Below are 72,089 nucleotides of genomic sequence, written 5' to 3'. Positions count from 1 at the left end.
TACCGCATCGACTACATGACTTCCGATTGTCCCTTTCATTTTCGTTCGCTGGCCATGCCTCTTTTTTCACATTGGCGCTCTTTTTGTTAAACGGTTTGTATCCGTTCTTTCTCACTGCATCCACGTTGCAGCTATTGTCACTGAACAGTTCATTTGCCTGCAACTTCACAGTCTCTGTAGCCCTACACAGTGTTATGGCTTTTCCCAGGTCTAGATCTTGCTCTCTTAGCAGTCTTTCCCTTAGACCATTATCTGGAATACCACACACCAGTCTGTCTTTTATCAGCGAGTCTGTCAGTCCCCCAAATTCACATGTTTTGCTTCGGTTTCTCAGTTCAGTCACATACTGATCAATAGTCTCACCCGTTTTCTGTACACATGTGAAAAATCTGTGCCTCTCAAACATCACGTTACATTTAGGTATGCAGTAGGCCTCAAACTGTTCCATTATTTTATCTAACTTCATTTTGTCTCCATCAGCAGCGAATGTGAAGTTATTATACACCTCCAGCGCTTCACCACCCACGACATGTAAGAACAGTGACGCTTTTATTTTTCACCTTTCTCGTCAGCTCCGATTGCTGATAAATACTACTCTAAACGTTGTTTGAATCTCCTCCAATTTTCAGCCACATTACCTGTCAACTGAAGCGTCGCCGGTGGGAGTAAACCTTCCATTTTTCACTTCGTTAGCTATTCTCTAATGGTAAGTAACGATGTTCTCTTTTGGCTTGCTAATATGTGGAGAGCTGATTTAACTTCAGATTTTTTCTCTTCATCTCTTTCAATCACTTCTGACACCATGTATTGATTTCTTCGTGGGTTCAATGGCGAGACATTTATGAAAGAGAATGTCTTTTAATCTAAAGTCTGTTCAACTCTTTATACAGCATTTCAGGAGACACCATGCTAGTGATTCATCTAGAACGAAACTGGAACTAAACTAATCTCTGCCTCTGTCACATGCCCTCTGCTGGTCAGGCATAAGTAATCAATACATGCAAATATGCTGGGAAGGCATCATAATCAAACAGGCAACTATCATCACTATTTGCTGATATCATTACAAGGTGGTTTTAACATTTTGCGCGCGAACTATTTCGTGTTTCTCCCGTTGTGCTGGGCAAATTTTTTCACTGTAACGAAATCACTTAAAAGCAAATAATCTTTTGATTTATCACATTGCTCTTTGCGGGATCTTGCTGTGCGCAGATGAGGCAGCCGCTTTATATTACGACAGCGACTACACCTCGAAAATACTTCATTGATTGCAAAGTGCTTTGTGACGTTCTGAAGTCGTGAAATGCGTTTCAGAAATGCAAGTTCTGATTTTCTGTTTACGTATGCAACATCCGGTTCTGACCTTGGATTTTGCCTATGTGTAATAATTAGCATCGCTCTCTCTGTCGGGCCCCATTTGGGGCATCAGTTCGTCGATTGCCCTCAGCGATGCATTTCAATTTGTTGACCTTTGCTCTTTTATTGCTGGCACCGAGTAAGATAATGTTGAACAATTTTAAGTGATGTACTAGTATCATCCATTCATGAAACATATAAACTAAACTACATTGTGGTGTTCGATCATGATTAACGACCGATTATGCATGAGCAACCAAATATTTAAATCGATAATTAATTTTAATGTGCAAGCATTAAGGCCTTTAATCTGATTGTACCTGTTTTAATATTTATTGATGCATAGATTGTTCTCAATATAACTTAAAGTTGCAGAATTTCGCTCTTTTTTACCTAACTGTAATATAATCGCCATTATGTTGTTAATTTGGCGATAATCCCAGTATTATCGCACAGATTTTAACCTGCGTTTGAGAATTGGTGACTCCACAATGCCATTTACCAGCCGGGGCTTAATTTGAAAATCCAATCGAGTTTCCCACTTACATCCGATTTTTTTATCATCTCTGCCGCCTCTTTTTCAGACTGCCCGCTGGCAGATGTGATCCATCAGTGGCCGACTTCGATTACTGTTGATCAGCGAGAAGAGGCCGAGTTAAATTGTTATCAGAATGGAGTAGCCGGTGATAAAATGCTCTGGTATCGGCAATCCGCTGGACAAGGATTCATGTTCATCGGGTATATTTTTTATAGCAGTGAAGCTCAGTATGGGGAGGGTTTTGAGAGCGGGTTTGCCATTACAAGAACTGTGGAAAATAAGAAATCCACTCTGAAGATCGGGAGCGTCAAACCCACTGATGTGGCGGTGTATTTCTGTGCAGTTACTGATGGGGCACAGAGTGATTCAGACTCATCCGCCGCCTCGACAAAAACCCTCAGGCGAGCTGCCCCACAATCCTGTAGTTTTACAGATGATTCAGAGAAGAGCGCACAGCGCTCAGTTCTAATCTCCATATAAATTGGTCAGACCACACTTAAAATACGGTACACATTTCTGTTCTCCATATAGGGTTGTTAGAGCAAACTTGTATTAATTTAAGATTATGGAATAATTTGATATGGTAGATGATTCAACTTCAGGGGTTGACCAAAAATAGGGGCCCCGAATATAAGTTGGTCACTAGAAAACCAAACAGATTTTCAGAAGTAACCCCATTACACAGAGAGTGGTGAGAATGTGGAACTTGCTACCACAACGACTGCTTGAGGCAAATACCATAGAAGCTGGCTAGAGACACTATGGGGAAAGGAGTGGAAGTTTCTGCTGATAGAGTGAGATGAAGTGAGGTGGGAGGAGGCTCGTGAAGAGAATAAAGCCCTGCATGGACCAATTGGACAGGATTCCGTGCAGTAAATTCCAAGTAATTCTATGTAAAATCGTCAACATTTGAAGGACAGGGGAAAATAATTGGAAGGACATAAGTTGAAACTACCTACCAAATCAGCTGTACCTGGAAAGTAACAAGACCCAGTTGCTTGTAGTTGCACGTTGTTGCCACTAGCTATCGTTGTAGCTTCAATGTAGCCGGTGGCCCAACCTGCTTTGGCACAGAATGAGCCATTACTATTTATTATAGATTTCTATGACCTCTGGCTGTTGACCCACTCGCCAGAGGGAATGTTTTCTTCTATTTCTATAGTTTTCTCTATCAAATCCTCTCATCGTCTTGAACATTTCTATTATGTCACCTCTTATGCTTTTCTGTTGCAACGAGAACAGGCCTAACTTTTCCAACCACTCCTCATAACTGAAGTCCCTCATCCCTTGTAACATCCTGGTAAACCTCCTCTGTACCCGTTCTAAGGCCTTTACATCTTTCCTGCAGTTTGGTACCAGAATTGTCCGCAATAATCCAGCTGAGGCATAACGAGTGTTTTATAAATGTTCAGCATAATCTCTTTGATTTTATTTTCTATTTGTCCATTTATAAACCCAAGTAACCCATATGATTTTTTAACCACATTACCAGTTACACTGCCACCTTTAAGGATTTATATATATGGACACCAGGGTCTCTCTGCTCATCTACACTTTGCATAATCGTACTATTTATAGTATCCTGTCCTTCCATATTAATGCTCCAAAGAGGACCACTTCACAGATCTCCACATTGAACTCCATCTGCTATGTTTTTGCCTATTTCACCACCCTGGCTATGTCATCCTGAAGCCTATCAATATCCTCATCACTATCTGCTGCTTTTACAAGTATCGTATCATCTACAAACTTTACAATGCTGCTCCCTACAGCCAAGTGTAGGAAGTTTCTAAAAATTGCAAAGATTAATGGATCAAAACGGACCATTGGGGAACACCACTGTAAAACTGCACACCATCACTAAGACCACCTACTTGAACCACCGTAGCATCACCGATTCTGCTCCTGCCTCAGCTCTTCTGCTGCTGTAACGCTGTTCTCTGCCGTTGTTACCTCAAGACTTGAGGATTCCCACACCCGACTGACCGGCCTCCCATCGTACACGCTCCCTAAACTCTAACTGCGCTCCGCCTATTCTAACTCGTACCAAGCCGCGTTCACCTATCAACCGTATGCTCGCTGACCTACATTGGCTCCTGTTTGAGCAACGGCTCTATTTTAATATTCAAAAATTTGCTTTCAAGTTACTCCGTAACCTCGCCCCACACTCTGTGAAATGTCCTCCAGCCCCACAACTGTACGTGATATTTGCGCTCTTGCAATTCTCGATTTTAATCGCTCCAGCATTGGCGGCCGTGCCTTCAACTGCCGAGGCCGTAACTTCTGAAATCTCTCGCTAATACTCTCCGCCTTTCTACCCCTCATTGCTCCTATAAGATGAACCTTGAAACCTCCACTTTAACCAAGCTTTTGGACATCTGCCCTAAATTCTCCTGAAGCGACTCGGTGTCAATTATGTTTTGATAAAGCTCCTGTGAAACACCTTGATAGACTTTACTACATTAAAGGCGCTATATAAATGCAAGTTGTTGATGTTAATTAAAACGAAGAGAAGGGAGTAGACAAGAATGCAAAGTTAATGAAACATGGCGAAAGAAAGTAAAGAGAGTGATGGAATGATAGGAGGAAGCAAAGACACTAAGAAAGTCCAAGTGAAAGAGAGATTGAAAGAGAGTGAAATAAAGAGACGGAGAAAGAGATTGTTTAACAACCTCACCATTACTGGCGTCTCGCATGGAGCCTCGGAGAGAAAACAAGAACACAACAAAGTAATGTAAAAAGAAATGAGGAAAGAAAGAGAAAAATAGAGAAATAAACGGAAACTATGAGAGAAAGAAAGAAAGATAGAAATAATAAAGAATGAAAGACAAAAAGAAAGAAAGAACGAAAGAAAGAAAGAAAGAAAGACAGAGAGGAAGAACGATAATTCTGTTACGAGTCAAGCACCATCAAAATCAGATGGTAAATTCTGTCGCCCAATATAATGTACTTGCTGTTAAATGTGTTTACTTGCTCTCGGGGCGATTGCAGCTATTTGCTGCAACTTCCGGGTCTGATAGTATGCCAATCAAACCGAAGTGGTTTTAAGACTGAAGCAGAACTGTTTGCTAAACCAGCACCCGTCGGATTCCATTATACTATCATGATGCAGTTCAATGTTGTCCAGTTTACTGTTTTATTCCTGGTGCTGTTTCAGAACCTAATTGAGCAACAACTTCCGCACAAAATTGTCCGTTTTCTTTTAATGGTTAAAAATTGAAAAACGAGGTTCTCCAGCCCCAGCTAGAAAAGTGAACCCAACCTGATCAACGCCCCTTAGGAAGCATGTCAAGGCCAGACAGAGCATGCAGGGGAGATTGGCAAGAATGGTTCCGGGGATGAGCGACTTCAGTTCTGTGGAGAGACTGAAGAAGTTGGGGTTCTTCTCCTTAGAGCAGAGAAGGTTAAGGGGGAGATTTACTGGAATGGTACCAGGGATGAGGGACTTCAGTTACGTGGAGAGACTGGAGAAGCTGGGATTGTTCTCCTTAGAGCAAAGAAGGTTATGGGCAGATTTAGCAGAATGGTACCAGGGATGAGGGACTTCAGTTCTCTGGAGAGACAGGAGAAACTGTGTTTGTTCTCGTTAGAGCAGAGAACGTTAAGGGGGAGTTTGTCCAGAATGTTCCCACGGATGATGGACTTCAGTTATGTGGAGAGTCGAGAGATGCTGGGAGAGGGCGGGATTATGTCGACAGTTGTCAGTCTGACTGTAATGGGGCGGGGCCTGAAGTGAGCGGGCAGCAGCAGTCAATCAAGCAGAACTGCTGTTAAATAAAGTCGCCACGCAGACTCGTGGAGAGCAGATTTTTACAAAATCCCGGTCTGTTTCTCTTCTGCACACTATTAATTAAAATGCATTTAAACTGGTGTCTTGTGTCTGCGCTGCTGTTGCAAAGATTGTCTCCCTCGGCATTGCTTGGGTGTGGTTTGGCTCTGACTGTCAACGAGCCCCTGTTTTACCCCAATTATACTCCTCCTATTCGCAGGTGTAGCAAGCGGTAAAGTTCAGCAAAGTCCGCCTGTAACCTGCAAATCCCTGCACACACCGGTGCAGATCCGTTGTACTGCAGAGGGCAAATTCGACTCAGAGTTTCCCTGGTACCGCCAGCTCCGAGGCGGAGAGCTCCTGCTGTTCTTCTGCTCTCCCAAACCGACCGCATCGAGCCGGCAGGAGAGGTGGCCGGCTTCACCGCCTCTAGACCCGAGGACTCCAACTTCCACCTGCAAACTGCCAGCCTGCGTGCGAAATACTCGGGGTGTATTAGGGTGCCTAGCGACTCCACACTGAGACAAGCAGCTGGTGCAACGAAAAATCAGTACAGCTGAGAACAGGCCACGGGACCGAACCAGTCGCTGCATTACTGGTGGTGGTGTCAATCCAGAGTCGTAGGGTGTGCGGGCCGGAGCGGTTTGATGGGTGAGAAGGGACAGCACGGGTTAGATCCAGTGACAGCACGCGTTAGATACAAGGAGAGAATGTGTTAGATATGATACAGTATGGGTTAGATACAGGGACACCATGCATAAGATTCAGGGACAGCACAGTTTAGATAAAGGGACAGCACACATTAGATACAGTGACAGTACGGTTGAGATACAAGGACAGCATGCATTACATACATGGGCAGCACAGTTTAGATATACGGACAACACGGTTTAGATAAGTGAGAGCACGGGTTACATACATGGTCAGCCCTGCTCGGTACAGGGATTAGATACAGAGTAGAACCCATGAATCATTGATTGGATACAGAGCAAACCCCATCAATTACTGCTGAGAAACAAGGTTAAGCCCACGAACTATTAGTTAGATAGAGAGTAAAGCCCATGATCCATTAATTAGATACAGAGTAAATCTAATCAATTCCTGAATAGGTAGAGAGTGAATCGCATCATATTCCTGTTAGATACAGTGCAAAGCCCATGATTGATTGATTAGTTACAGAGTAATGTCCACCACTCACTGATTAGATAGAGAGTGAATCCCTTCCCTCAGTGGTTAGAAGCAGATTAAAGCCACAGAATGAGTCAGACAGACAGTATAACTCCCTTTTCTCACTCCCTCACCATCACTGCTATTTCAGATGGAGCCTCGCGGTAGTTGCCGGTTTAAAGAACCCCAGCTTCCGCCATCAAAGGAATGAGGCAGACCAGCGATTATCCGGGCTCCTCATTAGCCCCGTCACGGAAATGACCATCCCCGATGTGGGAGCCAATAAACATGTGAAGAGAGATTGGCCCCTCCCATCCGAATGTTTAACGTTGGAGATAAAGGGAGAGTAAATTTCACTCAGTGCTCAGAGCTTTGAGATATTCTACAATAAAACGCCTCAGTGATTTGACACCATAAAGACCCGGATCCTTCTCCCTCTACAGATGGCTGTGTCTCAGCTCTGGATTGTTTTGCTGATGTTAACGGGTAAGATTTTCCCGTGTGTCACTTCACACCGCGGGCTGGTGTAGAGTCTCCCTAGCTCGGTTTAAATTTTGCTCTGTCTGTCTTTCTGTGTCCCTCTCTCTGCATCTCACTCTCTCTCTCTCTCTGCCGCTGAATCTCTCACAGTCTGTCTTACTTCCTGACTGTCCTTTAGTATTTCCCTTGTCTCTAACTCTCTTTGTGAGCCTCTCTCTCTTTGTCTCTATGTCTCTCTCTCTCTGCCTCTCTTTCTTACTTTTTTCTGTCGCTCTCTCCACATGTGCTCCTTCTCGTCCTCTGTCGATGTGTCGATTGCCACTTTTATCTCTCTGTGTCACATTCTCTTTATCATTGTCTCTGTTTGTATCTCACCATCTCGCTGTGTCTGTCTGCCGCTCTCAACCCCTCTCGCCCTCACACTCTCTCTCCCCTCCTCTGCCACTTCATGGAAGATGTCTATATGCAACCTCTCACTGGGTTTATCAACTTGCTCCCTCTCTGTTTTACAGATGTGCGGGCCGTGCTGATCGAACAGGCTCCCGCTTTCATATCCAGTTCCTCGGGCAGTCCAGTTCGCATCGAGTGCCTTTACACAGAAGCAGCAGCTGCTTCCAATTTCTACTGGTACCGCTGGCATCCGGACCGGGAGCCTGAGAACCTTTTCTATTCTAACGTCCCCGGAATGGTCACTCCCTCTGGTGAGGTGGATGGATTCACCGCCAGGAGACCCGACAACACCCACTTCTACCTGGAGTCAACCAGTCTGAGGACAAATCACTTGGCCATATATTACTGCACCTGGAGTCTGCACAGTGACTCAGAGAGATGGAGGAGCTCAACAAAAACCCCAAAGACCGCGGGAAAGAACCGTGGGAGACAGATCTGTCTCGTTGTCTGTCTGTGAGTCTGTTTATGCGTCTCTTTACCCAGTTATCCATCTGTCTGTCTATCTATCTATCTATCTATCTAACTTTCTATATGTCTCTCTATCCATCTGCGATCTATGCATCGAACTGTCATCGATCTGTCTATCTAGCTCTGATCTATCTATCTGAATATCTATCTATCTACCAGCTATCTATCTATTATTTTATCATCTATCGCAATTATTTTATGATTCCGTTCAAATGAATGATATATCATGGATTACTTTTTTATGCATATTGAATCATTTTCTTACTCACTTTCGTTTCAAGTTATTACTATAGATTATTCATGAATAAAAATGCTGTTTCAACATTTTAGATTTCCTTTTCATTAAGGGTCCTCTACATCTTAAAAACGGATTATGAGGTGGAGTAAATGGGTTAGTATTAGTGTTGAAAGAACGGACGTAGGATTATGGGAAGGAATTATGCATAGCTCCCGATTATACCAGTGAAAATTTCTCAAGCTCACGCTATCAGAGGAGGTGCTTATCCCTCTTATTACTCGTGCTATCACAATAGCGACGAGAGATGCGCTGATTTTCATAGATTGATAGAATGATATAGCACAGAAAAAGGCAATTCGGTCCATCTTGCTTGTGCTGGATTTTTGAAGGAGATTTCAATTGATCGCAATCCATTGACATGATTCCAATAGCACTGAAAATAATTTCGCTTTAAGTATTTATCAAAATCCCTTTTCAAAAATTACAATTGAATCTACTTCACCTCCGTTCAGGCATTGCATTCCAGATCATAACAATTCATTGAGGAGAAAGATTCTACTGATCTCCCGCTCTGGTTTTTTTTGCCAGTTACCTTAAATCTGTGTCCTTTGTTTATCGACCCCCCTGACACTGGATACAGATTCTCCTTACATAATCCATGGAAAAAAATCATGTTTTTGAAGAGCTCTTTCAAATCTCCCCTTAACATTCTCTGCTCTAAGGGGCACAACCCCAAACAAATGGGAACTAGTTCATCTCAGAAACCTTAAACGTGTGACCGATGTTTCATCCTGTGCAAAGGCGAAGTGCTGCTCAAGATCCATTTCTCACTGGAACACCTGCCTCCTGACAAATGCTTGAGTGTCTGTTGAAAACCGTTAAACCCATTTGTTTATCAGACTCTTGATGCCATTTGATGTGTTGTTCAAAAAATCTAGGAGGGCAGCCTCATGAAGAACTTAACCCTTTAATTCTCGTTTCGCAAATGGGAAAAGAAAGCCGCACTTCCTGAAACTGGAGGAATTGTTGATGCAACAATGATCTGTGTTCAATAGAATCATTAATGGTACTGCACAAAAGGAGGCCATTCGGCCCATCGAGCCCGGTCCGGCTGTAAGAAAGAGCTATCCAATTAATCCCACCATGATACTCTTCCCACGCCTCTTCTGTTGCACTGTCGGTGGGGCTGTGCGGCGTGAGCACTGCAGTGTCCGAGTGATAGTTCTGAAGGAGCGCTGTACTTTTGGAGAGGCAGTACAGAGGGAAAAGTTAAACCTAGGCCCTGCCATCCCTCTCAGGTGGACGTAGAGTCTCGCACGCATACTGTTTCGTATTCGCCCCGTTGACCTGGCCCTATTTTTCCCTGAAACGAAGTCACTTAATAGCAGATGATCTTTTGATTTATCACATTGTGCCTGGTGGGATCTTGCTGTGCGCAGATTGGGCTGCCGCGGTTCCTATATTACGACAGCGACTACACTTCGAAAGTACTTCTTGGTTGCAAAGCGCTTTGGGACGTTCTGAGGTCGTGAAACGCGCTTTAGAAATGCAAATTCTGTCTTTCTGTTTAACTACGCAACTTCCGGTTCTGACCTTGGACTTAGCATATGCGTCATAATTAGCATCGCTCTCTCTGTCATTCCCCATTTGGAGCATTAGATCGTCGATTGCCCTCAACGATGCATTTCAATTTGTTGGCCTTTGCTCTTTTATTGCTGGCACCGAGTAAGATAATGTTGAACAATTGTAATTGATGTACTGGTATCATCCATTCATAAAACTATTTACTTAGCTACATTGTGGTATTCGATCATGATTAACGAGCAATTATCTATGAGCAATCAAGTATTTAAATCAATAAATTATTTTAATCAGCAAAATTAAAGTCGTGTGATGTTATTTTAGCTGTTTAAATATTTATTGATGAGTAGATTGTTTTCATTATAATTTAATTTGGCGGAATCTCGTTCTTTCTCACCTAAATAATAATAATAATAATAATAATAATAATCAACTTTGTTGTCATTGTTAGTGCACAAGTGCAGTACAACGAAATGTAGGCTTGCGGCTCCCGAGAGTGTACATTTAGATTAAGACATTTAAACATTCAACATACATTTGGCTTGTAATACATTAACATATACATAACCATAATAAAGTGCATTGGCAGATGTGCAGGCTTTAGAGTTTATTTGTGGAGTTCATAGGATGACAGCCCTGGGAAAGAAGCTGTTCCTAAATCTGGTCGTACGGGTGTGAATGCATCTGTAGCATCTCCCAGATGGCAGGAGGGCGAACAGACTGTGGCTGGGGTGGGTAGGGTGTTTGATGATGGACCGTGACCTCCGTAAACAGCGTTTCTGCTATATGTGCTCTATGGTCGGCAGCCGGGTGCCGGTAATGCGTTGGGCAGTTTTGACTACCCGCTGCAGGGCTTTCCGGTCATAGTAGCTACAGCTGCCATACCATACTGTGATACAGTTCGTCAGGATGCTCTCTGTTGTGCATCGGTAAAATTTAGAGAGGATCAGGGGTGACAGGTTACATCTCTTCAGCCTCCTTAGGAAATATAGGCGCTGCTGGGCCTTCTTCACCAGAGAGCAGGTATTGAGGGACCAGGAGAGGTCTTCCGTGATGTGGACTCCGAGGAACTTAAAGCTGTCCACCCTTTCCACCACAGCCCCACTGATGTGGATGGGGGTGTGACTTCCGCCTTTAGACTTCCTGAAGTCCACAATGATTTCTTTGGTTGTCTTGATGTGTGATAATGTGGGATAATCGCCATGATCTTGTTTATTTGGAGATAATCCCAGAATTATCGGGTTGATTTTAACTGGTGTTTGGGAATCAGAGGCTCCACAATGCCGGTTTCCCACCCGGGGCTTAATTGGAAAAGCCAACCGAGTTTCTCAATTACATCCGATTTTTTTTATCATCTCCGCCACCTCTTTTTCAGACTGTCCGCTGGGGGATGTGATCCATCAGCGGCCGACTTCGATTACAGTTGATCAGCGAGGCGAGGCCGAGTTAAATTGTTATCAGAATGGAACAGCCCGCAATAACATGCTGTGGTATCGGCAATTCACTGGACAAGGATTCACCTACATTGGGTTTATTTATTTAAGCAGTGAAGCTCAGTATGGAGAGGGTTTTGAGAGCGGATCTGCCATTACGAGGACTGTGGAAAATAGGAAATCCACTCTGAAGATCGGGAGCGTCAAACACACGGATGCGGTGGTGTAATTCTGTGCAGCTGCTGATGGGACACAGCGGTTCCGACTCATTTGTCACTTAGACAAAAACCCTCAGAGGAACTGCGCTCCGACTCGTGTAGTTTTACAGAGGATTCAGAGAACAGCGCCCAGCGCTTAGTTCTAAGCTCCATATAAATTGGTTAGATCTCACTTAGAATATTGTACACAGTTCTGGTCTCCATTTCGCGTTGTTAGAACACACTTGGATTAATTTAACATTATGGAAGGCTTTGATAGGATAGACATAGAGATTATGTTTCAATTTATGTAGTTGATCCAAAACGCGAGCCACATATCTAAGACAGTCATTACAAAATCCAAACAGGAATTCAGGAGTAACCTCACTACAAAGAGACCGGTGAGACTGTGAAACTTACTACCACTAGGACTGCTTGAGGCAAATAGCATCGGAGCTGGATAAAGACACTAGGGAGAAGGAATAGAAGGTCCTGCTGATAAGCTGAGATGAAGTGAGGTGGGAGGGGACTCGGGAGTGGTTAAAGCCCTGCATGGACCAGTTGGACAGGATTCCGTGCTGTAAATTCCAAGTCATTCTATGTAAGCTCGTCAACATCTGAAGGAGAGGGGAAAATAATTGGAAGGCAGATCAATTTCAAGACATAAGTTGAAACTAACTACCAAATCAGTTGCAGCTGGAAAGTAACAAGTCCCAGTTGCTTGTAGTTGCACGTTGTTCCCACTAGCTGGCGCTGTTGCTTCAATGTAGCCGTGCCCGACCTGCTTTGGCACAGAATGAGCCATTCCGATTTTTATAGATTTCTATTACCTCTGGCTATTGACCCACTCGCCAGAGGGATTGGTTTTTTCTATTTCTATAGTTTTCTCTATCAAAACCTCTCACCGTCTTGAAAATTTCTATTAGGTCACCGATTATGCTTTTCTGTTGCAAAACAGAACAGGCCTAACTTTTCCAACCACTCCTCATAACTTAAGTCCCACATCCCTGGTAACATCCTGGTAAACCTGCTCTCTACCCTTTCTAAGGCCGGTACATCTTTCCTGCATTTTGGTGCCGGAATTGTTCACAATACTCCATCTGAGGCCTAACCAGTGTTTTGTAAATTCCAGTATGATCTGGTTGATTTTATTTTCTATTGGTCTATTTATAAACCCAATTAACCCATGTGATTTTTTGACCACATTATCAATTTCCCTGCCACCTTGACGGATTAGTGTATATGGACACCAAGATCTCTCTGTTCATCGACACTTTGCAAAATCGTGCCATTTATAATTTCCTGCCCTTCCATATTAGCTCCAAAGTAGACCACATCATACTTCTCTACATTGAACTCCATCTGCCATGCTTCTACCGATTTCGCCGTCCTGTCTGTCATCATGAAGCATATAACTATCCTCATCACTACCTGCTACTTTGAAAAGTATCTTATCATCTACAATCTTTATAATGCTGTTCCCTACACTCGAGTCAAGGTCGTTTCAAACACTTGGAAAGATTAATGGATCCAAAACCTGCCCGTGGGGATCACCACTGCAAAACTTCACGCCACCATTAAGACCGTCTACTTGACCCTCCGTAGCATCACCGATTCTGCTCTGGCTCAGCTTATCCGCTGCTGCAACCACGATCAATGCTGTTGTTAACTCAAGAATTCACGATTCCAAAGCCCTGCTAGTCGGTCTCCCATCTTCCACGATCCCTAGACTATAACTGTGCTGCCCCTATTCTATTTCGTACCAAGACACGTTCAACCATCACCTCATGCTCGCTGAGCTTCATTGGCTCCCGGTTGAGCAACGGCTCCATTTTAATATTCTCCTGCTAACTTTAAAATTCCTCCGTGGCCTCGCCCCACCCACTCTGCAAAAAACTCCAGCCCCACAACCGTACGTGATATCTGTGTTCCTGCAATTCTGGGCTCTTCCGTGTCGTCGATTTTAATTGCTGCACCATTGGCGGCCGTGCTTTCAGCTGCCTTAGCCGTAAGCTCCAGAAATCTCTCGCTAAGCCTGTCCGCCTCTCTACTGCTCCTTGCTAGTTTAAGACACTCCTGAAAATATCGCTCCTTGACCAAGCTTTTGGTCATGTGCCCTAATTTCTCCTCAAGTGACTCGGTGTGAATTTTGTTTGATAACGCTCCCGTGAAAAGCCATGGGACGTTTTACTACGTTAAAGGCGCTATATAAATACAGGTTGTTGTTACTTAACAAAATAAGAGAAGGGAGAAGACAAGAAGGCAATATTAATGACAAAAGTAAAGCGAGCGATGAAATGAAAGCAGGAAACAAAGACAATAAGAAAGTCAAGGAGAAACAGAGATTGAAAGAGAGAGAAAGAAAGAGAGGGCGAAAGAGGTTGTCAACCTCACCCTTACTGCCATCTCACATGGCGCCTCGGAGAAAAAGCAAGTAAGAAAGGAAGACAAAAATGTAATTAAAAAATTACTAACGTGAGAGAGAAAGAAAGACAAAGAATGAAAGACAATCAAAAAGAAATTATGAGAGAAAGAAAGAAACGAAAGAAAGAAAGAAGGAAAGAAAGAAAGAAAGAAAGAAAGAAAGAAAGAAAGAAAGAAAGAAAAGAAAGACAGAGAGGAGGAATAATAATTCAGTTACGATTCAAAACCATCAAAATCAGATGGTGAATTCTGTGGCCCAATACAATGTACTTGCTGCTAATTGTGTTTAGTTGCTCTATGGCAATTGCAACTGTTTGTTGCAACTTCCGGCTCTGACACTGTGCTAATCAAACCGAAGCGGAGTTAAGATTGAACCGGAAGTGTTTGCTAAACCAGCAACCACCGGATTGCATTACACTGCCACGATGCATTTCAATTTTGCCCAATTTACTGTTTTATTTCTGGCGTTGTGTCAGAACCTAATTGCGCAACAACTTCCCCACAACTTTGTTCGTTTTCTTTTAATGTTTAGCAAGTGAAAAACGATTTTCTCCAGCCCCAGCTAGAAAAGTGAACCGAAAGCTGAGCAACGCACCTTAGGAAGGATTTGAAGGCCAGACAGAACTTGCCGGGGAGATTTGCCAGAATGGTACCAGGGATGAGGACTTCAGTTAGGTGAAGATTCGAGAGCAGCTGGGAAGGGGCGGGTTAAGTCGACAGCTGTCAATCAGCCTGTATGGTGCTGGGGACTGGAGTGAGCGGCCAGCAGCTGTTAATCATACAAAACTGCAGTTACATAAGGACGCTACGCAGCCTCCGAGTGTACAGATTTTTTAAAAATCCCAGTTTATTTCTCTTCTGCAAACTGTTCAACAAAATGCATTGAAACTGATGTCTTGTGTCTGCGCTGCTGTTGCACATGAAATCTCGCTCCGCATTACTTGGGTGTAGGTTGGCTCCGACTGTCAATGCCCACCTTCTTTCACCCTACAATTTTCCTATTATTCGCAGGTGTAGCAAGCGGCAAAGTCCAGCAAAGTCCGCCGGTAATCTCCCATTCCCTGCACACGCCGCTGCAGATCCATTGTTCTGCAGAGGGCAACTTCGACTCCGTGTTTTCCTGGTACCGCCAGCTCCCAGACGGGGAGCACTTGCTGCTCTTCTACTCTCCCAATACCGACCGCATCGACCCGACGGGAGAGCTGGACGGCTTCACCCCCTCCACCTTCAAAATGCAAATGGCCCGCCAGCGAGCGAACCACCCAAGGGTGTATTGCTGCGCCTGGCGACTCCACACTGGCACAAGGAGCCGGAGCAATGTAGGAGAAACCCGGTGCAGCAGAAAACGGGCTCAGGACCGAACCAGTCGCTGCATTACTGGTTGTGGAGTCAATCCAGCGCCAGAGGGTGTGGGGGCGGGTTTGGTGGGTGAGAAGAGACAGCACGGTTAGATCCCGGGACAGCATGCGTTAGATACAGGAGAATACAGGTTTGATACAAGGTGTGTAGGCATAAGTTACATGACAGTACGGGTTAGATACAGAGACAGCACGCATAAGATACAGGACAGTACAGGTTGGCTACAGGGACAGCATGTGTTAGATGCAGGACAGTATGGTTTAGATACAGGTACAGCACACGCTAGATACAGGGATGGCGCAGGTTAGTTACAGGCACAAAATGGGTTAGATACCGGTACAGCACGCGTTAGGTACAGGGACAGTGCGGGTTAGATACAGGCACAGCAGGGGTTAGATACAGGGACAGTATGCGTTAGGTGCAGGGATAATACGGGTTAGATACAGGCACAGCACGGGTTAGATACTGGGACAGCGCGCGTTAGATACAGGGGCAGCATGCATTAGATACAGGACAGTATGCGTTCTGTACAGGCACAGCACAGGTTAGATACAGGGACAGCAGGCGTTAGATACAGGGACAGCTCGCGTTACGTACATGGGTAGCAGGGGTTAAATATACGGTCAACATGGTGTAGATAAGTGAGTGCATGGGTTAGATACATTGGGAGCCCTGCTTGATACAGGAATTAGATAAAGATTAAAGCCCATCAATTATTAATTAGGTACAGACAGAATCCAATCATGTACTGGTAAGATACAGTGCAAAGCCCATGATTCATTGGTTAGTTACAGAGTAAAGTCCACCACTCACTGGTTAGATAGTGAGTAAAGCCATTCATGCAATGGCTGGAATCAAGAGTTAAGTCCCTCACTGCTTGGTTAGGCACAGAATAAAGCCGCTCACTCACTGATTAGATGCAGAGTAAATCCGCAGAATGAGTCAGACAGACAGTATAACTCCCTTTTCTCACTCCCTCACCATCACTGGTATCTGAGATGGCGCCTCGGGGTTGTTGCAGGTTTAAAGAAACCCCGACACGGCCATCAAATGGAAGAGACAGGCCACCGATTACCCGGAATCCTCATTAGCCCCGCCCCGGAAGTGGCCATTCCTGATGTGGGAACCAACGAACAAGTGAAGAGGGATTGGCTCCTCCCATCCGAATGTTTAACTTTGGAGAGCAAGGGACAGTAAATACCACTCAGTGCCCAGAACTTTGAGATATTCTACATTAAAGCGGCTCAGTGGTCTGACACCATAAACACTCGACTCTTTCTCCCTGCAGAGATGGTTGTGTTTCAGTTCTGGGCTGTGTTGCTGGTGTTAACGGGTAAGGTGGAGTTGGGCTGTGCGATTCCAGTGCTTCTCACTATTCTTTCCCCGTGTGTCACTTCACACCACGGTCGGGTGTAGATTCTCTTTAGTTCGGTTTATATTTTGCTCTTTCTGTCTCTCTGTCTACCTCTCTCTGCCTCTCACTCTATCTGCCGCACTCTCTGTCTGCCGCTGTATCTCTCTCAGTCTGCCTTACTGCCCGTTTATATTTCCCTTGTCTCTCACTCTCTCTCTTTCTGAGTCTCTCTCTTTGTTTCTCTATGTCTCTCTCTCTCTGCTCCTCTGTTTCTATCGTTTTGCTTCATAATGCTCTCTCCTGCTGTGCCCCATCTCATCCTCTCTCGATATTACGACGTTTCCTCGTTTTATGTCTCTGTATATCATTCTCTATCTGCCATTGACTCTGTTTCTCTCTCCATCTCGCTGTATTTCTCTGCCTCTCTCGCCCCCTGTCGCCCTCACGCTCTCTCTCCCCTACTCTGCCCCTTCATGGTAGGTGTCTATATGCAATGATTCCCTGGTTTTATCTATCACTCTCTCTCTTTCTCTGTTTTATAGATGTGCGGGCTGTGCTGATCGAACAGACACCCGCTTCCATATCCAGTTCCCCGGGCACTCCAGTTCGCATGGAGTGCCTTTACACAAAAGCAACAGCTGGTAGCTCTTTCCACTGGTACCGCTTGCTTCCCAACAGGGAGCCTGAGAACCTGTTCTATTCTAACGTCGCCGGAATGGTCACTCCATCTGGTGAGGTGGATGGATTCACCGCCAAGAGACCCGACAACACCCACTTCTACTTGGAGACCACCAGTCTGCGGGCAAATCACTCGGCCGTGTATTACTGCGCCTGGAGTCCGCACAGTGACTCAGAGAGATGGAGGAGCTCAACAAAAACGCCAAAGGCAGCTGGAAAGAACCGTCGGAGACAGATCTGTCTGTGAGTCTGTTTCTGTGTCTCTTTACACATTTAGGTATCTATCTGCCTGTCTGTCTTCCAGTCTGTCTATCTCTCTATCTAAGTATCTATCTCTGTATCCATCTGCCATCTATGCATCGACCTGTCATCGATCTGTCTAGCTAGCTATGATCTATCTATCTCAATATCTATCCACCATCTATCTATCTCAATATCTATCTATCTATCTATCTATCTATCTATCTATCTATCTATCTATCTATCTCTATCTATCTATATATCTATCTCTCTGCCCCTCTATCTATCTATCTATCTATCTATTTATCTATCTATCTATCTATCTATCTATCTATCTATCTATGTGGCTATGTATCTATCAATCTCGCTAACTATCGATCTATCTATCTATCTATCGTTTTGTCATCACTCTATCGCTATTCTTTAATCTTACCGTACAAATAGCGACGAGAGATGCGCTGATTATCATAGAATCATTGAATGATACAGCACAGAAGAAGGCCATTCGGTCCATCTTGCTTGTTGCGGATTTTTGATGGAATTATCCAATTGGTCACAATCCCCGACACTGAATATAATGCCGCTTCAAATATCTCTCCAATTCCCTTTTAGAAAATTACTATTGAATCTGCTTCACAACACGCTCAGGCAGTGCATTCCAGATCATAACAATTCAATGAGGACAATGATTCTTCTCATCTCCCCCTCTGGTTCTTTTGTCAATTACATTAAATTCTGCCTCCTCTGTTGATCGACTCTCCTGACACTACTAACAGCTGCTTTTTATTTAATCTATCAAAACGCTTCATGATCTTGAACACCTCTTTTAAATCTTCACATAACCTTCTCTGCTCTAAGGGGCACAACCCGATACAAATAGGAAATAGTTCATCGCAGAACCATTAAACGTGTGACCGATGTTTCACCCTGTGCAATGTCGAAATGCTGCTGCAGATCCGTTTCTCACTGCAACACCTGCCGCCTGACAGATGTTTGAGTGTCTGTTGAAAAGCGTTAACCCACCTGTCTATCTTACCTTTGATGCCATTTGATGTGTTTTTCAATGATTCTAGGAGTGCAGCCCCGCGAAGTATTTAACCCTTTAATTCTCGTTTAGTGCCTGGGCACTGAAATCCACACCGCCTGTAACTGGAGGGAACTTTGACGCAACAGTGTTCAGTGGTTTATATAATCATTAAAGGTACCTAACAGAAGGAGACCATTCGTCCCATCGAGCACGATCCATCTGTTAGAAAGAGCTATCCAATTAGTCACACCATGATAATCCTCCCAGCCCTTTTCATCTCACCATATCTTCATATCCTTCTATCCGTTTCTCCCTCATATCTTTATATAGCTTCCTCTTAAACACATCTCACCTCTGGTTGTGTAAGTAGTATGCGCCTGAATTCCCTAGTAGCTTTATTCGTGGCTATGTTAAACTTATGACCTCGTGTTTTGGTCTCCACTATATAATTAGCCCCAACTTCGGCTCTTATCCAATAGCACTTAATTTATAAAAACAACGGGTCGTCGACCTGAAACGTTAGCTCTGTTTCTCTCTCCACAGGTGCTGCCTGACCTGCTGAGCATTTTCAGAATTTTCTCTTTTTATTTTAGCCCTTAATTCATTTTCAAATGTACAGCCAATTTCAATTTGAAATTACTATTGAATTTAGTTCCATCACACTTTAAGGCAGTGTGTTCCATATCATGATGTACGGTCGGAGGGGCTGTACTGATGGAGTGCTGCACTGTCGGACCGCAGTACTGAGGGAATACTGCACTGTCAGAAGGCAGTACTAATGGAGTGCTGCACTATCGGAGGTGCAGCACTGAGAGAATCCTGCCCTGTCAGAAGGCAGTTCTGAGGGTGTGCTGTACTATCGGAGGGGCAGTACTGATGGAGTGCTGCACTGTCAGAAGGGCAGTAGTGAGGGAATGCTGCACTGTCGGAGAGGCATTACCGAGGGAGTGCTGCACTGTTGCAGAGGCAGTACAGAGGGAGCACTGCACTGTCGGAGGGGCAATAATGATGGAATTTGGCACTGTCTGGGGGGACAGTGCTTATGAAGTGCTGCACTGTCAGAGGTACAGAACTGTGGAAGTGCAGCACTGTCGGTTGGGCAGATCTGATGGAGTTCTGCATTGTCAGAGGGGCAGTACTGAGGGAGCTCTGCACGCTCAGAAGGGCAGTAGTGAGTGAAATGCTGCACTGTCGCAGGGGCAGTGCTGAGGGTATACTTAAACATAGGCCCAGTTTTCCCTCTCAGTTGGACGTAAAGTTTCGCACGCATACTATTTCGTGTTTCTCTCCTTGTCCTGGGCAATATTGTTCCCTGAAACGAAATCACTTAAAAGCAAATGATCCTTTGATTTATCGCATTGCTCTTTGTGGGATCTTGCTGTGCGTAGATTGGGCAGCCACTTTATATTACGACAGCAACTACACTTCGGAAATGCTTCATTGATTGCAGAGTGCTTTGTGAATTTCTAAGGTCGTGAAACGCGCTTTAGAAATGCAAGTTCTTTCTTTCTGTTTACCTATGCAACATCTGGTTCAGAGTACGATAGCAAAATACTGCAGCTGTTAGAAATCCGAAATAACAACAGAAAATGCTGGAAAAACTCAGCAGGTCAGGCAACATCGTGGTTTCTCTCCACGAATGTTGCCTGACCTGCTGAGTTTTTCCAGCATTTTCTGTTATTATTTCTGGTTCAGAGTCATCTGCCGCCTCGACAAAAACCCTCAGGCGCGCTGCCCTCACACTCGTGTAGTTTTACAGAGGATACAGAGAACAGCGCCCAGCGCTCAGTTCTAATCTCCATGTAAATTATTTAGACCACACTTGGAATACCGTATACAGTTCTCCATATAGCGTTGTTAGACCACACATGGATTAAGTTAAGATTATGTAAGGCTTTGATAGGATAGACGTAGAGATAATGTTTCAATTTAAGCAGTTGATCCAAAATACGAGGCACGTATATAGGATAGTCACTACAAAGTCCAACTAGCATTTCAGGATTAATCTCATTACCCAGTGAGTGGTGAGAATGTGGAACTAGTAATCACAAGGACTGCTTGAGGCAAATACCATAGAAGCTGGATAAAGACACTAGGGTGAAAGAAATAGAAGGTTCTGCTGATTGGGTGAGATGAGGTGAGGTGGGAGGGGCCTCGTGGAGAGGATAAACCCCTGCATGGACCAATTGCACAGAATTCCGTGCTGCAAATTCGATGTAATTCTATGTAAGATCGTCAACAACTGAAGCAGAGTGGAAAATAATGATAAGCCAAGTCAATTTCACGATATGAGTTGAAAATAACTACCGAATTGTACCTGTAAAATAACAATCTCCAGTTGCTTGTAGTTGCGAGTTGTTGCCGCTAGCTGGCGCTGTAGCTTCAATATAGTCTGTGCCACGAACTGCTTGGGATATGATGAGCCATAGTTTTCTATGGCCTTCGGCAATTGACCCACTCGCCAGAGGGAATGGTTTGTTCTTTTTCTATATTTCTCTCTATCAAAACCTCTCATCGTCTTGAAAAACTCTATTAGGTCACCTCTTCAACTTTTCTGTTGCAAGGAGAACAGACCTAACTTTTCCAGCTTCTCCTCATATCTGAATAACCTCATCCCTGGTGACATTCTGGTAAACCTCCTCTCTACCCATTCTAAGGCTGGTACATCTTTCCTGCATTTTGGTGCCAGAATCGTCCACAATGCTCCAGCTGAGGCCTAACCAGTGTTTTGATTTTATTTTCTATTGGTCTATTTAAAAACCCCAGTAACCCATTTGTCTTTTTAACCACATTATCAATTACCCTGCCTCCTATAAGGATTTATGTATATGGACACCAAGGTCTCTCTGCTCATCTACACTTTGCAAAATCGTTCCATTTATAGCATCCTGTCCTTCCATATTAATGCTCCAAAGTGGACATCTTTACCCGTCTCCACGTTGAACACCATCTGGCATGCTTCTGCCGATTTCACCGACCTGGCTATGTCGTCCTGAAGCCTTTAAATATCCTCATCACTATCTGTTCCTTTGACAAGTTTCCTGCCATTTGAAATAATTTTAATGCGACTCCCTACAGCCGAGCCTAGGGACTTTCTAAAAATTGCAAGGATTATTGGACCTTGGGGAACAAGACTGCAGAACTGTGCTCCATCACTAAGACTGCCTACTTGAACCACCGTAACATCACCAATTCTGCCCCTGTCTCAGCTCATCCGCTGCTGAAACCTTGATCCGTGCTGTTTTTACCTCAAGAGTTGGCGATTCCAAAGCCCTACTGGCCGGCCTCCCATTTTATACGCTCCCAAAATATAACTGCGCTCCTCCTATTCTAACTCGTGCCAAGCTGTGTTTACCCGTCACCCCATGCTCGCTGAGCTACATTGGCTCCTGGTTCAACAACTGCTCCACTTTTATATTCTCATGCTTGCTTTCAAATCCCACCGTGGCCTCATCCCACCCTCGCTGAATCCACCTCCAGCCCCACACCCGTACGTGATCTGCGTACTTGCAATTCTGTTCTCTTCCGATTCCTGGATTATAATCGCTCCACCATGGGCGGCTGTGCCTTCAGCTGCCTTAGCTGTAAGCTCCTGAAATCTCGTGTTAAGCCTCTCCGCCTTTCTACCCCTCATTGCTCCTTTAAGACGTACCTTAAAACCTCGCTCTTTAACCAAGCTTTTGGTCATCTGCCCTAATATCTCCTGAAGAGGCTTGGTGGCAATTATTTTTGATAACGCTACTGTGAAAAGCCTTGGGACGTTTTACTACGTTAAAGGCGCTGTATAAATGCAATTGTTGTTGTTAATTAAGAAAGGAAGAGAAGGGAAACATCAAGAAGGAAAAGTTAATGATAAAAGGAGAAAGAACGTAAAGGTGCGATGGAATGAAAGCAGGACACAAAGACAATAAGAAACGCAAAGAGAAGCAGAGGTTAAAAGAGAGAGAAAGAAAGAGAGGGAGAAAGAGATTGTTTAACCACCTCACCATTACTGCCATCTCACACGGAGCCTCGGAGAGAAAGCATGTAAAAAAGAATATCAAAAAAGCCATCTAAAATAAATGAGTAAAGAAAGTCAAAAAGAGAGTGGCAGAGAATGAAGGACAAACATAAAGATACTAAGAGAAGGATAGAAATGGAAGAAAGAAAGAAGGATAGAACGAAAGGAAGAAAGAAAAAAGAAAAAAAGAAAGGGATAAAGGCAGAGAGGAAGAACGATCATTCTCTAACGAGTCAAACATCATCAAAATCAGACGGTGAGTTATGTTGCCCAATTTAATGTATTTGCTGCTAATTGTGTTTAGTTGCTTTCGGAACGATTGCAACTGTTTGATGCAACTTCCGGGTCTGACACTATGCCAATCAAATCGAAGCGGATTTTAAATTGAACCGGAACTGTTTGCTAAACCAACACCCGCCGGATTACATTTTACCGCCACGATGCATTTCAATTTTGTCAAATTTACTGTTTTTATTCTGGTGCCGTGTCAGAATCGAATTGAGTACGAGCTTGCTCACAACATAGTTCGTTTTGTTTTCATGTTGAACAATTGAAAAACGCGTTTCTCCAGCCCCAGCTACAAGGATGTCAGGCCAGACAAAGCTTGCAGGGGACATTTACCAGAATGGTACCAGGGATGAGGACTTCAGTTATGTGAAGTGTCGAGAGAAGCTGGGAGGGGCGGGATTATGTCGACAGCTGTCAATCAGCCTGTAAGGGGCGGGGCCTGGAGTGTGCGGCCAGCAGCCAACAGAACTGCCGTTACATAACGCCGTCACGCAGCCGCCGGGAGAGCAGATTTTTTTTTACAACATCACTGTCTGATTCTCTTTGGCTAACTGTAAAAAAAAATGCATTTATGCTGGTGCCTTGTGTCTGCGCTACTGTTGCACAGTAAGTCTCCCTCGGCATTGCTTGGCGCGGTTTGGCTCCAACTGTGAACGGCCCCCTGTTTTAACCCAATCATTTTCATATTATTCTCAGGTGTAGCAAGCGGCAAAGTACAGCAAAGTCCGCCTGTAATCTCCGATTCCCTGCACTCGCCGCTGCAGATCCGCTGTTCTGCCGAGAGCAACTTCGAGTCAGTGTTTTCCTGGTACCGTCAGCTCGCAGACGGAGAGCTCCTGCTGCTCTTCAACTCTCCCAATACCGACCGCATCGACCCGGCGGGAGAGGTGGACGGCTTCACCGCCTCTAGATCCGACGACTCCAACTTTCAGCTGCAAACGGCCCGCCTGCGAGTGAACCACACGGGGGTGTATTACTGCGCCTGGCGGCTTCACAGTGATTCAAGGAGCCGGGGCAGTGCAACAAAAACCCGGTGCAGCAGAGAACGGGCCTAAGGACCAAACCAGTCACTGCATCGCTGGGTGTGGTGTTAACTCAGAAGCAGGGCGGTGAGAATGGAAAGCACGAGTTATACAAAGGGACACCACGCGTCAGATACAGGTTCAGCACAGATTAGTTACAGGGACCGTAGGCGTTAGATACAGGGGCAGCACGGGTTAGATACAGAGAGAGCACGGTTGGATACGGGACAGCACGCGTTGGATATATAGGCAGCACGGGTTAATGAGAGCACTAGGTTAGATGCAGAGTAAAGCCTCTTCGTGCAATGGTCAGCTTCAGAGTAAAGCCCCTCATTCATTGTTTAGATACAGAATGAGTCAGACAAACAGTATAACTCCCTACACAAAAGCTAAATACTGCGGATGCTGGAAATCTGAAATCAAAGCATAAAATGCTGCAAATGCTCAGCAGGTCAGACAGCATCTGTAGAAAGAGAATTAACGTTTCAGCTCGATGACCCTTCGTCAGAACTGGAAATATTTGGAGATGTAGCAGATTTTAAAGCAAGTGTAGGGGCAGGTAGTATAATTCCATTTACTCACTCCCTCACTCACCTCGGGGTTGTGCAGGTTTAAAGAACCCCAGACTCCGCCATCAAAGGGATTATCCGGGTACTTATTAGCCCCGCCCCGGAAATTACCAGTCCCGATGTGAAAGCCAATGAACAAGTGAAGAGAGATTCGTCCCCCGCATCCGCAAGTTTAACATCGGAGAGGAGGGGACAGTAAATTCCACTCAGTGCTCAGAGCTTTGAGATATTCTACAATAAAACGGCTCAGTGACATCGCACAATAAGCACCCGGATCTTTCTCCCTCCACAGATGGCTGTGTCTCAGCTCTGGGTTGTGCTGCTGGTGTTAACGGGTAAGCTGGAGCTGGGCTGTCAGATTTCAGTCATCTTCACTGTTATTACCCCGTGTATATTTATTACTTTGGAGATTAACCGCCTCGTGGACTTGGTGTAGGTTCTCTGTCCCTCGATTTATAGTTTGCTCTTTCTGCCTGTCTGTTTCGCTGTCTGTCTCTCGCTCTCTGTCTCTCTATCTCTGTCTGTCTCTCCCTCACTAGCTCTCTCTTTCTGTCTCTCCCTCGCCCTCTCTGTCTATCTCTCGCCTTCTCTGTCTCTGCATCTCAGTCTGTCTGTCTCTCTCTATCTTCCTCTCTGTCTTACTGCCTGACTGTCTATTTATATTTCCCCTCTCTCTCTCTCTCTCTCTCTCTCTTTGTGTGTGTCTCTCTTTGTTCTATGTCTCTCTGCCTCTCTTTTACGTTTTCTACCGCTCTTGCCTCGTGTACTCCTTCTCGTCCCCTGTCGATGTGTAGATTGTCGCTAGGTTTATCTCTTTCTGCATTTCATTCGCTCTCCCTCTCTGTCCGTCCCGCTCTCTCTCTCTCTCTCTCTCTCTCTCTCCATTCTGCCCTTACTCGTGGCCACTCTCGGCCCCTCTATTCCTCATTCTCTGTCAGCCCTGCCGCCCCTTTTGGGTGGGTGTCTATATGCAAGTTGACCATGGATTTATTTCTAGCTCTCTCTCCTCTCTGTTTTTCAGATGTGGGGGCCGTGCTGATCCAACAGAGCTCCGCTTCCATATCCAGTTCCCGGGGCACACCGGTGAGCATCGAGTGCTTTTACACAAAAGCATCAGCTGGATCCTATTTCTACTGGTACCGGTGGCTTCCTGACCAGGAGCCTCAGAACCTTTTCTATTCCAACTACAAACAAATGGTCACTCCCTCCGGTCAAGTGGACGGTTTCACCGCCAGGAGACCCGACGAAACCCACTTTTACCTGGAGTCCGCCAGTCTGTGGGCAAATCAATCGGCCGTGTATTACTGCGCTTGGAGTATTCACAGTGACTGAGAGAGTTGGAGGAGCTCAACAAAAACCCAAAAGGCGGCAGGAAACACCAGTGGGAAATAGTTCTGTCTGTCTCCCTCTCTCTGGCTATCTGTCTGTCTCATTATCTATCTATCTATCCAGCTATCTATCTATCTATCTTCGTTTGTGCCTCCCCCTATCTGTCTATCATCTAGAATCGGATGGGCGGACGGGTAAGAACGAAACTGAGAGAATAGAGTGAGGTGGCTCTCTCTGATGAAACAGTGAAACGATGGACCTTGTCTCCTGGAGGTGCACAGTTTCACAAATGTATGGGCACAGGTCAGGTGGCCTGAATGTAACACAAACCGAATGATTCTGATGCCCACAGAGAGGAAGAGAGAGAAATGAAAAGAAAGACTTGCATTTATATAGCGACCTTCACGACCACTGAACGTCCCAAAGCGCTTTACAGCCAAATAAAGTATTTTTGAAGTGTAGGCACTGCTGTAATGTAGGAAACGCAACAGCCAATTTGCGCACAGCAAGCTCCCACGAATAGCAATGTGATAATGACCAGATAATTTGTTTTATTGATGTTAATTGAGGGTTAAATATTGGCCAGGACACCGGGGACAACGCCCCTGCTCTTCATCGGTTTAGTGTCATGGGAACTTTCACATCCCTCTGAGAGAGCAAACGTCTCGGTTTAACATATCATCCGAAAGACGGCACTTCTGACAGTGCGGCTCTCCGTCAGTACTGCACTGAAACGTCTTTGTGCTCACGTCCCTGGAAAGGACTTGAAGAAGAGAAATTAAGAGAGAAAATATGCCGTTGTGTCAACACCGGAAACAAAATCCGAGTTAACTTTTCCGGTGGAGAACTTTCTTCAGAAATATAATCCTAAAACGGTACATTCGCCCATTTATTACATTTCTATCTACAGAATAAAATACTTTATTAGGTGAAACAAGGAATATGACAGAGGGGGGGGGTGAGGGTTTTCTAAATAATCTTCAAACAGCAGATATCCTAGCTCTCTGAACTACTCCAATTGTGATCTCCTGTGCATTCCTCATTTCCTTCGGTGGCTATGCCTTCTACGATCTATGCTATAAACTTTGGATTCCCTCCCTAAACCTCTCTACATAGGAACATAATAATAAGAGGCCATTCATTATCTCTAGCCTGTTACACAGGAACAGGATTAGGCCATTCAGCCCCTCGAGCCTGTTACACAGGAAGACGAGAAGTCCATTCAGCCCCTCGAGACTCTTCTGGCTTTCAATTATATTATAGAGTCATAGAGTCATAACGGCACAGAAGGAGGCCATTCGTACCATCGAGTCCCTACCGGCACTCTGTAGAGAAATCCAGTCAGTCCCATTCCCCTGGTCTATCCCCGTAGCCCTGCAAGTTTATTTCCGTCAAGGGCCTCTCCAGTCTCCCCTTGAAAAGATTGAGTGTCTCCGCTTCCACCACTTCCGTCAGCAGCGATTTCCAGGTCATCACAACTTGCTGCATAAAAAAAAGTTTTTCCTCACATCCCCTCTGTATCGCTTGTCCAAAACCTTAAAACTGTGTCCCCTAGTCCTTTTACCATAAATTAGTGGGAACAGCCTTTCCCCATTTAGCCTATCGAAACCCATCACAATCTTGTACACCTCCAGCAAATCACCGCTCAACCTACTTTGCTCTAATCAAAACATATCCAGCTTCTCCAACCTGTCCTTGTAGCTAAGATCCCCCATCCCCGGAACCATTCTGCTAAATCTACTGAAAGCTAATGTAGCTCTGGACTTATGCAACTCAAAATTGTGACCTAACCCATTTAATTGGAACAAATTCAACTGGAACACTAGCTTTTCTTTTCATTATCTTATACACCCCATTCAGATCACTCTCAAGTCTACGCCTCTCTAAGTTGTAGAGTCCCAGCTCTTTTATCCAATCTTGATAGCTAAGATATTTTATACGGGGACGGTAGCATAGTGGTTATGTTACTGGAACAAAAAAAAAATTATCTGGTCATTATCACATTGCTGTTTGTAGGACCTTGCTGTGCGCAAATTGCTGCTGCGTTTCCCACATTACAACAGTGACCCCACTTCAAAAGTACTGCATTGGCTGTAAAGCACCTTGAGGCGTCCGGTGGTCGTGAAACCCTATGTAAATGCAAGTCTTTTTTTCTTAATGCTCCGAGAGATGTGCGTTCAAATCCCACCACCGGCAGTTGGGGAATTTAAATGCAATTAATTAAATTATACTGGAATTAAAAAGCTAGTATCAGTAATGGTGACCATGAAACTACCGGGTTGTTTTTAAAACCCATCTAATATCCTTTAGGGAAGGAAATCTTCTGTCTTTACCCGGTCTGGCCAATATGTGATTCTAGACCCACTGCAATGTTGTTGACTCTGAACTGCCCGCTGCGGTAGAAGCAGGCAGCTCACCAGCACCGCCTCAAGGGCAATTAGGGATGGGCATTGCCGGCCTTGCCAGCGACGCCCACATCACATGAACGAATAAACACAAAAATATTTGAAACCGGGAATTAATCTAGTGGTACATGACTGCACGCTTTCAAAAACCTCAATATCACCCACCACGTGAGGAGACCACAACTGGGCACAGTATTCCAAATGAGGCCTGATCAAGGTCTGAAACAAGGACAAAATAGTACACCTTGTCTAATAATCAATTTTTCTATGAATGCACCCCAACACTCTATTCGCTGCAGCAATAACATCATGGCATTGTTCATGAACCTTTTAAAATGTATGGACTAGAATGCCCAGAGTTCATTCCTTCTCCACCGTCTTTAATGCGCTTCCCAGAACGGTGTATGTATGTTGAGCATTCGCCCTGCCCACATGCATAAAGCTGCCCTTCTCCAAAGTATACACCTTTTGCCAGTCACGAGGCCATTAATCCCCCAGCACATCTGTGATCCACCTGAAGCACCAGAGCATCGCCGACAGTCCCGACACACGCACAGATCTCGGTATTATCTGCAAATTTAAAGATCGAAGCCCAAAAACCTACATCTGAATCAATAATAAAACTAGGAACATAGGAACCGGGGTAGGCCATTCAGGCGTTCGAGCCTGTTCCGCCATTCAATGAGACCATGGCTGATCTGCGAGCTAACTCCATATACCCGCCTTTGCCCTATATCCCATAATACATTTAGTTAACAAAAAGCTATTAATCTCCGATTTAATATAACAACTGATCCAGCATCAATTGCCGTTTGTGGAAGAGAGTTCCAAACGTCTACCAGCCTTTTTGTGTGTAGATGTGTTTCCTAATTTCACTCCTGAAAGGTCTGGCTCTAATTTTTAGACTTTGCCCAAAGTCCTAGACTTCCAAACCAGCGGAAATATTTTCTCTCTATCTGCCCTATCTGTTGCCCTTAATATGCTGAAAACTTCCATCAGATCGCCCCTTAATCTTCTATAGTCCAAGAAATTCAACCTTAATTTGTGTAATTTCTCCTCGTAACTTAACCCTTGAAGTCCGGGTATCATTCTGGTAGACCTGCGTTGCACTCCCTCCAAGGCCAATATATCTTTCCTAAGGTGAGATGCCCAGAACTGCTCACAGCACTGCAGGTGTGGTCTAACCAGGACTTTCTATAGCTGCAGCATAAATTCTATTGGCTTGCATTCTGGTCCTCTAGATATAACGGCCATCATTCCACGAGCCTTTTTGATTATTTTCTGTACCTGTTCATGACATTTTAATGATACATACCTGTACCCCAAAGTCTCTTTGGACCCCCACGGTTTTTAGATTTTTCACTATTTAGAAAGTATCCTGCTCTATCCTTTTTAGTTCCAAAGTGTATAACTTCACATTTTCCTCCTAATATTCATCTGCCACAATTTTGCCCATTGATTAATCTGTCGACATCCGTTTGTAATGTCATGCTTCCATTTACACTGCCAATAATGCCAACTCTCTTTGTGTCATCGGCAAATTTGAATATATGACTTTTTCTGCCATCACCTAAGTAATTAATAAATATTGTGAAAATTTGAGGCCCAAACACAGAGCCCTGCGGGATACCACGAGTCACATCCTGCCAATTTGAGTACCTGCTCATTAATCCTACTGCCGATCAGCCAATTTCCGAATCAGGTCAATAATTTAGTTGAGTATTAGATGCACGCCTAGTCTATGCAACCTGCCTTTAAAATTTAATACGTTTAGCCCCAGTATCATTTTGGTGAATATGCCCTGCGTCACCTCCAAGACTAATATATCTCTTCCTCGCTCCTTTACACCTACCTCTTTGGTCAAGCTTTCCTCTCCTGGGAAATGCCGTGGGATGATTCAATAAGTTAAGGGCACAATATAAATGCAAGTTGTTCTCATTCCTTTCGTCAGCACTGACATCCCTTCAGCGCGCCACCAGGGGGAGACTTTACCCTACAAATAAGGAGAGATTGGGTCGATTATGCTCATATTCGCTAGAGTTTAGAAGAATGAGAGGGGATCTCATTCAAACGTATAACATTCTAACAGGACTAGAGAGACTAGATGCAGGAAGGATGTTCCCGATGGCGGGGGAGTCCAGAACCAGGGGTCACAGTCTAAGGATAAGGGGTAAGCCTTTTATACATAGATACATAGAAGATAGGAGCAGGAGTAGGCCATTCGGCCCTTCGTGCCTGCTCCGCCATTCGATGAGATCATGGCTGATCCTTTAATTCAGTATCCCGTCCCCGCCTTCTCTCCGTAACCCTTAACCCCTTTTGCCCGTAGAAATATATCTAATTCCCTCTTAAATATATTTAATGAGCTGGCGTACACTGCCCTCTGTGGCAATGAGTTCCACAGGTTCACCACTCTCTGAGTGAAGAAATTCCCCCTCATCTCTGTCCTAAATGGTTTAGCCCTTATCCTTAAATTATGTCCTCTAGTTCTGTTCTCACCCGCCAAGGGAAACATTCCTTCTGCATCCAGTCTGTCTAGACCTGTCAGAATTTTATACACTTCTATGAGGTCCCCTCTCAATCTTCTAAACTCCAGTGTGTACATCCCTAAACTACATAGTCTCTCCTCATAGGTCATTCCCGCCATTCCTGGTATCAGCCTGGTGAATCGCCGCTGCACCCCCTCCATGGCAAGAACATCCTTCCTCAGATGAGGCGACCAAAACTGTACACAGTACTCGAGGTGTGGTCTCACCAGTGCCCTGTACAGCTGCAGCAAGGTATCCCTGTTCCTGTATTCTAACCCTTTTGCTATGAAGGCCAGCATACCGTTTGCCTTCTTGACCGCCTGTTGCACCTGCATGCTCGCCTTCAGTGACTGGTGTACAAGAACACCCAGGTCTCTCTGTACTTCCCCCTCTCCCAATCTATTGCCATTTAACTAATAATTTGCCCTCCCGTTCCTGCACCCAAGGTGGATAACTTCGCACTTGTCCACATTATAGTGCATCTGCCATTTATCCGCCCAATCGCCCAGTCTGTCCAAATCGCTCTGGAGCTTCCTGGTCTCTTCCTCTGAGATGAGGAGGAACTTCTTCACCCAGTGAGTGGTGAACCTGTGTAATTCTCTACTACACAAGGCAGTTGAGGCCAATTCATTAAATATATTCAAGAAGGAGTTAGATATATTTCTTAAGGCTGAAGGGTTCAAGGGATATGGGGAGAAAGCAGGGACAGGGAACTGAATTTGGATGATCAGCCATAATCTTATAAATGGCGGAGCAGGCTCGAGGGGCCGAATGGCCTACTTCTACTCCTGCTTCTATCTTCTATGTTTCTATAACAGCCCTTTGGTCCTGGGACCCGCCATTGGCACCTTTCACGCTGGAAGCTCCTCCTCACACAGTTATAAAAGCAAAATACTGTGGATGCTGCTAATCTGAAATAAAAACAAAAAATGCTGGAAATACTCAGCAGGTCAGGCACCATCTGTAGAGAGAGAAAAACAGATTTAATGTTTCAGGTCGATGACCCTTCGTCAGACAACGTTGGAGATGTAACAGGTTTTTAAGCAAGTGTATGGGCAGCGAGAGGGAGGAGGCGAGGAAAGAACAAAAGGGGAAGGTCTGTGACAGGATGGAAGGCAGGAGAGATTAAGAGACAAAAGGGATGATGATGCAAGTCAAAATGAGATCGTAATGGGCCATGTTAAGAAGCAAAAGATGACTTTAAATGAAGTGGAAATGGCAATGGCAGAATCATCAACAGTTGCCTTCTGAAAAAAAATAGTGGCAGAATTATGGTCTGAAATTGTTGAACTCGATGTTGAGTTTAGAAGGCTGTAACGTGTCTAATCGAAAGAGGAGGTGGTATTCCTCGTGCTTAAGTTGAGCTTCATTGGAACAGTGTAAGAGGCCGAGGATGGAGAGGTCAGAGTGGGAGTGGAGTGAAGAATTAAAGTGACAGGCGACTGTAAACTCGGGTCACGCTTACGGACTGAATGGAGGTTTTCCGCAAAGTAATCACCCAATCTGCGTTTGGTCTCCCCAGTGTAGAGAAAACCGCATCGTGAGCAGCGAATACAGTGTACTAAATATCAAGAAATACAAGTAAATCGCTGTTTCACCTGGAGGAAGTATTTGGGGCCCTGGACAGTGGGAAGAGAGGAGGTAAAAGGGCAGGTGTTGCATCTCCTGCGCTTGCACGGGAATGTGCCGGGCGAAGGGGAAGGGATGTTGGCGGTGATACAGGATTGGACCAGGGTGTCGTGGTGGGAGTGGTCTCTTAGGAATACCAAATGGGCAGCTGAGGGGAAGGTGTGTTTGGTGGTGGCATCATGCTGGAGGTGGTGGAAATGGTGGAGGATGATCTGTTGAAGTTGCAGGCTGGTGGGGTGAAAGGTGAGGACAAGGGGAACTCGATCCAGAGGGAGGGGAAGGGATGAGAGCATAACTCCGGGAAATGGAACGGACATGGTCAAGAGCCATGCCAACCACGGTAGATGGGAATCCTTGGTTGAGGAAAAAGGAAGACATATTGGAAGCACTAGCATGGAAGGTGTCATCATCGGAGCAGATGCGGCAGAGATGGAGAAACTGGGAGATTGGAGTAGAGTCCTCACAGGTAGCGGGGTGGGAGGCAGTGCAGTCCAGGTAGCTGTTGGAGTCATTGGACTTATAGCGAATGTTTGTCAATAGTGTAGCCCCAGAGATGGAGGCAGAGAAGTCGGGGAAGGGATGGGAAGCATCAGAGATGAACCATGTGAAAGCAGCGGACGGACAGTAATTGAAAGTAACCGTGTTGTTCATTCCTCGCACTGTGTTGTTCATTCACAGAGCGGTTTCTCTTTTGCGTATACAAGAGGGAACCAGGTGTGCATTAGTGAGATTCAAAGCAGCAAGGACAGTATACCTATGGAAACTGTGGGAGGGTAGGAAAATAAGGGAGATACACAGAGAGAGAGAGAGCACAAAAGGTAGGTAGAGAGAGACGGTGTAGGGAATGCAGAGCAAGAAATACAGAAAGAGAGAAAGTGAGATTGGCTGAGAGAGAAAGAGACAGGGAAACACGCAGAGAGACATACCGAAAGAGAGGCAGGGAGAGATAGGGAGAGACAGAGAAAGGGAAAGACAGAGAGAAATGAATAGTTGGGAAATGGGTAGAGAGGTATGGGAGACCAGAGAGAGCGACAGAGAGGGAGAGAGAGAGAGAATGAAAGAAGAGACAGAGCAACAGATAGAGAAAAAAGGAGAGAGCGATACAAAGAGAGCGAGGGAGGGATATACAGAAAGTGAAATAAAGTTAGATAGGGAGTCAGAAAAAGAGAGAGAGAGAAATATTGGATCAGGAATAAAATGCAGTAAGCTGAAAAGCTGCTAGAATCAGATTGCAGAGACTCCCTCCCGCCCTTGTGTTATTGAGCCTAGACATATCACCGTGGGGACAGCAACAACCACGGTGCCTGCGATGCAGCCCCCGCCGCTACAAGAACTTCCTCCCTTTGATTCTCAGGTCCCCACAGCCGTGTGAGCAATCACGAGGATTGGCCCTTCACACTTTCTCCTGATCGGTGGTTTGCTTGGGAACGGGCGAGGACTCGCAGGCCCCCGGATACTGGCGAGCAGCACCGAGCTGACCCCCCACCCACCCCTTGGGGAGCGTGCCCGTCGCTGGAGGCGGTCGTGACCGGGCATGAGTTCGTGTCTGGGGTTTCAACACTGTGAATGCTGAGCAGCACTTCGGAGACGGGACCAGGCTGACTGTTTTAGGTGAGTCCGCTAACTTATATTGAAATGAATTGGAGTGGGTAAGCGGCGACGGACCCTTCTTAATTCTACTTTTGATTTAACAAAAAGGGCGATTGGAAGATCTGGCTTAATTTGGGAGAGAGGTGTTGTCGAAGTCTCAGCGTTACTGCTTCATCAGAATTTGGTATGAAGGATAGAGAGTGATGGGAGAGAGAGAGAGAATGAGAGCGATTTAGAGAAAAGAGAGAGAGAGAGAAACAGATAGTGAGCGTGGCAGAGAGAGAGAAATGGAGGGAGAGACTATGACAGAGAAAGATGGATTGGCAGAGAGAGAGAGAGTGTGAATGAGAGACAAAGAGAGATGGAGAGACTGCGATTGAGTGATACAGTGACAAATATATAAATGGAGAGGGGCAGAGAGAGAGAGTTAGAGAGAAAGGGACTGAGAGGTACTGTGAAAAATATATGAATGTAGAGGGGCAGAGAGAGAGATAATGAATGAGGGAAAAAGAGAGAGATGGAGAGACAGAGACGGAGAGAAACTGTGACAAATATATAAATGGAGAGGGACAGAGAGAGAGACAGAGACAGAGACTGAGAGATACTCTGACAAATATGTAAATGTAGAGGGGCAGAGAGAGAGAGAGACAGAGACTGAGAGATACAGTGACAAATATATAAACGGAGAGGGCCAGAGAGAGAGATAGATAGATAGAGAGACAGAGAGACAGAGACTGAGAGATACTCTGACAAATATATAAATGGAGAGTGGCAGAGAGAGAGAGAGACAGAGAGACAGAGACTGAGAGATACAGTGACAAATATGTAAATGTAGAGGGGCAGTGAGAAAGAGATAGAGAGACAGAATGAGAGATGCTGTGACAAAGATATCAAGAGAGATGGGCAGAGACAGAGAATAAGAGGGAGACAAAGAGTTAGATATATAGCGAGAGAAAGAGGCAGATATACAGAGAGAAAAAGGTAAGGCAGCAAGAAAGCGAAAGCGGTAGAGACACATATATGTCTAGAGACAGGGATGGATAGAGAGAGACAGTGATAGACAGAGAGACAGACAGTCAGGCAGAGAAACAGTGAGAGCGAGAGACAGACAGAGAGGCATAGATGGAGAGCTAGCTAGAGAGACAGTGAGAGACTGCGATAGAGAGAAAGGGAGATAGCGAAAGGGAGAGAGAGATAAAGGGGAGAAAGAAAGGGACAGAAGTAACGAGTTAGAGAGAGACAGAGAGAGAGCAAGATTGAGAGACCGATAGACAGTGAGAGAAAGACAGATACAGAAAAAGACAGATAGAGAGAGAGGAGAAATGGAAATTGAGCAAAGGCAAGAGGGGCAGTTTTAGAGAGAGAGGCAGAGAGCTGGAGAAAGAGACGGAGAGGCAGAGACAGCGAGAGAGAGAGAGACAGAGAGAGAGACAGAGGGAGGAAAGGAGTTCACAGAGAGAAGGAGAAGCAAATATGGTCGAGACAAAGTGTTTATCAAAACGAGAGAATTACAACGGGATAATAACGCGAAAGGAAAGAACGAATGATTTAAAGGACATATTAAAGTGAGAGCTAGAAAGACAAATAAAGATGTGTGTGTGAGAGAGTGAGAGAGACAAAGGCGGAGATTGGAGAATAAACAGAGACGTGTAAAATATACATTTATGATTGAGGAGAGGGAAGCGGGGGAAAGGAGAGAGTTGGGAAAAAAAGATTGTGGATGCTTGGCTTCATTGAAAGTTACTGGCTCGGGTGTGGGTTTATACGGCTGGGATGTCTGATTGACTTTCGGCTTTTCAGTGTGAGTGAGAGAGTCGGAATCACCGCTTTTGTTGCAACACCGAAGGGAAGTCAAACACTGAGCCCCCGGGAATCGTGGAGCCCCCGCGGTGTTTATGAACTGCGATGTAATAATGTGGGCAGTCAGTATCGCACCGTGTTACATTGCAGTGCCCGACCCGTGCAAGAACTCCCCCATCCGCCTGCACTACTCAGGCAGTACCCACCCCCTCCCCCGACACCGAGACTGCCCGCTGCCGCAGACACCTCCACTGCCAGGACAGGCGGGGCCAGACGGCCGCTGGGCTTCCCGTCCCAGCGCACATTGGCACAGCATTCTAGCCGGGTGACACCCTTTCCTGAATCGCAGGGCGAGAAACTACAGAGATGGTTTCAGTGCAAGTCTGTCTCACTGTGGACACTGATCCAGCTACCTTCGGAGATGGGACCCGGCTCACCGTTCTGGGTAAGTTGGAGACTAGTCGGCGGTGAAAGGGGCCAGTACACACCATAATATCTCCGTTTTTACCGTGTCTGACCAGAGGGATTCTCTCATCGACACCTCATGTAGCTCCACGCCTTATGGAGTCATATAATCATAGAATTATGCAGGACAGAGGGAGACCATTCTCTAGAGTTTGTAGAATGAGAGGTGATCTCATTGAAACATAGAAAATACTTACAAGGCTTGACAGGGTAGATGCAGGGAGGAGGTTGCCCTTGGCTGGGGAGTTTAGAATCAGGGGCCACAGTCTCCGAATAAGGGGTTGGCCATTTAGAAATGGGATAAGGAGAAATGTCTTCACTCAGAGGTTGCTGAACTTTTGGAATTCTCTACTACAGAGAGCTATGGAAGCTCAGCCATTTAGTATATTCAAGACAGAGAAAGATCGATTTTGCAATATTAAGGAAATCAAGGGGTATGGGAATAGTTCAAGAAAGTTCAGATAGAGTCATAGGGTCATAACGGCACAGAAGGAGGCCATTCCGCCCATCGAGTCCGTGCCGGCTCTCTGTAGAGCAATCCTGTCAGTCCCATTCCCCTGCTCTATCCCCGTAGCCCTGCAAGGTTATTCCCCTGAAGTGCCTATGCAGTCTCCCCTTGAAAACATTGAGTGTCACCACTTACACCACTTCCATCGGCAGCAAATTCCAGGTCATCACCACTCGCTGCGTAAAAAGTTTTTCCTCACATTCTCCCTATATTTCTTGCCCAGAACCTTAAATCTGTGTCCCCTAGGCCTTGTAACATCAATTAGTGGGGAACAGCCTTTCCCCGTCTAGCCTATCCAAACCCGTCATAATCTTGTAACCCTCTATCAAATCACCCTTCAACCTCCTTTGCTGTAATGAAAACAAATCCAGCTTCTCCAACCTGTCCTTGTAGCTAAGATCCCCCAATCCCCGGAACCATTCTGGTAAATCTCCACTGCACCTTCACATCCTTCCTAAAGTATGGTGATCAGAACTGGACGCAATACTCCAGTTGCGGCCTAACCAGCGCTTAATAAAGGTTCAGTATAACTTCTCTACTTTTGTACTCAATAACTCTATTTATGAAGCATAAGAATGCATATGCTTTGTTAAACACTCTCTCAATATGTCCCGCCACCTTCAAGGATCCATGCACATTAACTCCTAGGTCCCTCTGTCCCTGCACACTCTTTAAATGAGGTAAAAGGTCAGCCAAGATCTTACTGAATGGCGGGGCAGGCTCGAAAGGACAAATGACCTGCTCCTGCTCCTATTTCTTATGTTCTTCTGTTCTTAATCGGTCCATCGTGCTTCGAAAGAGCTATCCAATTTGTTCCATTCCCCCGACACCCTGCTCTTTCCCCATCGCCGTGCAATTTTTTTCCTTTCAAGTATGTAACCAATTCCCCTTTGAATGTTACGATCGAATGTGCTTCCACCAACCATTCCATATGTGCATTTCTGATCACAACTCGCTGCAGTAAAAAAAAAATCCTAATTTCTCCTCTGGGTCTTTTGGCAATCACCTTAAATCTGTGTCCTCTGGTTACTGACCCTTCTTCCCCTGGAAACAGTTTCTCCTTATTTAACGTATCAAAACCATTCATGATTTTAAACAGCACTGTTAAATGTCCCCTTAACCTTCTCTGCTGTAAAGTGAACAATCACAGCTTCTCCAGGCTCTCCACATAACTGAAGTCCCTCAGCCTTGTGAGATCAACCTTATCTCTGCTTCTTCCTCGTCCTCTGACTTTAAGCTCCTCATTCTCTATGCTCCTTGTCCATATCTGTCTCTAACTGACCCCATCTTTTACCCCTCTTTCTCTGCATTCCTTTCCTATTCTCTCTCTCTGTCCGCATCTCTCTCCCCTCTTTCTCCACGTTCCTTTCCTATTCTGTCTGACTTTCCGTCCTAGCTTTAACCCCTCTTTCTCCACGAGCCTTCCTATTCTATGTCTCCAACTGTGTCCCCATCATTCTCCCTTCTTTCTCTACGTCCCGTTCCTATTCTGTCACTCTCTGCTTCCCCCTCTCTCTTTGTCTCCCACTCGGTCTGTGTCTCTATTTTACCTTCTGCCTCTGACTCCCTTTCCATCCCCTCTTGCACTACGTCCCCTTTCCTCTCAGTACTGGCACTTGGAGTGTTGGCCAGGATTATGCACTCGAGTCTCAGAAGTAGGACTCGGGTGATGGACAGCAGATTTGGTTTGGGTCTAGTGGACCATTTCAAGCTGATAGATGGATAATGTCATGCCGTTTTTACAATGCAATGTAATGCGGTGAGTACAGGGAATTATAACCCTTTGCATTTTGGAGCTGGTAGCAGATTAATAGTTCAAGGTGAGTCCTAAAGTACCCATACAATGAATGTTTATTTCATATTATAAATACGTCTTATCTTCTGTCACCTCTTGTCCATCATCACTGCTACCAGTCTGGTAAATCTCCCCCTAACCCTCTCTTCTCTAAGGAGAACAACTCCAGCTTCTCCAGTCTCTTTACATAACTGAAGCCACTCATCCCAGGGACCATTCTGGTAAATCTCCCCCTAACCTTCTCTGCTCTAAGGAGAGCAATTCCAACTTCTCTGGCCTCTCTACATAACTGAAGCCCCTCATCCCTGGGACAATTCTGGTAAACCTCCTGTGCACCCTCTCCAAGGCCTTGACAGCGTGGTAGCAGAATTGTACGTGATACTCTAACTGTGGCCTAGTCAGTGATTGATAAAGGTTTAGCTTAATGAACGGTTTTAGCTTTGACTGGAATGCATTGCCTGAAAGGTGCTGTGTAAACAATTCAATATTGTCTTTCAAAAGGGGAATTGAATAAATGCTTGAAAAGGAAACATTTTCAGGGCTATGGGGAAAGAGTGGAAACTGGTAGCGGGACTAATTGGATAGCTCTTTCAAAAAGCCAGCAGAGGCCTGATGGGCTGAATGGCCTCCTTCTGTGCTGTATGGTTCTGTGAACTTTTGTTAAACGACTGGAGTTGTCCCCTTCTTGCACGGTGTAGATATGATGGTATTTCTTTTTGCAACGAGGCATTGTAATGTGGGCAATAACTACGAATCTTACTTTGGAGACGGGACCAGGTTAACAGTGTTAGGTAAGTAAGGTTCCTTCATAGAAAGGGTTAATGCTGAGGAAGATTGCGACAAAATAAAGCATCACAAAAAATTGTAGAGTCGGCGTGTAATTGGAAAATGAATTGCATTATAGATAAGCGTGATGTGGTGCATTTTGCTAGGAAGAATAAGCAGGCTGCATACTCCTTGGAAAATAAGGGTGTAAATGCGATAGAGGAGCAATAGGATGCAAGTGTACAAATATACAAGTCATTAAAAGCAGCGACGCAGCTTAATAAAGCCATGAAAACAAACAAAGCACTCGGGTTCATTCCTAGAATTGAAAATCAAGAAGATATTTTAAACTTGCCTTGATCCTTGTTTAGACTACAATTGAAATACTATGCAAAGTTCTGGTCTCCATATTATGAAAAAGGATAGAGATACTGGAGTTGTTGCAAAAAGATTCACAAGGATGATACAAGAACTGAGAGTTCAAACCTATTAGGCAACATTGAAAAGTGTAGATCTCTTTGCTCTACCATCGAGAAGCCTGAGAGCTGATCTGATAGAGGTCTGTAAAATTACGAATGGGTTCGATAGGCTAGACACAGAGACGGTATTTCCATTTGTTGGGAGTCCAAAACGAGGAGGTATAAATATAAGATACTAACCAATAAATCCAATAGGGCATTCAGCTGAAATGCTTTTACCCAGAGAGTGGTTAGAATATGGAGTAGTTGAGGGGAATAGATGCATTTACGGGGAAACTGGTTAAGTACAAAGGAAGAGAAGGATATGATGATAATCTTACATGAAGCTGTGTGGGAGGAGGCTCCTCCGGAACACAAACGCTGGCATGGACATGTTGGGCCGAATTTAAAAGCAGGAAATAAAATCCCTTTAAGGTAAAGAAAAAACGGTTGCCCGGTTACACATGCAATTGATAATTTTTGTGATTCGCTTTAAAAGGCATAATGATGTGTGTGTGTTGTGTGTGTGTGTGTGTGTGTGCGTGTGTGTGATTTAGAACATTTCCCAGGCGCGCCCTGTTTTACAATATCTTCCAATCCGGACTTTCACACCAGGGAAATTCAAAAGACTGCAATCAGATCGGTTGTTGAAATAAACACGAGGAGAGTGGCAACATGGTAACAGGAATATGCCATTCAGCCCCTCAAGCATGTTCCGTTGTTCAGTGACGTGAGATCATTGTTGATCTGTATCCTAACTCCATTTACCCTCCTTGACTCCATTTCCTTTAATACCCTTGGCTGGCAAAAATCTATCACTCTCAGATTTATAATTAGCAATTCAGCGAGCGTCTACTGAATTTTGTGGGAGTGAGTTCCACACTTCTACCAACATTTGAGAGAAGAAGTGATTCCTAACCTCTCTCCTCAATGGCCTGGCTCTGATTTTAAGATTATATTCCCTTTGTCCTGCACTCCCACACCAGCAGAAAAAGTATCTCTCCATCTAACTAATTAATCCCTTTAAAAATCCAAAAATGTTCAATTAAATCACCTATATTTTGGGGAATACAAGCTTAGTTTATGTAATATTTTTATTGTTTATTGGGATGTGGGCATCGTTGGCAAGGCAAGCATTTATTGCCCATTCCTAACTGACATTCAGAAGGTGGTGGTGAGCCGCCTTCTTGAACCACCACAGTCTGTGTGGTGAAGGTACTCCCACAGTACTGTTCGGGGGGGAGCTCCAGGATTTTGTCCCAGAGACAATGAAAGAACGGCAATATATTTCCAAGTCAGGGTGGTGTGTGACTTGGAGGAGAACTTGGAGGTGGTGGTGTACCCTTGCGCCTGCTGCCCCTGTCCTTCTAGGTGGAAGAGGTCGCGGGTTTGGGAGGTGCTGCCGAAGAAGCTTTGGCGAGTTGCTGCACTGCATCTTGTAGATGGTACACACTGCAGCCACGGTACGCCGGTGGTGGAGGGAGTGAATGTTTAAGGTGGTGGATGGGGTGCCAATCAAGCGGGCTGCTTTGTCCTGGATGGAGTCGAGCTTCTTGAGTGTTGTTGGAGCTGTACTCATCCAGGCAAGTGGAGAGTATTCCATCACACTCCTTATTTGTGCCTTGTAGATGGTGGAAAGGCTTTGGGGAGTCAGGATGTGAGACACTCGCCGCAGAATACCTAGCGCCTGACCTGCTCAAGTTGGTCACAGTATTTGTGTGGCTGGTCCAGTTAAATTTCTGGCCAATGGTTACCCCAGGATGTTGATGGTAATCTCACCTCATAATCTAAAGCAACTCACTCGTGGCAGGCCTCCCAAGATCTACCTTCCACAAACTTGAAGTCATCCAAAGCTCTACTGCCCTTGTACTAACTTGCACCAAGTCCTGTTTACCCATCTGCCCTGTGCTCGCTGACCTACATTGGTTCCCGGTTAAGCAACGCCTCAATTTTAAAACTCTCATCAAAGCCGAATACGTCCTATTTGGTGAGTAACAGGAATTAGGAGCTAAACATAGAAACATAGAAACATAGAAGATAGGAGCAGGAGTAGGCCATTTGGCCCTTCGAGGCTGCTCCGTCGGTCAATGTGATCATGGCTCATCAACCAAATTCAGTACCCTGTCCCTGCCTTTTCCCCATATCCCTTGATCCCTTTAGCCTCAAGAAATATATCCAACTCTTTCTTGAATATATTTAATGAACTAGCCTCCACCACACACTGTGGCAGAGAATTCCACAGGTTCACCACTCTCTGGGTGAAGAAATTCCTCCTCATTTCAGTCCTAAATGGCTACCCCTTATCCTTAGCCTATGACCACTGGTTCTGGACTCCCCGGCCATCAGAAACATCCTTCCTGCATCTAGTCTGTCCAGACCTGACAGAATTTTATAGGTTTCGATGAGATCCCCTCTCAATCTTCTAAACTCCAGTGAGTATAAGCCCAATCGACACAATCTCTCCTCATACGTCATTCCTGCCATCCCAGGTATCAGCTTGCTGAATCTTCGCTGCATTCCCTCCATGGCAAGAACGTCCTTCCTCAGGTAAGGTGATCAAAACTGCACACAATACTCAAGGTGCGGTCTCACCAAGGCCCTGTACAACTGTAGCAAGACATCCTTGTTCCTTTACACGAACCCTCTTGCTACGAAGGCCAACATACCATTTGCCTTCTTAACCGCCTGCTGCACCTGCATGCTTACCTTCAGCGACTGGTGCACAAGGACACCCAGGTCTCTTTGCACTTCCCCTTCTCCCAATCTATTGCCATTCAAATAATAATCTGCCTTCCTGTTTTTGCCACCAAAGTGGATAACCTCCCATTTTTCCACATTATAGTGCCTTTGCCATGTTTCTGCCCAATCACCCAACCTGTCCAAATCGTACTGGAGTTTCCCGACATCCGCCTTGCAGCTTACCCACCCGCCCAGCTTTGTGTCGTCTGCAAATTTGGAGATATTACATCCATTTCCCTCGTCCAGATCATTAATATATATTGTGAACAGCTGGGGTCCTAGGACCGATCCTTGTGGTACCCCACTAGTCACTGCCTGCCACTCGCAAAACGACCCGTTTATTCCAACTCTTTGCTTTCTGTCCGCCAACCAGTTCTCTATTCAAGTCAATACCTTGCCCCCAATCCCATGTGCCTTAATTATGCACGCTGATCCCCTATGTGGGACCTTATCAAAAGCCTTCTGAAAGTCCAAATACACCACATCCACTGGTTCTCCCTTATCTATTTTACCAGTTACATCCTCAAAAATTTCCAGTAAATTAAAGAACACAACCTTTAGGGTCATAATCTCTGGATTATTACCTCAGCCACGTGCAAATTGGCGTCGGGATAAGATGATGATGGACGTGAACACGTGGCTAAAGGAGTGGTGTGGGAAAGAGGTGTTCTATTTCATGGGGCACTGGTACCAATACTGGGACAGGAAGCACACATACCGTTGGGACGGGCTTCACCTGAACTGGGCTGGGACCAGGGTCCGAGCGGAAAGGATAAATAGGGTGATCACAAGGACTTTAAACTACTAATTGGGTAGGAAGACTCAGGTGGAAACTGCAGTACAAATAGTAGTTCAAAAAGAAACTAAAGGGAAGAATGTAGAGTACCAGTCAGTAATTGTGCTTTAGGCAATACAGGTAAAAGTAAAACTAAAAGACATAAAGTGATTAAACCAAGAGAGAGTAATAAGAAACATGGCAGTTAAACAGAGCAGAAGGACAGTGTAGGTTGTGTGGCCCAAATAAGCGTTCTTTATACAAACACACGGAGTATAAGGAATAAATTGAATGAACTGCAGTCATGAATTCAAACTGGAGGGTATGACAATGTAACCATTACTGAGACATGGTTGCAGGACGGTCAAGACTGGAAACTAAATAAATCAGGTTTTAAGGTCTATAGGAAAGGTACGAAAAAAAGTAGAGGGGGAGGAGTAGCCTTAGTGATTAAGGATGAAATCAATTCAATGATAAGAGAGGATATAAAAGGAGATAGCCAGGCAGTGAAGCCTTTATGCGTAGAATCAAGAAATAGGAATGGATTTAAGACTGTAGCGGGAGTTGTGTATAGGACCCCTGGTAGCAGCTGTGAAATGATATTTGGTATAAATGGAAGATTAGACAAGCATGTAATAAAGGCTGTAAGATCTTAATGATCTCTGAGTTCTTGGACAAGACACCAATAGGCAGCAGCCAGTATGTTTGAGCAATACATCAAGATTTATTAAGCTCACAGCGTAATCAATACTTAACATTAGGCGATTGTTCTAACGAGTTTCTCGCAGCCCTTGGTCTCTGGAACCTCTCGGACATAGATGACGTCGTCTTAAGTCTGTTCCTTTGTTCTTGCAGTACAGTTGTTCTTTGAGTATCATGTTTTGAACCCTTTTCTTATCAATATTTGATTTGGCTATGTCCGTAAATGGTCTTTAACAAAATCACCTTTTTAAATTGCTTCTAACGGTCAAAATACCACTGTCACTCAGACTAAGGTAGCATCCCGCCTTTCCTGTATTTTTCCACCAACTTTGCCATGTTCAGTGTTATCTTGTTTATAGTTTTTCACCCCATTGGAATTTACTTTATCTCTTTCATTTCTAGCTTCCCTGGTACAAGACCTTTATAACAAGGGCCCATATCAGCGCTGTTTCACTAGTCTTGAAGTATCCAAAACTATCTCACTTTAATCTACCAAATAAATACCTTATCTCAATGATCTCTCTCATTTTATCTCCTTATACTGATTATTTTTTAATTATCGTTGCAATTAGTTTTGGTAAGCGAACTCTAAGTTCTCTTCAGCATTATAATATATTATTTAATGATTTGACCTTCCCTTGCAGCCTGTAGCTGTTTGTTATCAAAACTTAGTCAAAACTGCTTTTTACTGTCTAAAGCTGCATTTTGAACAAGTCTTGGCTTTTTAGTTACCCAGGAGTAATTATGGGTAATTTTTTTGTTCAATGGCTACACTGGAATTTATACATATATGATTCTCGTCTACTAAATATCAGCCTTTCGTACAAGGCAGAATGGTTTTAATGGGGGATTTAAACTTTCATATAGACTGGGATAAACAGGCGATTATTGAGTGTGTGCGGGATAGTTTTCTACAACAATATGTCCTAGAGGGTATAGTGGCACATGCTATATTAGATTTAGTAATGTGTAGTGAGCCAGATTTAGTTATCAGCCTAACTGCACGTGAACATTTATCCAATAGCGATCACAGCATGATTGAGTTCAACGTAGCATTTGAAAGGGAGAAATGCAATACAGTTATTAAGATTCTAGATTTAGGTACGGCCGACTTCAACGGGATGAGAGACAGAGACTGTCCATAGTAAACTTGGCCAATCTGTTATAATTGGTAAAACGACAGATCAGTGGGAGATGTTCAAAGATAATTTAAGGTGATATAGAAACAGTTTATACCCCTGAGGGGCAAGAGCTTTACTTGCCAAAAAAAAAACATCCATGGTCGACTTAAGAGGTAAGGGGCAGCATAAAACTAAAATAAAAAGCATACAAAAATAACACATATCCTGGTGAATGGGAAAGATACAAAGAACAGCAAAGGGTCACAAAACAGATAGTAGAAGCTACAAAGAGGGTGTATGAAAAGAAACTTGCAAGGGATATCAAAAACAATACAAAGAATTTTTACAATTACATTGGGAAAAAGAAGGTAGTCAGGAACAATGTTGGCCTCTTACAAACTGAAATCAATGATAATAAGGACATGACGGACATGTTGAATAATTACTTAGCATCAGTAGAAGAAGAGGATTGCATGCCAGAATTCTCAAGGCAAATAATATTGAATCAGCGAAAGGGACTCAATAAAATTAAAGAAAGTAAAATAATAGTAAAGCAGAAAATAATGGCACTTAAAGAGTGATAAATCACTAGGATCAGATGGTTTCCATCCCAGGGTTTAAAGGAAGTAGGTGAGCACATTGCAGATTCCCTAACCATAATCTTCCAAAGCACTCTCGATACAGGAACCGTTCATTTAGATTGGAAAATTGTGCACGTCACTCCACTATTTAAGAATGACGAGAGACGGAAAGCAGGGAATTATAGACCTGTTAGCCTAACATCAGTTGGTGGGAAATTGGTAGAGAATATGATTAAGGATAGGGTGACTGAACACCTCGAACATTTTCAGTTGATCAGAGAAAGTCTGCATGGATTTGTGAAAGGTAGGTCATGCCTCACAAACCGGCTTGATTTTTTTGAAGGGGTGACTAAAGTAGTGGACAGGGGAATATCTGTGCAAGTTATTTATATGGACTTCCAGAACGCATTTCAAAATAAGAGCCTGTTAGCTAAGGTAGAAGCCCATGGAATTGAGGGTAGATTATTGACCTGGTTAGGAAACTGGCTGAACGGCAGGAGACAGAGTGTAGTGATAATGGGTAGGTACTCAAAATGGCAGGATTTGACTAGTGGTGTCCCGCAGGGATCTCTTTTGGGGCCTCAACTATTCACAATATCTACGAACGACTTAGCTGATGACATAGAATGTCATATATCCAAATATGCCGATGACACAAAGTTAGGTGGTCTTGTGGGCAGTGTACATCAAAGTATAAAACTACCAAGGGATATTGATAGATTAAGTGAATGGGCCATAAATGTGGCAAAAGGATTTTGATGTAGGAAAATGTGAGGTCATCCACTTTGGACCTAAAAAAGATAGACATGGCACTTTCTAAATGGTGCAAAGCTCAAAACAGTGGCGGTCCAAAGGGAGTCGAGGCTCCACGTATATAGATCATTAAAATATCATGAACAGGAAAGCAAATAATCAAAAAGGCTAATGGTATACTGGCCTTTATACCTAGAGGACTAGAATACAAGGGGGCAGATGTTATGCTGCAGCTGTATAAAACCCTGGTTAGACCACACCTGCAGTACTGTGAACATGTTTGGGCCCCACATATTAGGAAGGATATATTGGCCTTGGAGGGAGTGCAGCATATGTTTGCCAGAATGGTACCCGGACTTCAAGTGTTAAGTTAAGTGGAGAGATTACACAAATTAGGGTTGCATTTCCTAGAATTTCGATGGTTAAGGGGTGATCTGATCAAGTTTTTCCAGGTATAATGGGGAACAGATAGGGTAGATAGAGAGAAACTATTTCCGCTGGTTGGAGATTCTAAGACTGGGTGCAAAGTCTAAAAATTAGAGACAGAAACTTTCAGAAGTGAAATTAGGAAACACTTGAACACACAAGAAGTGTGGTAGAAGTTTAGGACTCTCTTCCACAAACAGCAATTGGTGCTTGATCAATTGTTAATTTTAACTCAGAGATTGATAGCTTTTTGTTAACCAAAGGTATTAAGTGATATGGGCCAAAGACGGGTATGTGGAGTTAGTTCACAGGTCAGCCATGATCTCATTGAACAGGCTCGATGGGCTGAATGGACTCCTCCTGTTGCTATTTTCCTATTTTATGAAATCCTTCCATGTCCTAGCTCCCACTCTATCTCTGTAATCTCTTCCAGCCCCACCACCCTCCCAGATATCTGTACTTATCTAATTCTGGCCTATTGAGCATCCCCGATTTCAATCGCCCTACCACAAACCGCCGTGCCTTCAACTGCCTCGCCCCTAAGCTCTGAAATTCCCTCCCTAATATTCTCTAGCTTTCCATCGCCCTGTAAGGCGTTCCTTCAAACCTACCTCTTTGATCAAGCATTCGGTCATCTGCCGTACGTGGCTCGGTTTCAATTTTTGTTTTCCTGTGGAGCGCCTTGTGCCATTTTACTACATTGTAGGTACTATCTAATTACAACCTGTTGTTGTTTGTTGCAACCCTGGTAATATTCTATTGAATCGGCGTTGCAGACCTTCCAAGGCCACTATATCCCTTCCAAGGTGTTGTGCAGCTTTGGCAATTTCTCTTGAACTCAGCAGGTTGCTTTTTCATGGGATACGTTTTGATTCTGGATTCAGCCGATTGAGATAGTTCTGTCTGGGCAGGTGTGACCTAACACCCACAACCACTTTTACATTGAAGTCTCAGAACAGGATTAAAATGGCTAGTTAATCAAAATTCAGTTTTTAAAAATGTATTCGTTCATTGGAAGTGGGCGTCGCCGGCAAGGGCAGCATTTATTGCCCATCACTATTTGCCTGATTTCAATCGCTCCACCAGAAACCGCCGTGCCTTCAGCTGCCTAGCCCCTAAACTCGGAAAATATCTCCCTAAACCTTATACAACTGTGTGGCTTGCTCGGCCATTTCTGTGGAGCATTTCAGAGTCAACCACGTTGCTGTGAATCTGGAATCACATATAGGCCAGACCAGGTAAGGACGGAAGATTTCCTTCCCTAAAGGTCATTAGTGAACCAGATGGATTTTTATGACAATCCGACAGTTTCATGGTCACCATTACTGACACTAGCTTTTTAGTCCACATTTATTATTAATAAATTCCCCAGCTGCCATAGTGGGGTTTGAACTCATATCTCCAAGATCATTAATCCAGATTGCTAGTCCAGTGATATAACCACCATGCTATCGTACCCAATAATTTTTGACTAAATATATATTTATTGAGAGAAATCCAGTCGAAGTGTAAGACAGCTAGAAATTCATACATTACGGAAGTCATAGAATGATACATAGAAACAGAGAAACATAGACGATAGGAGCAGGAGTAGGCTATTCGGCCCCTCGAGCCTACTCCTTCATTCAATGAGATCATGGCTGATCATCCAAACTCAGTACCCTGTCCCTGCCGTCTCAACATATCCCTTGATCCCTATAGTCTAAAGAAATATATTTATCTCCTTCTTGAATATATTTAATGAATTGGCCTCAACTGCCGTCTGTGATAGAGAATTCCACAGGTTCACCACTCTGTGGGTGAAGACATTCCTCCTCATCGCTGTCCTAAATGGCTTACCTCTTACATTTAAACTGTGACCCCTGGTTCTGGACTCGCCCACCATCGGGAACATCATTCCTGCATCTAGTCTGTCTAGTCCTGTTAGAATTTTATAAGTTTCAATGAGATCCCCTCTCATTCTTCTAAACTCCAGCGAGTATAAGCCCAATCGACCCAATCTCTCCTCATATGTCATTCCTGCCATCCCAGATATCAGTCTGGTGAATCTTCACTGCACTCCCTCCATGGCAAGAACATCCTTCCTCAGATAAGGCGACCAAAACTGCACACAATACTCAAGGTGTGACACAATACAGCACCGAAGGAGGCCGTTCGGTCCTTCGTGCCTGTGCTGTCTCTTTGAAAGAGCTATCCCATTAATCTTACTCCCCCGCTCTTTCTCCATGCCCTTGCAAATTTCTCCCTTCCAATATTTATCCAATTCGCTTCTGAAAGTTTCTATTTAACCTGCTTCCGCCACCCTTTCAGTCAGTGCATACCAGATCACAACAACTCGCTGTGTCAAATAATTCTCCTCATCCACCCTATGGTTCTTAAATTGTTTTAAACCTGTGTCTTCTGGTTATCTACGCTTCTGCCACTAGAAACATTTCCTCTCTATTCACTCAACCAAAACACTTCATGTTTGTGAACAATCTTTTCCAGCCTATCCACATAACTGAAGTCCTTCATCTCTTGTATTATTCTGGCTAGAAGAATGGGCAGACAAGGGGCAAATGGAAGTTAGTACAGATAAGTTTGAGGTGAGGCATTTTGGCAGAAGGAACAGGGCGAGGGAATATACACTTAATGCACCGTTTTAAAGAGTGTGCAGGGAGTTAATGTGCATAGGTCCCTGAAGGTGGCAGGACATATTAAGAAGGTACTTAGCAAAGCATATGTGATCTTGGATTTAATAAATAGAGATATTGAGTACAAAAGTGGAGAAGTACTGCTGAACCATTATAATGCACTGGTTAGGCCACAACTGGAGTATTGCGTCCAGTTCTGGTCACCACACTTTAGGAAGGATGTGAAGGCCCTCGAGAGGGTGCAGAGGAGATTTTCCAGAATGGTTCTGGGGATGGGGGATCTTAGCCACAAGGACAGGTTGGAAAGCTGGATTTGTTTTCATTAGAGCAAAGGAGGTGGAGGGATGATTTGATAGAGGTGTGCAAGATTATGATGGGTTTGGATTGGCTAGACATGGATAGGCTGCTCCCACTAGCTGATGGTACAAGGATAGGGGACACGGATATAAGGTTTTGGGTAAGAGATACTGGTGGGACGTGAGGAAAATCTTTTTGATGCAGCGAGTGGTGAGGACCTGGAAGTCGCTGCTGACCGAAGTGGTGGAAGCAGAGACACACTCAATGTTTTCAAGGGGAGACTGGACCTGTACTTGAGGGAAATAAACTTGCAGGGCTATTCACTCAACCAAAACCGTTCATGGTTGTGAACACCTCTGCTAAATCTCCCCTTAACCTTTTTCGTTCTAAGGAGAATAACATCCTCTAACCTCTCCACATAACTGAATCCCTCATCTCTGGTATTATTCTGTCTAGCAGAATGGACAGACAAGTGGCAGGTGGCATTTAATACTGAGAAGTGGCAGAAGGAACAGGGAGAGGCAATATACACTTAATGGTACATACTTAACGACTGTACAGGGAGTTAAGTTGTATAGGTCCATGAAGGTGGCAGGACATATTAAGAGGGTTGTTAGCAAAGCATATTGGATCTTGGGTTTAATAAATTGAGGTATTGAGTACAAAAGTGCAGAAGTAACTGAACCTTTATAAAGTGCTGGTTAGGCCACAACTGGAGTATTGCGTCCAGTTCTGGTCACCCCACTTTAGGAAGGATTTGAAGTAACTTGAGAGGGCGCAGTGGAAATTTACTGGTATGGTTCCTGGGATGGGGGATCTCAGGTACATGGATAGGTTGGTGAAGCTGGATTTGTTTTCATTAGAGCAAAGGAGGTTGAGGAGTGATTTGATAGAGTTGTACAAGATATTGATGGGTTTGGATAGGGGGATAGAGCGGGGGGAATGGGACTGACTGGACTGCTCTACAGAGAGCCTGCATGGACTCGATCGGCCTAATGGCCTCTTTCTGTGCCGTTATGTCTCTATTACTCTATGACTATAGTAAACCCCCCATTTAACCTTCTCAGCTCTAAGGAGAACCATCTCGGCTTCTCCAGTCTCTCTACGTTACTGACGTCTCTGATTTCTGGTATAATTCTGGTAAATCCACCCATAACCTTCTCTGCTCCAAGGAACATAACCCATCTTCTCTAGTCTCTCCACAATTTATTGTAATTTGCTTTCTTTTTATGGACTATCAAACATTATAAATATATCTTTGCATTGCATTTTTTCTTGCACATTCTTGAGATGAGGGCGTTACTCGCAATATTTCTTGACTTTTATCTTAATATAAATAGCCACAGTTCCTCCCTTACCAACATCGTTGATGTATACTCCTGAGGATGTGAAATTGCTCTCTTGCAACCCAGCGATGAACAGTTGCTTAAATAAATGGTCATACTCGCATTTGCATTAATTTGCCCCTGTAGATTCCTTAACATTGCGCTGAAATCAATCTGTTCACTGTCCAATAATTTGCACTTGCTGTGATGCAACCCAAGGTAGAACAGGTGAATAAACCAACACTCTTACTCGCACACATATTATCTAGTGCCTTTACAGCAGTTATCCCAAAACAGCACTCAGATCAATAAGAGAGCGGAATGAATTGTGCTTTGATGCAACCCAAGGTAGAACAGCTGATTAAACAAATATCCTTTCTCCGCCAAAGTGATGGTGCCAGAGAACGAACGCACGGGGAGATTCAATCCTCAGCCCTCCCCCTGATCTTAACACGTGGTTTTGCTTTGTCCTCCCACAGAGAAAGATCAAAATGTCACGCACCCAACGGTGACCATTTTCCAACCATCAGACGAAGAGCTTAATACCCGTAAGAAAGCCACCATCGTTTGCTTGGCCAGTGGCTTCTTTCCAGACTACGTGAAGTTCTCCTGGACAGCGAGCTCAGAGAAGATCAAGGAGAAAGATGTCTTGACTGACCAACCGGTTAAGAACAAGGCAGACCACTACTACAGTGTGGTCAGTAGGATAACTGTGCCCGTGGCAGAATGGGGCCACAAGAAGTATACATGCAAGGTGACCCATTACAAGAACGATGGGGAAGAGGTGCATCTGGTGGAAAACATCCACAGTAAGAGGGGTGAGTTCCTTCAGTTCCTGGGGTCACCTGCGCCAGGGATCATTCATGGGTTGGGGGGGGGGGGGTAATTCTAACCTAACTCGCCTCAGGCTGAGTCCAATGCTTGTTTTATGCTCTGGCCCACTATTCACTGCAGTGGAGAGTTAAGATCGGGTGGTGGTGTAAAGGTAATGTTGCACCCGATCTGATTAGGATTACATAGGATATAGGGCACAGAAGTCAAGCCATTCAGCCCAACCAGTCCATGCCGGCGTATATGCTGCAGTCGCGCCTCCTCCCATCTTTCCTCATCTAAACCTATCAGCGTAACCCTCCATTCCCTTCTTTGTCATATGTCCAGCCTCCCCTTAAATACATCTATACTATGTGCTTCAACCATTCCCTGTGGTAGCGAGTTCCACATTTTCACCACTCTCTGGGTAAATAAGATTCTTCTGAATTCCCTGTTGGGTTTCTTGGTGACTATCTTATATTGATGGCCTCTAGTTATGCTCTTCCTCACAAGTGGAAACATTCTCTCTGTGTCTACTCTATCAAAACCTTTAATGATTTTAAAGACCTCCATTAGGTCATCCCTCAGCTTTCTTTTTTCAAGAGGAAAGAGGTACAGCCTATTCATTCTTTCTTGATATTTCTACTTTCGCATTTTTGGTATCATCGTTGTAAATCTTCTCTGCACCCTCTCCAGTGCCTCTATATCCTTTTTATTATATGGCGACCAGAAATGCACGCAGTACTCCACGTGTGGTCTAACCAAGGTTCGATGCAGGTTTAGCATAACGTCCCTACTTTTCAATTCTATCCCTCTAGAAAAATATCCTAGTTCTTGCTTTGCATTTGTATGGCATAGCTAATCAGGTTCCCCAACAAGCGGCCTGGGTTAAAATTGCCCCTTAAACACACACACATGTCTGAACTTGTCCCCCTCCCCCACCACCCAATCTCTCCTCTGTAAAGGAGTTCTGGCAATATCCCAGCTGAGGGATCGTATCGTACATTTTAAATCCGCCCGATGTTCTGTTCCATTGAAGACAATGGATGGAAAATCGGCCAGGCATGTGCCAAGGAAGGCTGATCCGATCTCGTCCGTTTGAAGCCCAAATTCAAAATTACCTTCCAGAAACGCACATATCTCCCGTTAAAGGGCTGATCATGCCAGGATTAAAAGGGACATTTACAGACGCTCCTTTCCCACTGCTATTGCCCCCTAAATGTCATAGAGTTTCAACGCCAGGCACGTTGCTGTATTTCAATAAGAGGCGAGGCTTAGGAACATAGAAACAGGAAATACGGCACACAGCCCCTCCAGCATATTCCGCTGCTCAATTTGATAATGGCTGATCGGTATCTTAACTCCATTTGCCCGCCTTGGTTCTGGAAACGTTCATAATCTTATCCCCTCATGAATTCCCTCAGTCTTGAAATTTTCAATTGACCCCACCACCTCATCAGTTTTTTGGGGAGATAATGCCAGACTTGCGTTACCTTTAACGTGAAGAAGCACTTCCAAGCATCACACCTGAATGACCTAGTGCTAGCTTTAAGGTTATGGCACAGAAGGAGGCCATTCAGCCCATCGAGCCTGTACTGGCTCTTTGGAAGAGCTGTCCCGTTAGTCCCACTCCCCGCTCTTTTCCACATATCCCTGCAACTTTTTTTCTCCAACAAATATCTATCCACTTCAATTTTGAAGGCTACCATTGGATCTGTAGCCAGCGCCCCTTTTTCCGGCTGTGCATTGCAAATCCTAACCACTCGTTGCTTAAAAAAGATTTCCCTCGTGTCACCTCTGGTTGTTTTGACAATCACCTTAAATCTGGGCCCTCTGGTTATCGACCCTTCAGCCATTGGAAACAGTTTCTCTTTATTTACTGTATCTAAACCCTTCATGATTTCAAACACTTCTATCAAACATCCTCTTAGCTTTCTGTGCTCTAAGGGTAACAGCTCCAGCTTCTTCAGTCCGCCAATGCAGCTGTAACCCATCATCCCTGGAACTATTCCACTAAATCTCTGCGGTACCATCTTCGAAGCCTTCACATCCAGTGGATGTGGTGTGTTTGGGCTTTCAGAAGGCATTCGATAAGGTCCCACATAAGAGCTTAGCGTGCAAAGTTAAAGCACATGGGATTGGGCGTAAGGTGCTGTATTGGATAGAGAACTGGTTGGCAGACAGGAAGCAAAGAGTTGGAATAAATAGGTCATTTTCCGAGTGGCAGGCTGTGACTAGTGGGGTACCGCAGGGATCGGTGCTAGGATCGCAGCTCTTCACAATATATATAAATGAACTAGACGAGGGATCTAGATGTAATATTTCCAAGTTTGCAGACGACGCAAAGCTGGGTGGGCATGTGCACAGTGAGGAGGATGCAGAGAAACTCCAGTATGATTTGGACAGGTTGGGTGATTGGGCAGATGCATGGCAAATGCAGTGTAATATGGATAAATGCGAGGTTACACACTTTGGTGGCAAAACAGGGAGGCAGATTATTATCAGAACGGCAATAGATTGGGAAAAGGGGAAGTGCAACTAGACCTGGGTATCCTTGCACACCCGTCACTGAAGGTAAGCATGCAGGTGCAGCAGGCAGTTAAGAAGGCAAATGGTATTTCGGCCTTCATAGCGAGAGGATTTGATTACAGGAGCAAGGAAGTCTTGCTGCAGTTGTATAGGGCGTTGGTGAGACCACACCTTGAGTATTGTGTGCAGTTTTGGTCGCCTTATCTGAAGAAGGATGTTCTTGCCGTGAGGAGAGTGCAGCGAAGATTCACCAGACTGATATCTGGGGTGGCAGGAATGACGTATGAGGAGAGATTGGGTCGATTAGGCTTATATTCGCTAGAGTTTAGAAGAATCAGAGGGGATCTCAGTGAAACTTATAACATTCTAACAGGACTAGACAGACTAGACGTAGGAAGGATGTTCTTGATGGCCGGGGAGTCCAGAACCAGGCGTCACAGTCTAAGGATAAGGGGTAAGCCATTTAGGACTGAGATGAGGAAGAAGTTCTTCACCCGGAGAGTGGTGAACCTGTGGAATTCTCTACCACACAGGGCAGTTGAGGCCAATTCATTAAATATATTCAAGAAGGAGTTGGATATACTTCTTGAGGCTAAAGGGATGAAAGGATATGGGGCGAAATGAGGGACAAGGTACTGAATTTTAATGATCAGCCATGATCTCATTAAATGGTGGAGCGGGCTCAAGGGGTCGAATGGCCTACTCTTGCTTCTTTCTTCTATGTTTCTATGTTACTTTCCTTCCTAAAGTGTGATGCCCAGAACTGGACACAATACTCCAGCTGTGGCCGAAATAATGTGTTATAAAGCAAGTTGTGAGGACAACACAAAACGTCTGCAAAGGGCTTCAGATATGTTAAGCAAGCAGGCAAAAATTTGTCAGATGGATTATAACGTCGGAAAATGTGAGATAATCCACTTTGGTAGGAAAAATAAAAAAGCAAATTTTTATTTAAATGGAGGGAGATTACAAAATGCTGCAGTACACAGGGATCTGGTTGTCCTCGTACATGAAAAAAAAGTTAGGATGCAGTTACAGCAAGTAATTAGGCAGGCAAATAAATGTTGGCATTTATTTTAACGGGGATTGAGCATAAATGTAGGGAAATCTTGCTACAACTGCACAGTGCGCTGGTGAGACCACAGCTGGAGTACTGCGTACAGTTTTGGTCTCCTTATTTAAGGAAGTATATACTTGCATTGGAGGCAGTTCAGAGACGATTCACTTGGTTAATTCCTGAGAAGAAGGAGTTGCCTTATGAAGAAAGGTTGAGCAGGTTGGGCCTATACTCATTGGAATTTAGAAGAATGAGAGGTTATCTTATTGAAACTTATAAGATTCTGAGGGGGCGTGACAGGGTAGTTGCTGAGAGGATGTTTCCCCTCGTGGGGCAATGTAGAACTAGGGGGCATAGTCTCAGGATAATGGTTCGCCCATTTAAAATGGAGATGAGGAGGAATTTCTTCTCAGAGGGTCGTGAATCTTTGGAATTATCTACCCCAGAGAGCTGTGGAGGCGGAATCACCTAATATAACCAACGCAGAGACAGACATATATTTGAGCTATAGGGGAATCAAGGGCTATGTGGAGCGGGCAGGTAAGTGGAGTTGAGGCCAAGGTCAGTTCAGCCATGATCTCATTGAATGGTGGAGCAGGCTCCAGGGGCCGAATGGCCGACTCCATCTCCTATTTCTGATGTTGTTATGTTCCTGTATTGTTTCTCCTCATTCTTCCTATCGAAATTTATCACCTCACACTTCTCTGCATTGAATTTCATCTGCCATTTGCCCGCTCATTCCTCCAGCCTGTCTATGTCCTCGAAGTCTATTATTATGTTCCTCACTGGTTAGTACACTTACACCCGTTTTTGTCTTATATGTAAACATGCAACGGTCTATGTGAAGAAGCTTATCCAATCTTCTGGTGTGATATGAAAGCTTTGTTTTATGTACAAATAATTAAAGCAATTTATATATATTTTATTTCTTACAGGCATCTGTGAAGGGAAAGGTAAGCACATCCAATATTTTATATATTTGCATTGGTCTGTTTTTGTCTCTCCCTCTCACATGCACTTTTCAATTTGACATGGCCAGGTACAAAAAATAATAAAAAATCATAATGGAAGGTTGACATTTATACCTAGAACACTAGAATACAAGGCGTTAGAAGTCCTTACCCAGTCTGGCCTATATATGACTCCTGACCCACAGCAATGTGGTAGAATCTGAACTGTCCTCTGAAACGGCCTAGCAAGCCATTCAGTGTTACAAGACCACTACAAAGGTTTGGACTGCAGCGCTTCAAGATGGCAGCTCACCACCACATTCTCAAGGACAATATATGCTGGCCTTGCCAGCGACGCCAAAATTCCGTGAACGAATTACAAAAAAAGTAATGCTACTGCTATACAAAGCCATGGTTAGCCAACGCCTGGAGTACTATGTTCAGTTCTGGTCCCCATACCTTGGAAGGAAATATTGGCCTTGAAAGGAGCGTAGCGTAGTTTTACCAGAATGATACCCAGAGGTCAAGATTTAAATTACATGGAAATATTACACCTACTATGGCTGTATTCCCTGCAGTTTAGAAGATTAAAGGGTGATTCGATCAAAGTTTTCAAGATATTCAGGGGAGCTGATAGGGTAGATAGAGCGAAAGTATGTCCACTGGTTAGGGAATTTAGGACTAGGGGGCAGTCTAAAAATTAGAGCCAGGCCTTTCAGGAGTGAAGATAGGAAACATGTTTACGCACAAATGATGATGAAGCTTGGAACTGTATGACATTAAATAATTCTGCACTGTATGGTCAGTGTGTGGTGTGGCCTGGTCCATGTACAGCAAATGCTGGTGTGGTGCAGCATCCTCCCTCCATTGTCCCCAAAACACACGAAATTTGATTTTTAATAATCTGCACTGTACAATCAGTTTGTGGTCTGGCCTGGTCCCTGTATGGCAAATGTTGGCATGGAGAAGGTCCCTCCCTCATTTCCAAAATAAAACAAACAGACGAAAGAGACAAGCCAAGTCTTTTACATACAGGGAGTGCAACGGAGAGTCCCCAGAATGGTTCCTGGGATGGGGGGTTGGCCTATGAGGTGAGATTGATCAGACTAGGCCTATATTCTCTAGAGTTTAGAAGAATGAGATGTCATCTCATTGAAACATAAAAACGTTCTTACAGGGCTTTACAGGGTAGATGCAAGGAGGACGCTTCCCCTTGCTGGGGAGTCTAGAACCAGGCGTCACAGTCTCAGAATAAGGTTTCGGCCATTTGGGACTGAGATTATGGGAAATATCTTCACTCATAGGGTGGTGAATTTTAGGAATTCTCCAACCCAGAGGGCTGTGCAGGCTCAGTCGTCGAGTATCTTCAAGAGAGAGATCAATAGATTATTGAATATTAAGGGAATCAAGGGCTATGGGGATACTGCCAGAAAGTGGGGATAGAAACATAGAAACATAGAAGATAGGAGCAGGAGTAGGCCATACGGCCCCTCAATCCCACTCCGCCATTTAATGAGAACATGGCTGATCATCCAAATTCAGTACCCTGTCCCTGCTTCCGCCGCATATCCCTTGATCACTTTAGCCTTAAGAAATATATCCAACTCCTTCTTGAATATATTTAATGAATTGGCCTCAACTGCCTTCTGTGGCAGAGAATTCCACAGGTTCAACATTCTCTCGGTGAAGAAATTCCTCCTCATCTCTGTTCAAAATGGCTTAACATATCTATAGGCTGTGACCCCTGGTTCTAGACTCCCCGGCCATCGGGAACATCATTCCAGCATCTAGTCTGTCTAGTCCTGTTAGAATTTTATAAGTTTCAATGAGATCCCCTCTCATTCTTCTAAATTCCGGCGAATATAAGCCCAATCGACCCAATCTCTCCTCACACGTCATTCCTGCCATCCCAGGTATCAGTCTGGTGAATCTTCGCTGCACTCCCTCCATGGCAAGAACATCTTTCCTCAGATAAGGCGACCAAAACTGCACACACTACTCATGGTGTGGTCTCACCAATGCCCTGTACAACTGCAGCAAGACGTCCTTGCCCCTGTACTCGAATCCTCTCGCTATGAAGGCCAACATACCATTTGCTTTCTTAACCGCCTGCTGCACCTGCATGCTTACCTTCAGCGACTGGTGCACAAGGACACCCAGGTCTCGTTGCACTTCCCATTTTCACAATCTATTGCCGTTCAGATAATAATCTGCCTTCCTTTTTTGCCACCAAAGTGGATAACCTCGCATTTATCCACATTATACTGCATCTGACATGGATCTGTCCAATCACCCAACCTGTCCAAAGCATACTGCTGAGGCAAAAGATCAGCCATGATCTTATTGAATGGCAGAGGAGGCTCGAAGGGCCGAATGGCCTACTCCTGCTCCTATTTCTTATGTTCTTACGTACCAATTATTTTACATCTCTGACCTCTGGTTACTGACCCAGAGTAAACAGTTTCTCCATACTTGCACTATCAAAAACCCTCATAATTTTATTCGGTCTCCTCTTAACTTTCTCTGATCTAAGAAAATCGCTCCCAGCTTCTCCAACTTATCTACAATTATATCATCCTGGTAAACCTCTTCTGTACCATCTTCAAGGCCTTGACGTCCTTCTTATAGTTTGGTGCCCAGAATCGTACACAATTTGTACAACCAGTTTTCCTGCGGACTCCAAGCTGATGATTTTCTGCCCCAGTCACTAGGCTATGGACTTCCAACTATCCGGAGAGCTCTAAAAATCATTGACTGCTAGTGCTGTAATTACACCCAATCAGCCGTTTCTAATTATGTACAGATTGAATTTGTCCCTGACCATATCCTTATGTTAACCATTTGTAAATGCCCGGTTCTTGCTGCTACAAGCTCAGTCTGTTCCCAAACATCACATGTTCGCCTAGTATATCAAGAGCCAGCAAGGCACGAGGACATTTCAACTTGCGGTACACAGACAGGGTCTGATGGGGAAAATGGTCAACTGGTAATGGTCAATTTTGTTATAAAGGGTATTAACCGTTACCCAACCAAGGTGACCAGAGAAAGTTAGGATACAGCACAACCATGATCGAATTGAATGGCGGAAAAGGCTGGATAGTCTGAATCCTGCTGCTGCTACTTCCTTAAAAGCAGGGAACATGTGGTGGAGCAGATAGCGGGTGGCCAATCCATCCAATTCTACACTGACACCCAAACTTAAAATATCCCACCCCCCCTCCGCCACCCAAAAATACAAACATGAAGGTAAGATTGACTTTGTGCAATAAAGCAAAACAGGCTATGGTGAATTGGCCGCTCGATTTTCATGCCTCCCCTTTGTTCTTTCCATTGTAGTCTACACTGCGCTATCTTAGAAGGAAGGGAGTCCCTGCTTTAGGGGTCTAGGTGGTGGAAAGCTGTTTTCAACCTAGACTTGTGTGTCGGCCTTCTGTATAAGTGCACTGGTTTGTGAAAAGCGATAGAGGAGTAAATCCTATCTAGTCAGTACGTTTCCCTGCCCATATCCTAACTCCTCCACCCATCCCATTCCCAGGTCCCGTTCAAACATCATCGCTGACCTGCACTGGATACTGCTCCGGCAACCACTCTGTTTTAAAATTCTCATCATCAACTTCGAATCCCTGCATGGCCTCGCAACTTCCCTACATCTGTAACCACCGCCCTTCTTTTCCAGGCCTACAAACATCTGAGGCCTATGCGCTCCTCCAATCTTGACCTTGTGAACATCCTCGATTTTCAGCATCCCACCATTGGCGGCTGTGCCTTCAGCTGCCAAAGCCCGAAGCTCTGGAATTCCCTCCCTCAACCTCTCCGCCTCTGTACCTCTCTCTCCTCCTTTAATACTCCTTAAAACCTACCAAGAATTTGGTCACCTGTCCTATTACCTCCTCATGTGGCTCGGTGTCAATTTTTGACTGATATATGCTTCGGGGAAGCGCATGTGATAGGTGCTATATAAATACAAGTTGTTTTGACTGAAACGAGCTGCAGGAAATTCTCAATGTTTGCAACATTCTCATCCTTACTTTCAAATCCCTCCATGGCCTCGCCCCTCCCTATCTCTGTAATTGTCTTCAGCCCCACAACCCCCCGAGATACCTGCACTGCTCTAAATCTGCCCTCTTGAGCATCCCGGATCATAATTGCTCAACCTTTGGGTGGCCGTGCCTTCTGTTGTCTGGGCCCTAAGCTTTGGAATTCCCGTCCTAAATCTCTGCACCTCGCTACCTCTCTTTCGTCCTTTAAGATGCTCCTTAAAACTTACCTCTTTGACCAAGCTTTTGGTAACCTGCCCTATTTTATCCTTAAGTGGATCGGTGTCAAATTTTGTTGTCTTATAATACACCTGAGCAGCGCCTTGGGACGCCTTACTACGTTAAAGGCGCTATATAAATACAAGTTGTTTTTGTTGACATACCAGGGCACGGTAGCACAGTGGTTATGTTACTAGGCTATCAATCCAGAGGCCTGGCTTAATAATCCAGAATACAAAAGTTCAAATCCCACCATAATAGCTGGGAAATTTCAATTCAGTTAATTAAACAAATCTGGAATAAAACGCTAGTATCAGTAATGATGACGATGAAACTAGTTTGTCATAAACAAAGGCTGTCGTAAAAACTCATCTGGTTCACTAATGTCCTTCAGGGAAGAAAATCTGCCGTCCTTACATGATCTGGCCTATATGTGACTTCAGACCCATAGCAATGTGGTTAACTCATAACAGCCCTCTGAAATGGCCTAGCAAGCTACTGAAAGGCAATTAGGGATTGGCAATAAATGTTAATCTTGCCAGCGATGTGAACAAATAAAAAAAGTAGGTGCTGAAAGCAATAATTATTTCCTTTATCTGTGTCTTCCAGGGGAGCGGATACAAAAGCAACACATTCTGGCGAGAACAACCTATACTTTACTAATCTCCAAGAGCTTCCTTTACATGGCCATGGTCACCATCCTGGTGCTCAAGGTGAAGGTATGAGAAATATAGTGGCTGGACTCTTTGCTCAACTGTAGAATGGACATCATTCGGTCTTTCCCAAAGTTCAACCATCTCTTCGTTTTCAGGCCCCATTAAGGGGCTTTTCCGAACCATTGCCCGCAATCGAAGTCATTCGTGCACCAGAATAGAAAGTGCAACACGACTGGCTATTTGACGAAAATATGTTTTGATTCACTAGAGGCAGGCACAAGCACCAATAATATTAACATTCACCACAATCGATCTAGAACCTGCATCAACGCATTCTGAATTATATCCCCTGCCCACTGAGGGAAATGGTGAGAGAGAGCCAGATTGATTGAAAGAGAGTGACAGACAGAGAGACAGAGAGAGCGAGATAGCCAGATTGAGAGATAGAATGACAGACAGTGAGACAGAGAGAGAGAGAGCCAGATTGAGAGAGAGTGTGACAGACAGAGAGACAGAGAGAGATAGAGAGAGAGAGCGAGCAACAGAGTGAGAGAGAGAGAGAGAGAGAGTGACAGAGGGAGAGAGAGAGAGTGACAGAGGGAGAGAGAGAGAGTGTGACAGAGGGAGAGAAAGAGATAGAGAGATACAGACAGGCAGGCAGAGAGACAGAGAGAGACATATATATATCTACATATATAAACGGATCGTTCTGTCTGTCTGTCCTTCTGTCTGTCTGTCCTTCTGTCTGTCCTCACGTGTGCCTCTGTCCGGCTATGCGCTCAAAAGTTATAGAGCGTACCTACGCGTGCGTTGTGTCGAAAAAAGCTTACCTTTCCGAAACGGTCGTAAGCGCATTTACGTTTCGGCCAGAGGAAAATCGCGCCCGCGGTATCCGAAAAACGTTCAAAATTCCGCTCATTAGCATCTCATTATCCACTCATTAGCGACAGAGTGACCTCGAGGTCGACCAATCGTACGCCGGGTTCCTGGCGCGTGCGACCGGGCCCTCCTACGGTCGAGTGACGGGACGATTGACCAATCCTATGCTTTGGTGACCTGACGGTCGACCAATTGGTGCGTGTGTGGGCAGGCCTTATCGTTCTGAACCGAGGTGAGTCGCCACCATCTTGATTCCAAACTTTTCCTTTCTTTTTCCCGCTTTCAGCGTCTTTCAAAAAACGTTGCTTTTAAAACACATATTGTTTTTTAAAAAAGTTAATTACTTTCGAAATCTTTTATCTAATCTCATTAATTTTCCTACCTTTCCCCGTTTTTCCAGGTAGGCCTCGAAGCCTCGGCCTCTCCTCCGCACCCACCGCCCGAGCTAGGCACCTCCCGGCCCCAGTCAACAAGCGGCCCCGATCGCCGCCATCTTTGAGAAGGCTGGAGGGGGCGGGTCTCAGCTGAGCGCCGCTACCTTAGTAAAGGGTGCACGCACAGCAGGAGCAGCTGAGATGCGGCATCTCTCTCTGTTCCCCGCTCGGCTCGGGCGGGGGAGGCGGGGCTCTCGGGAGTGCTGATCTCGGGCGGGGCTTGGAGAGCGGGAAGGGTTACCCCGGCAACCGGGCCCGCCGGCCGTCTCTCACAGCCGCAATCGGCGCTCTTCAAGTGAGCTCGGGAGGGCGGGGCCATGTCAGTGCGTGGGGCGGCACGGAGCTCCGCGGAGCCATCGCCGGCACTGGGCTCGGGTGCTTTGTGGCCTGCGGCCGAACAGCGGTTGCGGACCTCGAGCTGACCGGGGCGCTGGACTCGGCTGGGCCATGTCTTTGCGGGTGTTCGCCTCGGCCAACGGCATCAGGGTGACGGCCGAGGGAATGCGTTCATCCAGGTGCCGATGCCCGGGCCACGGGGCGGAAATAGGGATTGGAGCGGGGGATGAGGGCTCGGGCAGGGGAGAGGGAGAGGGGGAGAGGGAGAGGGGGAGAGGGGAGAGAGGAGGGAGGAGGGAGGAGGAGGGGGTAGGGAGCTGGTGAGGAGGTGGTGAGAGGGAGGAGGAGGGTGTAGGGAGGTGGTGAGAGGAGGAGGAGGGGTAGGGAGGTGGTGAGAGGGAGGAGGAGGGGGTAGGGAGGCGGTGAGAGGGAGGAGGAGGGGGAGAGGAGGAGAGGAGGGGAGGGAGACAGGGTGGGGGGAGGGGAGAGAGAGAGGGTGGGGGAGGGGAGAGAGAGAGAGGGTGGGGAGGGGAGAGAGAGAGAAGGTGGGGAGGGGAGAGGGAGAGAGAGGGTGGGGGAGGGGAGAGAGAGGGTGGGGAGGGGAGAGAGAGAGAGGGTGGGGAGGGGAGAGAGAGAGAGGGTGGGGGAGGTGAGAGAGAGGGTGGGGGGAGGGAGAGAGAGAGGGTGGGGGGAGGGGAGAGAGGGTGGAGGGGGAGGAGGGGAGAGAGAAGTGGGGGGAGGGGAGAGAGAGAGGGTGGGTGGAGGGGAGAGAGGGTGGGGAGGGAGAGAGAGAGGGTGTGGGAAGGGAGAGAGAGAGGCTGGGGGGAGGGGAGAGAGAGGGTGGGGGAGGGGAGAGAGAGGGTGGGGGGAGGGGAGAGAGAGGGTGGGGGAGGGGAGAGAGAGGGTGAGGGGAGGGAGCGAGAGAGGGTGGGGGTGGTGAGCGAGAGAGGGTGGGGGGAGGAGAGGAGGGGAGGCTGGGGGAGGGAGAGTGGGGGAGGGGAGGGAGAGAGGGTGGGGGAGGGAGAGGGGGGGAGGGGAGGGGGAGGGAGGGAGGGGGAGGGGAGGGAGAGGGAGGGAGAGGGAGAGGGAGAGGGAGGAAGGGGGGAGGGAGGGAGAGAGTAAAGCAGGGAGAGACGGGGAGGGAGAGAGGGTGAGGGAGGGAAAGAGTGAAGGGGTGGGACAGGGAGGGAAAGAGTGAGGGGTGGGACAGGGAGGGAGAGCTTACCTTCTTGCTTCCTTCGCAGGGGGTCCACAGGGCCACCTTCCCCCCCACCGCGCTCTCTCATCCCCCCCAGTCGCTCTCTCTCTTCCCACCCCAGTCGCTCTCTCTATTCCCCCCTCAGTCGCTCTCTCTCTTCCCCCCCAGTCGCTCTTTCTCTTCCCCCCGTCGCTCTCTCTCTTCCCCCCAGTCGCCTCTCTCTCTTCCCCCCCAGTCGCTCTCTCTCTTCCCCCCGCAGTCACTCTCTCTCTTCCCCCCCCAGTCGCTCTCTCTCTTCCCCCCCAGTCACTCTCTCTCTTCCCCCTCCAGTCGCTCTCTCTCTTCCACCCCCAGTCGCTCTCTCTCTTCCCCCCCCAGTCACTCTCTCTCTTCCCCCCCAGTCGCTCTCTCTCTTCCCCGCCAGTCGCTCTCTCTCTTCCCCCCCAGTCGCTCTCTCTCTTCCTCCCCAGTCGCTCTCTCTCTTCCCCCCCAGTCGCTCTCTCTCTTCCCCCCCAGTTGTTCTCTCTCTCTCTTCCAACAACAACATGCCCTCGAAAAATCCTCGGCACCGCCGGGCACTCCAGCTAGTATATATATATATAGAGTGAAACATTGAAACATAGAAGATAGGAGCAGGAGTAGTCCATTCGGCCCTCTGAGCCTGCTCCACCTTTCAACGAGATCATGGCTGATCATCCAAATTCAGTACCCTGTCCCTGCCTTCTCCCCATATCCCTTGATCCCTTTAGCCTTAAGATATATATCCAACTCTTTTTTGAATATATTAATAAACTGTCCTCCACCGCCCTCTGTGGCAGAGAATTCCACAGGTTCACCACTCTCTGGGTGAAGGAATTCCCCCTCCTTTCAGTCCTAAATGGCTTACCCCTTATCCTTAGACTATGACTCCTGGTTCTGGACTCCACGGCCATCATAAACATCCTCCCTGCATCTAGTCTGTCCAGGCCTGACAGAATTTTATAGGTTTCCATGAGATCCCCTTTCAATCTTCTAAACTCCAGTGAGTATAAGCCCAATCGACACAATCTCTCCTCATACGTCATTCCTGCCATCCCATGTATCAGCCTGGTGAATCTTCGCTGCACTCCTTCCATGGCAAGAACGTCCTTCCTGAGGTAAAGCGACCAAACCTGCACACAATACTCAAGGTGCGGCCTCACCAAGGCCCTGTACAACTGTAACAAGGCATGCTTGTTCCTATACTCGAACCTTCTTGCTACGAAGGCCAACATACCATTTGCCTTCTTTACCGCCTGCTGCACCTGCATGCTTACCTTCAGCGGCTGGTGCACAAGAACACCCAGGTCTCTTTGCACTTCCACTTCTTCCAACCTATTGGCATTCAAATAATAATCTGCCTTCCTGTTTTTGACACCAAAGTGGATAACCTCACATTTATCCACATTATAGTGCATTTGCCATGTTTCTGCCCAATCACCCAGTCTGTCCAGATCGTACTGGAGTTTCACGCCATCCTACTCACAGCTTACCCTCCCACCCAGCTTTGTATTGTCTGCAAATTTGGAGATATTACATCAAATTCCCTCGTCCAGATAATTAATAGATATTGTGAAAAGCTGGGGTCCTAGGACCAATCCTTGTGGTACCCCACTAGCCACTGCCTGCCACTCGGAAAATGACCCGTTTATTCCAACACTTTGCTTTGTGTCCGCCAACCAGTTCTTTATCCAAGTCAATGACTTGCCCTCAATCCCATGTGCCTTAATTTTGCACGCTAATCTCTTATGTGGGACCTTATCGAAAGCCTTCTGAAAGTCCAAATACATCACATCCACTGGTTCTCCCTTATCTATATTATCAGTTACATTCTCAAAAACTTCCAGTAGATTAGTCAAGCTTGATTTACCTTTTGTAAATCCATGTTGACTTTGTCCGATCCTGTCGCTGCTTACCAAGTGCTCTGTTATTACATATTTTGTAATAGATTCTAGCATTTGCCCCACTACCGATGTCAGGCTTACCGGTCTATAATTCCCCACTTTTTCTCCACCACTTTTTTTGAATAGTGGGGTAACATTTGCTACCCTCCAATCCATGGGTACTGTTCCAGAGTCTATCGAGGTCTGGAAGATGACCAGCAATGCATCTACTATTTCCAGGGCCACTTCCTTAAGTACCCTGGGATGTAGATTATCAGGCCCTGGGGATTTATCGGCCTTCAGTCCCATCAATTTTCCTAACACCATTTCCCTACAAATACTGATTTCTTTCAGTTCCACCCTTTCATCAGGCCCTATATTCCTCGACATCTCTGGAAGATTATTTGTGTCCTCCTTTGTGAAGACAGAACCAAAGTATGAATTTAGTTGGTGTGCCATTTCTTTGTTTCCCATTATAAATTCCCCTGATTCTGGCTGCAAGGGACCTACGCTTGACTTCACCAATCTTTTTCTCTTCACATACCTATAAAAGCTTTTACAGTCAGTTTTTATGTTCACCGCTAGCTTACTCGCATATTCTATTTTCCCTTGCTTAATTAATCCCTTTGTCCTCCTTTGTTGAATCCTAAACTGCTCCCAATCCTCAGGATTATTGCTTTTTCTGGCCAATTTATATGTCGTCTCCTTGGATCTTATGCTACAGATACTGAGTTACAGATACAGAGAGGGATACAGATTGTTTGGGGCAGTGAGAGAGACACAGAGATAAATAAATAAAGAGAGAGGCAGAGAGACAGATAGACAGAGAGATATAGAGCGTGGCAGATAAAGAATGAGAGACAGAGGGACAGAAAGAGAGTGAGAGAGACAGGGGGAGTGACAGATAGATAGTGAGACAGACAGACAGCTAGGGAGTGACATAGAGTGGCAGAACAGGAACATAATAAATAGGAGCAGGAGGAGGCCATTCGGCCCCTCGAGCCTGCTCTGCCATTCAATACGATCTTCTATCTTATCTCCACTTTCCTGCACTATCCTCATAACCCTTGATTCCGTTAATATCCAAAAACCTATCGATCACTGTCTTGAATATACTCAACGACTGAGTCTCCACAGCCATCTGGGGTAGAGAATGTGTGAGAGAGTGATAGAGAGAATAACAGACAGACAGGCGGGAGTGGGACTGTACTCATGAATTTGGTTTGCATTTAATTCTAAACCCCAAGGATTAAAGGGCAGCGTTGTACATTGTGTCACCTCCAGTTACAGAAACGTCATCACCACACAACGGGCGTGGCCAAGTCCACACTTGCCCAATGTGCTTATGGCTTCCTTGTGAGACCTTGACGATCATAGGTTAAAAGAGCCAAGTTTGGACATAAACCAGAGATAGCTCTGCCTGTGCGGCCCCTCATTCTTCTACTGAGACATACTGGCCAAAGTTTGTAGCTAACCAACCACCTTTAATCCTCAGGTCTGTTGATACTTCAGTCATCCCCCCCACCCGACCCACTCTCCATCAATTAATCATTTGCTTCATGTTCCCTCTTTAAAAATCATTTGACATGAACTTGAGATGGCATTGAATCATTGAGAATAATTTCAATGCATCCTGCGATCCCACAGCACAGAAGAAGGCCATTTGGCCCTTTGTGCTGTGCCAGATCCTTGAAAGATCTATGCAGTTATTCCCACTCCCCTGCTCTGTCTTATAGCCCGGCCAAATGATCCCATTTCACGTCTATACCCAGTTCCCCACTTGAAAGTTACTATGGGAACTGCTTCCAAAATTCTCATCTCTCCCTCTGGTTCTTTTGCCTTGAATCTGTTTCCTGTGGTTACCCATCCTTTCCAGTAAATGGTCAAATAGTTATTCCATTCCTGACACGCACTTTTTCCTTTCTCTTCCAGTTCTCGGGAAAGCTGGCGAAAAGTTTTGAGTAAGTCCTGGGGCCAGAGAGTCAGCAACACAACATTCTTAAGACCATGTCCTGCAAAAATATGTTGAAGGAGGAGGCGATTGAAATATAATTGTGCAATTGTTATGCTGTCATTTTCTATTGGTTGGAAATAATTTTCCAAATTCTGGTCCCTGGATGACCCATTGTGATTGAAGATATTAATAGTTTTGTTGGATACTCTAGAATATAGCACGTTAGAATTTCTATCTAGATTGCTGTTTACTTCATTTAACTACTTGTAGCAGTCTGGTTGAGCTGCTTAAGCTAGCTGAGCTGGTTAAACTTGCTGACCTGGTTGAACTAGCTGAACTAGGTTGAGCTAATCGAGGTGCCTCCTTTTCTCTCTTCAACCAGGTACATGATAACTTTTATTTCTTCAAGCTGTATACATCCGAAATGTAATTATCTTTCTTGTAACTCATTAATTAAATATGGTAATAACCGATATATTGAAATGGTCCTTTGTGATAACTGTACATTGCCCACATTGCTACCTTAAAAAAAAACACATGGAAGATACATGGTCTAAAGGAACAAAAGAAATTGAAGAAATACCCAACAGATACAGGGTCTAGAGGGTCCCAGAAATTCCAGAAAATACACAAAAGGAACATGGTCTTATAAGATATTTGGTAGATGAGAATCATATATGTATAATTAAAAGTAGCCATGGACAAAATAATATTACCCATAATTACTCCTGGGTATCTAGAACTTGTTCAAAATGTAGCTGGCGACAGTTCAAAAGCCGTTTTGACTAAGTTTTGATAACAAACAGCCACAGACTGCAAGTGAAGGGCAAATCATTAAATTGCTTATAAAGAAACTTATTATAATGCTGTTGGAACTTAGACTTCGCTTAACAAAACTAATTGCATCACTATGTTAAGAATAATTAATGTAAATTCTAATAAATGAGAGATATCATGGAAGTTAAGGTATTTATCTGGTAGATTAAAGTAAGATAGTCTTGATACATCCACATTAGTGAAACAGCACGGAAACGATCTGGGGCCTTGGTATAGAAAGGCCTTGTACTGCCGGAGGCATGAAATGAAAGAGATACGGTAAATTCCAATGGGGTGAAAACCTATAAAAGTGATAGCACGACAGCAGAACAGGGTTAATGGAAATGGAGTGGCCAGGTTACTAGACTTAACCTGAGTGACAATGGTAGTTTGACCATTAGAACCAATTAAAAAAGGTAATTTTGTTAAAGATTATATATGGATTCTATCCAACCGAACTGTTGATAAGGAATGGGTTGACACCTCGAGTTTCAAAGAACAGTTTCACGCAGAATTTTGCTGCGAGAATGAGGAACAGACCTGCAACGACGTCGTCTGTGTCCGAAGGGCTCCAGAGATCAAGGGCTGAGAGCTATTCATTACTATCGCCTAATGTTAAGTATCGATTATGCTGTAAGCTTAATAAACCTGATCTTTTGCTCAAACATACTGGCTGCTGCCTATTTGTGCCTTGTCCAAGAACTCTGAGTGGTCATACGGAATGACTCACAGCCTATTGGAGCACAAGAAATTGCAGGAAACACAACCTGTACAGTACCCATCGAGACACCAGAATTGCACTGGGAGTAAAGGGTAGCTATTCACAGTGGCAGAAGGTGGGTAGTGGTGTTCCACAAGGATCAGTGCTGGGACCACTGTTGTTCACAATTTACATTAACTATTTAGATTTTGGAATCAAAAACACAATTCCTAAATTTGCCGTTGACACCAAACTGGGAGGGATAGTCAATACTGAGGAGGACTGCAATAATTACAAGAGGACATTAATAAACTTGCAGAATGGCAAACAATTTGCAAATTAAGTAAACACAGATAAATGTGAGGTATTATATTTTGGTAGGAAGATTAGGGAGGTCACATCATTTGGAGGGTGCGAGTCTAGGTGGGGTACAGGAATAAAGGGATCTCAGAATACAAATACACAAATCACTAAAAGTTGCAAGGCCAATATAAAAGCAAGCCAAGCACTAGGGTTTACTTCTAGAGGGATATAATTAAAAAGTAGGGAAGTTATGCTGAACTTGTATCAAACCTTGGTTAGACGATGCTTAGAGTACTGTATGGCGTACAATTCTGGTCGCCATATTAGAAAAAAGAAATAGAGGCACCTGAGCGGGTTCAGACATGATTATAAAGATGATACCAGAAATGCGAGGGTATACAGACCAAGAAAGGATGAACAGGCTGGGCTACTTTACCCCTGAACAAAGATGGCTGAGGGGTGACCTAATAGAGATCTTTAAAATTATGAAAAATGTTGATAGAGTTGATACAGAGAGGGTGTTTCCAATTGTGGGGAAGATCATAGCTAGATTCCAACAATATAAGAGCATCACCAAGAAAACCAATAGGGAGTTCAGAAGAAACTTCTTTACCCAGAGAGTGGTGAGTATGTGGAACTCGCTACCACAGGGAGTGGTTGAAGCGAATAGTATAGACACAGTTTAGGAGAGGCTGGACAAGCATATGAGGGAGAAGGGAATAGAGGGTTATGGTGATAGAGTTAAATGAGGACAGACGGGAGGAGACTCAAGTGGAACGTAAATGTCAGCACGGACTGGATGTGATGAATGGTCTGTTTCTGTGCCGTATATCCCATGCAATCCTATCAATGCACAGATATTAATGAGGGATGCGGGGTTGGAGATAGCCGCAGAGCCAATTTGTTTTATTCGTTTATGGGATGTGGGCGTCATTGGCAAGGCCAGCATATATTGCCCATCCATAACTGCCATTGAGAAGGTGGTGGTGAGCTGACTTCTTGAGCCGCTGCAGTCTGTGCAGTGAAGGTACTCCCACAGTGCTGCTAGGGAGCGAATTCCAGGATTTTGACCCAGCGACGGTGAAGGATCAGTGATATACTTCTAAGTCAGGATGGGGTGTGACTTGGAGGTGAACTTGTAAGTGGCAGTGTTCCCATGCGCCTGCTGCCTTTCTCCTTTTAGGTGGAAGAAGTCGTGGGTTGGGAGGTGCTGCTGAAGAAGCCTTGGCAAGTTGCTGCATTGCATCTTGTAGATGGTACACAATGCAGCCACAGTGCACCGGTGGTGGAGGGAGTGAATGTATAAGGTGGTGAATGGGGTGCCAATCAATTGAGCTGCTTTGTCCTGGATGGTGTCGAGCTTCTTGAGTGTTGTTGGAGCTGCACTCATCCAGGCAAGTGGAGAGTATTCCATCACACTCCTTACTTGTGCCTTGCAGATGGTGGAAAGGATTTGGGGAGCCAAGAGGTGAGGCACTCGTCCGCAGAATAATCATCGTCTGACCTGCTCTTTTTGCCACAAAATTTATGTGGCCGTTCCAGTTAAGTTTCTGGTCAGTGGTGACCCCCAGGATGTTGATGGTGGGGGTTTCGGAATCAGTTATAGATGTATCACGTGAATGTGGACTGAGATACAGAGCATTTAGGGAAACGAATGAAACAGGCTGGTCCATCCGCCTTGGGCGGCAGCACACGCAGCGTAAACAGGACTGTGTTGAGGCCTTTAACCTACATTTGTTCCTCAGTCACACGAATGGAAAATTACAAGGTGTGTGGGTTAATGCAAGTGGCGTGTGACGCTTTGCTTCACTTGCCGTTAAACCCACATGCCAGGCTGTGTTTTTCTTCTCCTTCCTTCAGTTGACCTATTTAAATGTTCGCAGCTTTACTGCGGGTAACCACACATCCTGACCGTTTGCTTTCTGTCTCTGCCTCTCTGTACAATTTGTTTCTGTAGCTGTTTTTATTCTTTGACAAAGTGTTTCCAGCGTAGCAGCAAAACAAAACAGTGCAGATAAATTATGCAGGTGTTTAAGAAGATTATTTTT

General features: G+C 45.1%; 1 protein-coding gene across 1 annotated transcript; it reads left to right on the top strand.

Moving 5' to 3' along the window:
• Positions 1-36,180: 36,180 nt before the first annotated feature.
• Positions 36,181-68,695, top strand: LOC147091453 (T cell receptor beta chain MC.7.G5-like). Its single transcript, XM_085976799.1, has 5 exons — positions 36,181-36,364; positions 51,742-52,080; positions 56,594-56,611; positions 61,474-61,583; positions 68,201-68,695. The coding sequence occupies exons 1-5, from the start codon at positions 36,286-36,288 to the stop codon at positions 68,231-68,233; spliced, it is 579 nt and encodes a 192-aa protein (XP_085832925.1). The 5' UTR covers positions 36,181-36,285; the 3' UTR covers positions 68,234-68,695.
• The last annotated feature ends 3,394 nt before the right edge of the window (positions 68,696-72,089 follow it).

This window comes from Somniosus microcephalus, unplaced genomic scaffold, assembly GCF_052327205.1.
Source record: "Somniosus microcephalus isolate GS21.2 unplaced genomic scaffold, FLI_Smic_1.0 unresolved_chr3, whole genome shotgun sequence".
Taxonomy (NCBI): Eukaryota; Metazoa; Chordata; class Chondrichthyes; order Squaliformes; family Somniosidae; genus Somniosus; species Somniosus microcephalus.
The sequence above is the reverse complement of the archived record's forward strand: the minus strand, read 5'-3'. Positions and strand labels throughout refer to the sequence as shown.

Excerpts from the sequence above, each read along its gene's own strand:
- LOC147091453 (XM_085976799.1), top strand. The coding sequence starts at position 36,286 with ATGGTTTCAGTGCAAGTCTGTCTCACTGTGGACACTGATCCAGCTACC. Across the intron at positions 36,365-51,741 it reads GACCCGGCTCACCGTTCTGG|AGAAAGATCAAAATGTCACG; the intron begins GTAAGTTGGAGA and ends GTCCTCCCACAG. Across the intron at positions 61,584-68,200 it reads TCCTGGTGCTCAAGGTGAAG|TTCTCGGGAAAGCTGGCGAA; the intron begins GTATGAGAAATA and ends TTTCTCTTCCAG.